The sequence below is a fragment of the Temnothorax nylanderi genome, unplaced genomic scaffold (genome assembly GCF_030848795.1).
Source record: "Temnothorax nylanderi isolate EJ_2023f unplaced genomic scaffold, tnyl_v1.0 TNYL_tig0767_pilon, whole genome shotgun sequence".
Lineage (NCBI taxonomy): Eukaryota > Metazoa > Arthropoda > Insecta > Hymenoptera > Formicidae > Temnothorax > Temnothorax nylanderi.
Window position 1 is genome coordinate 1 of NW_027249829.1, and position 70,214 is coordinate 70,214.

The 70,214-nt window shown below is 41.4% G+C and overlaps 2 protein-coding genes across 2 annotated transcripts; one reads left to right on the plus strand and one right to left on the minus strand.

The window, feature by feature from the left end:
- Nucleotides 1-29,308: 29,308 nt before the first annotated feature.
- Nucleotides 29,309-30,627, plus strand: LOC139785271 (uncharacterized). Its single transcript, XM_071724449.1, has 2 exons — nt 29,309-29,677; nt 29,755-30,627. Exons 1-2 carry the CDS (start codon nt 29,309-29,311, stop codon nt 30,625-30,627), a joined length of 1,242 nt encoding a protein of 413 aa, XP_071580550.1.
- A 6,115-nt stretch (nt 30,628-36,742) lies between these two features.
- Nucleotides 36,743-38,640, minus strand: LOC139785272 (uncharacterized). The gene is made up of 2 exons (XM_071724450.1): nt 38,215-38,640; nt 36,743-38,142 (listed from the first exon to the last, which is right to left on the minus strand). The coding sequence occupies exons 1-2, from the start codon at nt 38,381-38,383 to the stop codon at nt 36,893-36,895; spliced, it is 1,419 nt and encodes a 472-aa protein (XP_071580551.1). The 5' UTR covers nt 38,384-38,640; the 3' UTR covers nt 36,743-36,892.
- Nucleotides 38,641-70,214: the final 31,574 nt, after the last annotated feature.

The window sequence follows — 70,214 nt, forward strand, 5'->3', positions numbered from 1 at the left end:
CTGTTAGAAGTATTTTTATTGGCCTATTTCTTTGTATGATTCTAATTGGTTAATACTGCTACTAGTAAGATAATGTCCCTAGTCTATACTGCACCCTATGCACTCTGTGCACATCCTTCTGATGATATACACGTCTTAGTTTTTATATAGGTTCAGTTCGTTTCCGCCTTGCCTTGCCGCAAGCCGCCTGTATCTGCGTTCCTTAAATATATTCGTTATACCAGTAAATTTGTGTAATTTACTCAATAGGTTATGGGCCCAGGGCTTGCCCTACTGCGTGTACGTGGCATAGTGCTCTGAAGTCGTGCTTCGCGTAAAGAATTAGTTTCTTTGACTGTTTTCGCAACCTAAACGACGTGAAACGCGGGAACGCGGAAAGACAGAAAAAATTGCCGACAGAATCGACGTGGCATCGATGAATAAATTCGATGGCAGGAATTATCAACAGTGGAGATTCCAAATGATCTGTGCATTAAAGGCGAAAGGTGTCTACGGTATCACATCGGGAACGGAAACCTTGCCAGATGCAGCAAACGCAGCGGCTCAAGCGATATGGTATAAAAGCGACGCGATCGCAATGTTTACGTTAACGGCGGCAATGGAAACAACTCAGATTACATTGGTCGAGAGCTGTACATCATCGAAGGAAATTCTGATAAATTGGACTCAGTGTACCAACCAAAAATCGGAATTCAAACAAAATGATTATTCTCGATCGTTTTCATCAAGTGAAGATGAACTCAGACCGAAACCGTGGCGCAGTACGTAGCTAGAGTGGAAACATGGGTCGTCGGGTGAGAGAGACAGGAGAGACACTAAGCGACGCAGCCATCATTACAAAATTCTTGGTACGTTGCCCATGAAGTATAGAAACTTTCGTCAAGCTTGGCTTTCAATGGACGACGCAAGACAGACGTTGCCAATCTCACGGCGAGACTGCTAGATGAAGAAGCCAACCTAACCTCTACGGAAGAACAAGAAAATGCGTTTCTCGTCTCTTCAAGTAAACAGAAGACCACTCAATCCACAAATAAAAGCGAGGATAAATCGAATAAGAAGAGATTTGATAAGAGTAAAGTGATATGTTATAATTGTCGTAAAAAGGGACATTTTGCTCGACATTGCCGTAGCGCGAAGAAGACCACCACTGAAGATCAAAAATCACAGCAAGAGAATAGTTCGGCGTTCAATGTCGAATATCAAAGCTGTTTTCATACGGAGCATCTGAATCAGAAGAGAACAGTGGATTATAGATAGTGGAGCGTCTGCCCACATGACTTATCGACGAGAATTCTTCTCAGAATTTGAAGAAACAAATAAAAATAATGTTGCACTTCCTAATAAACAAGAATTAGAAATAAAAGGTATCGGTACTATTAAATAGAGAAAACTCATCGATGGAAGATGGTACGAGTCAACTATAACGAATGTTTGTACGTTCCGGAATTACGAAGAAATCTATTATCTGAGGGCGTACTAACCAGAAAGGCATGAAGATACTAAAAGAAGAGAACTCAGCTAAAGTCTTCGATCGAGAAAGACTTGTCGCGTGTGCGGTCCGTGAATCGAATAACCTCTACACAATGATGTTTCGAACAATACTTGCTCCGGAAGCAAATGTAGTTTCGCGCGGGGATTTAAGACTATGGCATGAACGTCTTGGACATGTCAACGTAAAATACTTGCGTGAGATGATCGAAAAGGATCTCATTAAAGGTGTAAAATAACGGACATGAAAGACTTTTTTTGTGAAGGATGTCAATACGGAAGCAACACAAATTGCCTTTTTCTTCAAGTAAACAGAGAAAAACTGTACCAGGTGAACGTATATATTGTGACTTATGTGGTCCGATGGAAACGGCATCTATCAGTGGAGCGAATACTACATTTTATTCAAAGATGATGCCTCAGCCTTTTGTACTGTATGTTTATTAAACATAAATCTGACAGTCTCGAATGTTTTAAGAAATACGTCAACTTATCTAAAAATAAATTCGGTAGATCAATAAAAGTTTTTCACACAGACAATGGTACCGAATTTTGTAATTTCGAGTTTCAGGATTATCTTTCGAGACAGGGTATTCAGCACGAGGACGACAGCGCCATACACTCCCGAGCAAAACGCCAGAGTGGAACGGGGAAAAATAGAACGGTCGTGAGAGTGCTCGGTCCATGCTATATACGAGGGACTTACCAAAGAATTTATGGGCCGAAGCAGTTAATACTGCTGTATACGTATTAAACAGAACTCCTACGACACAGACTCCCAACTCAACACCCTTCGAGACATGGTACGGTAAGAAACCATCATTAGATCACATCAGACTGTTCGGCAGCGAAGCGTACGTATTTGTTCCAAAACAAAGTCGCACCAAATTGGAACCTAAAGGAAGAAAAGTGATTTTAGTGGATATGATAAAGATTCAACAAATTACAGATTATTCGATCCAATAAGTAAAAAAATTACGATTTCAAGAAACGTAACTTTTAATGAGGCGACTGAGGTGAAACTTCCGAGAAGAAACACAGTTTTTGGTTCATCTAGAAGATTACAGAGATGAGAATATTCAACCGCTGGAAGAAAATAAAGACGTAAATGCTCAAGAAGACAAGCAGCAACCTGTAGAAAAACCAGGACAATCACAGGATAAAGTGCAAACTGGAAGATAAAAAACGAGTATTACGACCTAGAGAAACTTTACATCCTCCAAACGCTATGAAGCTAATTTTGTAGAAGCTGATATACCGATGACTTTTAATGAAGCTGTGTGCAGTCCAGATTCGAAAAAATGGATGGCAGCAATTGCAGAAGAACTAGAAGCCTTGAAACAAAATGATACGTGGGAGCTAGTTCCTTTACCTCCTGACAAAAGATGCCTCACTTCGAAATGGGTATTTAATGGTTAAAAAGGCATCCAAATGGTCAAATTCAACGTTACAAAGCAAGACTCGTGGCAAGAGGTTTTGATCAAATTGAAGGAGTTGATTATACGGAAACCTTTGCACCAACAACAAGGTATGATACAATTCGAGTCTTACTTGCTTTATCTGTGTCTAAAGATCTCAAGATATTACAGTTTGATGTAAAACTGCATTTCTTCATGGTGAACTGGATGAAGAAGTTTATATGGAGGTCCCTGAAGGAGTGATGGAGTCGACGAATTTAGCTTGCAGATTGAAGAAAGCCTTATATGGGCTGAAACAAGCATCTCGATGCTGGTATCTCAAACTTAATGATTTTCTCAAGAATCATGGTTTTCGTCAATGTCAGGCTGATAAATGCATTTATATTGGAATATTCGAAGGTCGTATAGTATTGATCGGTGTCTATGTGGATGATGGTATTGTCCTTGCAGAGGATGAGGAAACAGCAATGAAGATAATCAGCGCATTAGAACAACTTTTCAAGTTACAGTAGGCGAACCAGAGTATTTTCTTGGAATGGAAATAAAGCAAGACAAGAAACTGGGTCGATATTTCTTCATGGAACTGGATACATTGATCGATTAATCAAGAAATTCAACATGGAAGACGCAAAAACAAAGAGTGTGCCAGCTGATCCGCACGTGATATTAACTTGTAATCCGGAAACAGAAGAAGATGATCTCGAAGATAAAGTACCCTACAGAGAGGCGATTGGATCGCTTATGTTCGCAGCTTTAACTACAAGACCGGATATCATGTTTGCGACGAATCTCCTTAGTCGTTTTCAAACTAATTACAATGGAAGTCACTGGAAAGCCTTAAAATGCATTATAAGGTATCTGAAGGAAACACGTGATTTTGGGATCTTATACAGTAAGGACAACAAAGATGAAAAATTAGTCGGATACTCTGATGCTGACTATGCCAACGACAGAGAGACCAGACGTTCAACAACAGGATATGTTTTCCTAATGTGTGGAGGCCCAGTCACCTGGGCATGTCAACGACAGAAGTCCGTATCCTTATCCACAACGGAGGCGGAGTATATGGCAGCATCAAATGCCACCAGAGAAGCAGTATGGTTAAAACAACTATTACTAGAAATTGGAGAAGGACAGACCAACGCGACTACACTGTACATTGACAATCAAAGTACTATTAAATTAATACAGAATCCAGTTTTTCATAAAAGGTCCTAAACACATAGACGTGCTTATCATTTTATAAGAGAGAAGTACGAGAGTAACGTGATAGATGTTAAATATATTCCAACGACAGAGCAATTAGCAGACATATTTACAAAGGCTTTGCCTAAGATTGTTTTTCAGAATATTCGCTCTCTTCTTAACATAAGAAACAAATAAGCGTATAAAGTTATTAGTATTAATATTTTTTATGTGTCATTTGAAGTCTAATATTTGCGTTTTTATTCATAAAAGATTGCGTTTTAGTATGTAATCTCTATTAGTTTTAAGAGATCTCATGTGATAGTTAGCAGATATTTTTGGGTTATTTTTTTAAAAATAGGCATCAAAATAGTGGGAGTGTTAGAAGTATTTTTATGGCCTATTTCTTTGTATGATTCTAATTGGTAATACTGCTACTAGTAAGATAATGTCCCTAGTCTATACTGCACCCTATGCACTCTGTGCACATCCTTCTGATGATATACACGTCTTAGTTTTTATATAGGTTCAGTTCGTTTCCGCCTTGCCTTGCCGCAAGCCGCCTGTATCTGCGTTCCTTAAATATATTCGTTATACCAGTAAATTTGTGTAATTTACTCAATAAATTCAGACAGCATTGGCAAAGATCTGCCCTCCCTCATGCACCCCCGTATTAAGGGTTCCTTGGACAAGCTGATTCAGGAAGATGTTAGTAATCCTGAAGGTCATAGCTGGTTGGATGATCCTATCACGCGCTCTGAACTGGATTTGGCAATTTCAAGCAGTAAAGCCAAATCATCTCCGGGTTTGGATCGTATAAGCTACTTAATGATAAAACGGCTTAACAATACAGAAAATGCTTTAGTCGCGTTTTCAATCGTTTTTCTGAAGGAGGGCTGCATTCCGAGTTCCTGGAAGGAAGCTTTGGTAATTAATATTCCTCCCCAAAGCAAATTCAAAGGAAGTAAGGCCGATCTCTCTTATGTCTTGCCTTCTAAAAGTTTAATGTGGACCCAACTATTTTACTAAAGGACCTAAGAGATATTGGAATTCTTGCCTGCGTAAGTTGGATCATCTAAAACCTTACCCGCTATAGAGAAATATATGTAATAGACAACGGGTCAATCAAGGGTCCTTTTATCACCAATAAGGGCATTCCACAAGGATCCATTCTGAGTCCTACCTTATTCAACATTTACGTGAGGGAGCTAAATAAAATTCTGCCAAAAGGAGTCAAACTGTTACAATACGCAGATGACGTGGTTGTGTTCTTCACACATAAATCGCTGGCAGAGGCATTTCATGGTAGATGCTTTACGAAGAATTTCCGAATTCCTCAGGACCAAAGGCCTGGACCTGGCGCCATCTAAGTCGCAAAGTATTGTGTTTACGAGGAGAAGAAGATTCGACTTTCCTAAGCCAAACCTGATTGTCGACAACTGCCCAATTCCATTGGTGGAGGAAACAAGATTTCTCGGAGTTATTCTGGATTCCAAATTGAAAGGAGGTGCCCATCTTGATTATGTCATCAATAAAGGTCGTAAATTGGTTAATGCCATTACAGCTCTCACAGGAATCTATTGGAGTGCTCATCCACAATCCTATTGTCTACCCAGATAGCACTGGACGTCTTATGGACATACATTTTAAGTCCAGTTTATGTCCATACGTCCATGGACACCAATGGGACTTAAGATGGATGTACTTTTTGGACATGAATAGGATATCCTAATCAGTACATCCTATGGACGTTCGATGTATATCCAAATTAAAATTGATAATTATTTTATGTTAACGTTTAAGAAACATATTTTTTATTACTGAAACTATTTGAAATACTCAAAAATATTTAAGTTTATAGGATTGCAAACTCCATAAGAAATGAAAGACATGTAACGATAATCCGCATGTTCACTTTTGCATGCTTGTTTGCTGCAAAGACTTGTCTTGACTTGCCTGTCTTCGATTCATAATGCAGTGATGAAAAAGATTGCACATGATGGCTCTAGAGGGTCGATTGTGTATTTGAAAACTTAATGAAAATTACAAAAGTGAGCGATTCACCAGTATTAACCAATAAAATTATAAATATTCTAGTAAATTCGCTCACTTTTGTAATTTTCTCTAGTTTTGAAGTACACAATCGAGCCCCTGCATACAGAACGCGAAAACATTTACCGCGCGAGAAACGGCACGTTGATTGGCTACCGTCTCGCCTTCTTGCCGCGCGGTAGCCAATGTGTATATATACAAATCGCGCGGCAAGAAGCGACGTGGTAGCCAATCAACGTGCCGTTTCTCGCGCGGTAAATGTTTTCGCGTCCTGGGTGCAGGACCCACAAGAAGCCATAATCACATGCAATCTTTTTCATCAATGCAGACTATGACCCGAAGACGAGGCTCTGTGGAATTTGTAAGCCTATACTATAAAATTAAATATTGGAATTACTGCTTTTGTTTTAAACGGTGGTTTAGTATTTATTACACGTGGTGTGTTGTGTGGCTGGAAATTAGATACTACGGACTTTGAAACAATCGACGTTTTGCTACGAATTTATGAAGGTAAGACATATTTATTAAATGTATATCATAATATATAGTAGTTTTATACGGAGGATCCCCCGTGGCCCTCGGCGGGGAACAGGTGGAGCGTGGAAAGGGAGGAAAAGAGTATCGGAAAAAGGTGATATAGGGGAGAGGGAAGGTGGAGGAAGCAAGGTAGGCGTGAAGGAAGCCGAAAGAGGTGAAGTAAATGGAGACGAGGTGGAAAATATAGTTGGACGGGCGGAATCTGTTGGAGATGAGGAGGCCCGAGAGAGAGGTTAAGTTGACGGTGAGCTTTGGCGACGGAGGAGATGGCACAAGAGGCGAGAGCGGCAGAAGGAACTAAGGCGGATGCGCAACACGCGTCTTCGCAACGTGTGTCGACGGATAAGCGGCGAGATCGAGAGATCGAAGGAAGGGATCGATAGAGCGAGGTGAACATGTAAGAAACGCACGTGGTGGTAGTAGAGCGGGTGAACTGAGACGGAGAGAACGGTAGTAGAAAGGTAAGCGGTGATGAAAGAATCGTTTGCGGAAGGATCAAAGATAAAGGTAGAGGTGAAAGAGATGAGCGTGATAGGTCAGAGAGAAAGAGAGGGGGGGGCGGGAGAGAAAGCAGAGTAGGGAGAGGAAAGTAATTATATGTGCATGTTACAGATAACCAAAGAAAGATGGAAGGGAAGATAATAATAGAGAAGGAGGCGGTGAAAAGATAGTGGAAGAGAAAGTATGGAAAATGATAAAGGAAGTTAAGGAGAAATGTAAAAGAAGAGAGGAGGAGATAAAGAAGGAGGTAGAGAGATTGAAAAGAAAGGTGGACAGGATGGAACAGAGCGGGGGCAAAAGGAAGAGGAATGATAGTGAAGAGAGTAAGGGTAAGACTGGTAAGAGGAAATGGTGGGCGGAGGGAGTTTGAAAAGAGCGACAACGAGAAGAGAAGGAAGAATGTGATAATAAGGATTGAGAAAAAGAGATGGGGAGGAGAGGAATCAAATGGGAGAAGGTGAAGGAACTGTTTACGGATGGATTAAAGGTGAAAGTGGAGGTAAAAGAGGTAAGTGTGATAGGACAGAGAGGAGATGGATAACGATGTTAGTAAGGATGGAGAGCGAGGAGGATAAGTGGAAAGTTTTGGAGGCAAGGAGAAAGGAAGGGAGTAGATTGAGGGTGAAAATGGACGAGGATAAATCTGTGGAGACGAGGGTAAGAGAAAGAGAGGAGAAAGAAAGGAGAAAAGAAAAGAGGAAAAGAAAGGAGAGAGGAGGAAGGCGGGAGATGGAAGAGGACTGAGGAGGACGAGATTACGAAAAAGATGCAGGAGAGTCTGTTGATGGAGTCGGACGAGGAGGAGGATGATAGGAAAAAAAGGTAATTATTTACAAAAGGGACATCCTCCCCGATGACCTTGACCTTGACATATGTTATCAAGGTCACCCTCCTGAGTGACCTTTAGAAGTTTTTAGCCAGCGGTCGTTTTGTATTAAAAAGTTATTAACAAAAAAAGTTTGAAAAATATAGCAATTATTTTAAGTACTGAGAGGCATAAACGACTAATATTACGTTTTTTTTTAAAGCAGAGAATACTTTATTTCGCGAGAAAGTCGCTGCTTTACCAAAACACAACATTTAAAGCAGTAAATTGTTGATAAATTGAAGTCTTTTATCCTTTCTCAGTCTGTATCTCCGAAACTATTTGAGTCCGGCCGCATGGAAATATATGAAGAATTTCAAACGTAAACAAACAGGGACTGCCGCACTTTCCACGCGAAACGTGGTGTCACATGGGTTCGTGGCGCGCTTTACAAGCTCGTTTAAGTAGAGGTGTATTAAAGAAGATAAAGTTAGTCGATCATCTGTGTGAATATTTGTAGCGATATACAATAAACGAGCTTGTAAAGCGCGCCACGAACCCATGTGACAACTCGTCTCGCGTGAAAAGTGTATGCGTGAACTATTTCGACATATATATTAGTCATTTATGCCTTCCAATACTCAAAATAGCTGCTATATTTTTCAAACTTTTTTTATTTATAACTTTTTAATAAACAATGACCGCCGGCTAAAACCTTCTGAAGGTCACTCAGGAGGGTGACCTTGATAACATATGTCAAGGTCAAGGTCATCGGGGAGGATGTCCCTTTTGTAAATAATTTCTGAAAAAAAGTAAGTAAGGACAGTGAAAGAAAGAAGGAAGGCGCCGAACGCAAGGTGGGGGAGAGCCGGACAAAAGTGAAGAGGCCGCCAGGAAGGAAGGAGGCAGAGAGATGTGGAAATATGATGTTAGGTCGCTTGGGTCATGGGTATAATGAATGTATAATTGGGTCGCGAGTATATATGTAAAGGGTTGGGTACGTCCCTGGAAAACGCCATATGAAATTTATGTGATTAATGACTGAATGTATAATTGTAAAGGTTTTTGGGAACGTTTTTCCTGAAAAAAAAAAACGCCTTTCCAACCCCGGAAGGGGAGTGAAATAAAGATGATTGATTGATTGATTGATAGTAGTTTTATACGGTCGTTATTCATAATTCAGGTATAAATGTAAAATTCCAAAATAAATAACCTCAAATAATCAGTTATTATACTTTGCTTTGCTCACAAATCATTAATTGATTGGATTATTGTTCTCTGTATTGTAACAATAATCTAATGCGATAGAAATCTTTTACTATATAAACGGCGATATACACGTATATCCTTGTTTAAAGTAATAGAATATGGTCAGATTACATTAGGATGACTTCACTTTCAATGTAATAAATTAATATGAGCCTTACTAATTTACATTAAAATTAAATGTAACCTAATGTAATTTGATCATATTCTATGTATTATTTTAAACAGGGATCTGAATGCCTAAACGTAAATATGACTAAACAACAGTATTAATTGTATTCTTTCTTCTTGTAGCTTATTCTTTGCACAGAAAGTTTACCACAGTTATCAAATAATCATTTAAACAAGTAAGTAAGAACTTGTATTAATTAATCTCAAAAAATGCCAAAGATAAGGAGAACATATTATCAAAGAGCACAAGAGATAACCAATTTGGTAGTTAACACCATTGAATGTAAAAATATAATGCCATTATTAGAAAGCACGCCTTCGATTTCAAATAATAATTTGGAAAATAATAATCAATTAAGTTACGCGGATTGTGATGATTCTCAGCATATTAATAATGATCATAATGATGTTGTTACGTCCTGTGGACTCCACAATTTCCCTTTTCCGCGGAAACCTCTTAAAAATTTAGAGTAGCTTTTAAGATTAAAATCAGTAACCGAGCATTAGCGGTTGTCCATCGGCAAGTGAGTTATGATCTCGATGCTATTTCCTATTTTTCCTTTATGTTTGCTAAACGAGATCGGAAAATCGAGAGAAAACTTCCAGACGACAAAATCCATACAGACAAAGCATATACGACTATGTTTTATCAACTTTGTCTGGCCCACTACTATAAAACACGGCGACATGACGCGCCAAAGGGGGCCTTAATCCCAGACGGAGGTTGCTGAAGATCTTTATTGCATCACGCGACTAGCTCAAAATTGCCCGCCGCAATGTTCCGACAAACAGAAACGAGGTCTAAAACGTGCTTTTAGAAATCCTGTAGGGCACGTGGCGGAAGTTTCTGTTTGCAATAGAACTGCAATTAAGATTAGAGGGAATGCATTTGTCTGTCGGTACTAAAAACAGGATCGCAAGATAAACTAAGAACCCAGAGCCCTAATAAAAGAGAAATCGACAATAATAAAAAAAATGGAATGCGTCACTGGAAAAATCGTTAACTTAAACCCCCAAAATAAGACGGTGGGGGTGGGCCTTACGACAAAACTCGCCAATGGACAACCGTAAAAATAGATAATTATATCTAGCTCTCGCCAAGGGATAGGAGAAAAACCGAAAGTTACGTCACGATCGGAAGAGAACTCCACCAATCAAATCATATTAAAAAATAATCCCGCCTCCTTAATTCTGTATAAAAATCGCGACTTTACGCACTTGGAGACACTTCCGATCCGGCACGAGACAGTTTACTTCTGAGTCCGCATACTCATTCCAGTTTTCACTTACTTATTTTCTGTTGTTAGCCAACCTAAAGTATCGCGAATAAATTCTGTGCGCGCTAAGTGCCACGAATCACCCTCACTAGCGACTCGCCGAGACCTGCGGTCAGCACCAGCGCCCGACAGAAATATATATATATACATATATGCCAGTAAAATAGAGTCTGAAAATGGCAAAACGGATAGACAAGCCAATTTTTTTAGTGTGAGTAGAAGGTCATAGGAGATGCCAGAATTCACAAAGTTCCAACAAAATTTCCCTGTGCGTCGGTGGTCATCTTGAAAATAGGGGTAAGTTTGAATATCTCGGGTCCTATTGGTCGAATTTTTTCTTTTTTTTTTAGTTTTGTAGGGAAAAATATTTGCTACAATTTTGTTTGAAAAATTTTTTAATAGCTGTCAAGGAAAAAAAGTTACAACCAAAAAAGTGCCGTTAATTAGGGGTTGAACATTTTTATTGACATTTATATTGCCCCCTGTTGGTTTTATCAAAAAAATGTTCAAATAAAACTTGTAGATTACTCAATTCCCTACAATTTTCATATATCTGCTTTTGCAGTGACTCAAAAAATACCAGAGATAAAGGGCGCCAAAGTTGAGTGTGTCAACAAGACTGTACCCAAAAGAGGACTTTCTTTGCGAACTGTGTTTTCAGTTGAATTCTAGACAATAGACAACAGAGTAGGCCTGCGTAGCAGGGGATCGTAAATCGGTTTTTGCGGGACCAGATGCTTTTGTGTGCTCCGTCGACAGTCGTGTTATTTTCGGTCAGTCGTGAACTGTATTTTGAGCGTTTCGGAGTGAAACTCTACCTCAGTGGTGGTGCAGAAAAGAGTTTTATAATGTACGACAATTCACAATAAAATCGCGAATTTTTTCCACAAAAAATAGCATTTACTAGACACAGTCAACTTTAGCGCCCTCTATCTTTGGTACTTCTTGAGTCACCGCAAAAGCGGATATACTAAAATTGTAGCGAATTGAGTCCTCCACAAGTTTTATTTGAACATTTTTTTTATAAAATCAACAGGGGGCAATATAATTGTCAATAAAAATGTTCAAATTGACGGCACTTTTTTGGTTGTAACTTTTTTCCTTGACAGCTATTAAAAAAATTTTCAAACAAAAGTTGTAGCAAATATTTTTCCCTACAAAACTAAAAAAAAATTTGACCAATAGGAGTCGAGATATTCAAGCTTACCCCTATTTTCAAGATGGCCGCCGATGCACAGGGAAATTTTGTTGGAACTTTGTGAATTCGAACATCTCCTATGACCTTCTACTCACCCTAAAAAAATTGGCTTGTCTATCCGTTTTGTAGATATTCGGTGTTTTTGATGCTAATTTACTGGCCTAATATATATATGTATATGTAAAACGTTAATATAATTATTGTGTACCATCCCAAGTAGAACAAGTTAATCACAGAAACGTCAAGGTGACATTAAAATGATGAATTTTATGTCATCATATGGTCAACGTCAAGAATCAGTTTGAAATGACTGACTTATGACATGCTGTTTTACGAGACTCGCGATATATGTAACAGTATATATTGTTACAAATTGCATGATCAGTCATAATTTTCTTCAGTTCTCATAACATATTTCGAGTATATTCTTAAATAGAACGAAAAGATCAAATAAAAGTCAAAGAGAAGTAGTGATTAGTCAAGATTAGATGCTTCTAATGGGCCATTTTGACGTCACGATGACGCGTAAAAATGATTACAGAATGATGTCATTTTGATATTTTCATGACTGATTTGTTCTACTTGGGATCTAATGCAATAATTAAAAAATTATTTATTTCAAACCAATTAATAATTTGTAAAATAAGTAATTTACCTGAGACTTTAAAATTTACCTGAGATTAATTATTCATTATTGAAAAAATTCGTAATTATTTTCCACCAATTATTAATTTTGAAATAAGTAGTAATTCATTTTTTACAAAACTAGACACTACAGACGCGCGCTTCGCGCGCGCTATTTAGCTTTAACATTATGCTATTACTATTACACTATTAACTCCTTGATACACACAACTGTCAAAATATACAATGACAGCTGCAAATGAAGTAAGCGCAGCAAGAGAACCAATCGGCATCGCGGAAAAGCGACAACAATAAACTTCACATCTCCTTTTTAGAAGAGGATATTAATTATTTTTTCAATAAAGAATTTATTTCTACTAATTACCATTTTTTATAAAAATTATTTCATTTTTGCCTAAATATTAATTTTTACGTCATTAGTAATTTTTTTAATAATTACTAATTTGCTAATTCAATAAAAATTTAATCTATTGTTATTACTACTTTCGTGAATAATTCTGAAAAATGGAATTTCTTTTTTGCCAATTCCTAGTATATGTGTATACATTATACATATGCCTTACACTTCGACATTGCATATATTTGGAAGATCAAACGATCTCATGGAGAGATGTTCGATCGTAATTATATGAAGAGTCTCGTTCGAGCGATTAACAAGTAGTACCGGCTTCCATGCCCGGTGGCGCCACAATCTTCAGAGTAACTTTTTTCCCTAGCCCCATGCTTCTATGCTTCTATTCTTCATATAGTTTAGAGCTCGACTAGCTCACTAGCATATCAAATAAAAATTATTATAAAACTGGGGTTGGGAAATGTATAATTACATTGGGTGGGAGTAATCGCTCGAACGAGACTCTTCATATAATTACGATCGAACATCTCTCCATGAGATTGTTTGATCTTCCAATTATATTCAAGTCTCGTTCTCACGATTAACAAGTAGAGGTTCAGAGAAAATTAATTTTTATTTGTCTGTTACCTGTTTCGAATTCGTATACGAATCCTAACTAAGTCATACGCCAATTACAAAGGAAAGCTAACTTTTTCCTTAGGTCAATAACATAATTTTTTTTAAATCTTATATTGCGCTTTATCAACACATAAGCGCTTTTACCAAGGATTTCGTGGTTAAAATAACAGTCCTATTATAGTGTTTAGCAAAAACCTACGAATTTTTCGACCAACTAGCAGTTTTCCTAATAATTTCTAGAGCAACTTTTTTTTTAAATATTTCCGAACTCGCCGCATATTCTGTGGAGTGAACTGTGAATGTCTCACCTATACCCCAGCGAGACATAGCTGCCCTAATTCTTCTATTTATCATTGCTATAGAAGCTGCTCTGAGTGGCTTTTTAGCTGTCAGAAAGAAATTATCTACTTTACCTCTCAACCTGCGATGTCGCTTGGATGTAAGCGTCAAATGCTGACATCAGCCTAACCTGGGATTTTTCAGAACAACTGGCAAACTAGCAAGAGCTGGTATGATCCTTGACGGGAGGTCTTAATTCGACCCGATATTCCTATCTCTTTATCTTTCCGAACTACGTTTATGCTAGAAAAAAACTTGATTGAAGTCAATGTTTGCGCCCTGTGCGCGGTACCCAGTGCAAGCAGCAACACGAGGCGCTCAGTCAAGCAACCAAGAGTCAGCTTGTTTAAGGGAAAAAACTTTAACTTTTCGAAAAAACTGTATCAACATCCCAAGTTTTATCATACTTGGGTTTCACCGGTTTAAGCAAGAATGTTTTCTTAAGGAATCTAGAATTATTTTTATTTTAGGCAATATTGCCTCCGCTGATCAGAGAAATCGTCGATCTTACCGAGTTACGGATCCGTATGCCGCCCCTCTTTGAAGAAATTAGATGAAATCAACTTCTCTTTTCTGATTGATAAGGGTCCAGACTTTGATCCAGGCAATAAGACTACCATTGTCTTAAAGATTTCGCATACTGCTTACGAGTTGACTCCAGCAAAGCTTCGAAGATATTGAGCTAGGCAATCCTTTTCTTCTGAAAGATTTCCTGGTAATTCTCCGACCATCAGGGGCAGCTTCCTTGTTAGTGGATGCCGAATCGACCTATAAGGTGGATAAAAGTAAAGCAGGCCCAGGATTAACAATTAAGGACTTTCCTTTCAACAGTTTCATAAATAAGGGAAACCATGGTTGGCTAGCCCAGTAAGGATCGTTTTCCCAAGCGAAGAACTTTTCGCATTTTGTGTTACCTCTAGTAGCAAGCAGATCAATTTTTGGCATCAAACTGGCTCAAGATTTCCTGGGAAACAGATTTTTTTTGTCATTACCATTCTTTAATAGTCTCAAATATCTGACACGTTCGAATCCTTTAGTGTATAATCGACCGTATTTAACTGCTGGACAACATGCGTTAATTGAATCGACAAAACTTGATCATCGCCTAAGAGAAACAGTTTTTCCCGGGGACAAACTTCTCCAAGGGATTGAGTATCTTTTGCTTCTTATCCTCTGTACTTCCAATGTTATTGTCTCAGAATCATGCGTTACTTCCAGAAACTTCGCTCTTTCACTAGGTTCCAAGCTACTCTTGTTATAATTTATTATAAAGCCTAAATATTCCAGAGCTCAATCGAGGCCTTTATATTGTCCACACACCATGCCTAGATGACGCAACGAGCAGTATATCGTCTAAGTATGTAACTAAAGAAAAAAACCTCTTTTACTCAGCTCGTTCACTACTGGTCTCAGGACCTTAGTGAGCCCGACATTCTCTAAATCTCACTTTGCTTAAAAAAACCGTTTTTGGAAATTAGCTTTTCCGCTGTACTATCGTCTTTCAATTTAAAGTGCTTTGTCAATATAAACTCGTTAAGTTTCTTAAATTCAAAGCAAATCTGAAAATTTAATCCGATTTTTGGAACTAAAAAAAAATAATAATAAGACGACACAACTGAGGATCTTCTGGAGTACAAGGCCTAATAGCCCTAATTCAAGAGTTAATTTATCGCCTCTCTGACGTTATCGAGAGATTGCAAACTCTGCAATAGCGGTGCCTTTGGAACCAGCGTCTGACAGGGCCGAGACGTAAACTGGATCAAGAGACACGGTAGTGTTCCGCGCCAAGCACACGCGAGGCGAGACCGCGACTCTTCCACGCGAACGCACGAGTTGCAAGTACCCGAGATTTTTAGATCTCAATAATGAATGAACGGATCAAGCTCTAAGCAGACTTGATCGATAGCTTTGGTTTGAATTATGTAATAAAAGTACCTCCGGCAGTCTCTGAAACGCAGGGATCTTTCCGGGTTTTCTTTTTAAGCCTGCTGCGAGTGGCTCTTGAACTTCATCTAGAGGTTTTTACGGTTCTTGCCAAATAAATCGGCCGTATTTTGCGACTTCTTCCACCGTTCCTGGTATTCCTTCTCGATATCTGGCAGGATAAACGCTTTCCTCATCATTGACTGCTAATAACGCAAGCCTGCCAAAAATTTGCTTGCATTTCTCCTAAAAAAATGCAATAAAACGCTTGAGACTTTATCCTCTCCCAGCTCGCGGATTAGAGAGATGGCTTTTGCCATCGCCGAACCGAGCCTAGCGTTTTTTCGATGGAACAAAATATTTGTCTCTGCTCTTTGCAGTCCCTGACATGCAAATCAGAAAACATGTAAGCCAGAATCTCTGGGCTAAGTTTATGGAGATAAACAACAATCACAACAAGCAGCTGACTCGCTATACGTACGATCTGTCCTCCCTCGAGTGAAGGCTCATCGCCGCGAGATTTTCTTTTACAAACGTGCGATATGTCCTTCCTCTAGTGAAGGCTTATCGCCCAGAGATTTACTCTCTTCTGAACGCGCGATATGTCCTCCCTCTAGTGAAGGCTCATCGCCAAGACGCTTACGAGCACATTTTTTCATATTACTCACCGATTTCTTTATTATTCTCCAGATCTTATGCCTCGCCGACCACAATGGCGGTCGAGGCCTCTTAACCACTTCGGTAGTTTCTTTCCGTTTGCGCTTTCTCAGTTTCTTACGCAATCTCTTCATTTGCTTATTCCATTCTCCAAATTCCGCGTTACACAGCCTCCTTTTCGACATTATGGCAGAATACTATTCACAAAGACTTTCCTCTAATTCCCGATCAAACACTCTGAGTTGTGACTCCTTCGAGCACAAAAAACGTTATGAAGAATAGAAGCATAGGAGCATGGGGCTAGGGAAAAAAGTTACTCTGAAGATTGTGGCGCCACCGGGCATGGAAGCCGGTACTACTTGCACCCCTTCGTTGGCAGAGAGAATTCGACAAAAAGTGCCCAAAATGGCAGGAAAATTTTTTTATCCTAAAAATTTGTACCCTGGAGTTTTTGAGGGCGCTGATTACGAATCTGAACTTAAAATTCGAAAATTCAAAATGGCGGATCCAATATGGCGGACGAAAATACAAAAAACGGCTTGATTTGGATTTTGTATTTCGCTCCATGTTATTGGATTTGCCATTTTGAATTCCTTCATTTTAAGTTCAGCTTCGCACTCAGCGACCCCAAAAACCCCCGAGTGGCAAATTTCATCCCAATCAAGTAATTTTTTGCATTTTCATCCGCCATTTTGAATTTGCAAATTTTGAATTCAGATTCGTAATCAGCGACCCCAAAAACCCCCGTGTAAGACTTGGATGCCAAATCTGAGCAAGTTAAATAGGAAAAAAAAGATTGACGCACTATTGCGTCAATGCCAACGAAGGGGTTAATCATGAGAACGAGACTTGAATATAAATGTAGGTATATATCCAATACTTGATACACACACACACACACACACACACTGAAAGAATATTCAATGCAATGTTACGGAATAATAGAATCGGGCCTCGGTTGCACGCGGTGCTCTTAGCACACACGTACACGCATCGACAGGAATTTTTGTCCCGCCGCCGCTATGTAAACATACGTCAACATTCGCATACACATGAAGCGCGTATCGTACGTGTGACTTGAAGCACGGAACCGAGCGAGCACGCCGAGTAGGGAGAGGAAACATAGTACACTCTAATTTTGCATTTTTAGCGCAAATTGGACGATTATGTATGCGTGTGTCTACACACGTATGTGCCGCGGGACACCATTCCTGCCGGTGCGTATACATACACGCCACGCACTTGTGTGCGGCACGGGAGCCATCCGTGTGATCTGTGCCGCACCGACATACCGTGGCCGTCGACATATTGCATGTGTGCGACGTATCATGTATTTTTAACACATGTCCTGAGATAGACCGGTAACGTAGGAAACAGGATTAGAAATGTCGATAATTATTTATCGACATTTTTAGTTCCACTTAGATGATAGCGCTATCCCGTCGGAGTTAGGCCTTCACTATAGGATCCCCTTAAGCAAGACGTCTCTAAGTCATCCATAACGATATCAGCAGCTTCTGGAGATAAAGGAGATCCCATAGGGCTACCGAAAATTTGTTCATAAGTTACACCATTAAAACTAAAACTAGTAGACGATAAAATAAGATCAATTGCGTGTAAAAATTGTGGTAAATTGTGATCAGTTTTCTTGGAAATGTAATCCCACCTTTTTTTCTATTCCCTTTAAAACTAAATCTTTAGGAATGTTCGTAAATAATGCCGTAACATCTAGTGAAATGAGTATTTCGTCGTCTTTAATTTTCTTGTTATTAATGAACTTCGCAAAGGACCAACTATCTTTTTTTATATGTGATTTAGGTTTCGGGATAGAAGAGTGTAAGATCTTTTGGAGGAGGCTAGCAACATTATAGAGCGGGCTTCCTAACGCTGAGACGATAATGCGTAAAGGGAAACCCGCCTTATGAACTTTCGGCAGCCCATAAGCTCTCGGTAAATTTCTATTGGTGCAATTTAGTTTTCTATATATGGGGCATTCTTTCTCAAAACAGCCACCCCTCTGCGCATTTCATTTTTGAAGATAAAATGCTTTGCGAGGTCTTAAAATTTCCGTCGAAAACTCAATTTTTGGATGCTGTATGGCGATTTTCATTTACATTCAAGGGTGGGGCAGTATGACCAAAATATCGCTCAAACCACCCTAAAAAATAGGAAAGTATGCAAATAACATCTAAAATCTTACCAGTTTCTATCAAATTCGATGCAACTTTGAAACAAAATGGTTTATGACATCCAATTAAATAGTTTTCAGACGTTACCCCCCATTATAATCAAAATCAAACCTTCAAAACCACCCCTGAATCATCATTTTGACAAATTGACAATTATTCTAAAACAAATAGAGTAAAAAAATTTAAATAGAGTTCACGGGCCGTGAAATTCTTTCAGAATATATTTCAATCAAATTCACCCCCATAAGGATCATAACCAATCAATAAAAATCATTCCCTACACATCATTTAGACAACTGGGCAATTATTCACAGGCAATTAAATATAAAACTTTTTTATTAAGTCTACAGGCCATAGAATTCTATCAGAATGTATTTTGGTCAAATTCACACCCATGATGATCAAAATCAGCCCTTAAAAATCATCCCCTAAAAATCATATCAACAACTTTGGAATTCTTTTTAGACAATAAGTCATGTTATATTTTTTTTACTAAGATTCAGACATTCTGGAATTCTTGCAGAATATATGCCGAATAAATTTACTTCCAAGCCAATGAAATACAACCCTAATGAATCACCATACAGAATCGAAATGAAATTTCACACGCATATTTTGTTGATTCCGTATGGTGATTGGTCGGAATACAATCTGGGGGTATTCTGTGGTCTGTAGACTCAATAAAAATTTTTAATTATAATTTTTTAAATAATAATTGTCAAGTTGTCGAAATAATAATTAGGGAATGATTTTTTGGGTTCTTTACGATCGCCACAAGAGTGAATTGGATCGGAATATATTCTCACAGATATGTATTGCCTGTGGTCACCATAAATATAATTCTAAGTCACATGGTACAAGAATATCTGTCAGGTTTTAGAAATGTTGATTAGGGGATGATTTTTGAGAGTTTGTTACGATCATCATGAGGTTGATTTGGATCAAAATATTCTAATAGAATTTTATGTCCTTCAGTTACCATAAATACAATTTGTAGTTAAGTAGTATAAGAATAATTACAAATTTTCCAGCATAATAGTTAAGAGTTGATTCATTAGGGTTGTATTTCATTGACTTGGAGGTGAATTTATTCGGCATATATTCTGCAAGAATTCCAGAATGTCTGAATCTTAGTAAAAAAAATATAACATGACTTATTGTCTAAAAAGAATTCCAAAGTTGTTGATATGATTTTTAGGGGATGATTTTTAAGGGCTGATTTTGATCATCATGGGTGTGAATTTGATCAAAATACATTCTGATAGAATTCTATGGCCTGTAGACTTAATAAAAGTTTTATATTTAATTGCCTGTGAATAATTGCCCAGTTGTCTAAATGATGTGTAGGGGATGATTTTTATTGATTGGTTATGATCCTTATGGGGGTGAATTTGATTGAAATATATTCTGAAAGAATTTCACGGCCCGTAAACTCTATTTAAATTTTTTTACTCTATTTGTTTTAGAATAATTGTCAATTTGTCGAAATGATGATTCAGGGGTGGTTTTGAAGGGTTGATTTTGATTATAATGGGGGGTAACGTCTGAAAACTATTTAATTGGATGTGTGTGAGATCGAGATAATTCGGTTGCATGTCAGCGCATGTCACGCTTTCTATAAAACCGCCTAAATAATTTCGCTTTAAAGGAATAACTATCGGCACGTTATAGCATGGATCTTTCGTTGCATTCCGAAAGTTCGCTAATTGTTAGCAACAACACAGCCACGGTCGACCGGTCGCATAAACAAAGTCGAACGACGACGCTCTCACAAAAGAAAGATCCCTGCTATAAACAAAACAGTCGAAAACATGTAACGACCCCGCCGCGGCGTCACGTGAAAACGGTGACGTCTGTTCTATGACGTAGGGCTCCGATGGCCAATCACCCTCCCGAAACTGGTGGTACCTAACCTGGAGGGAGTTTCGCCTCGGAGGTGATAAAGGGATCGCCGCTGCGCCGCGGAATCGATTTCGCTCGCAGATCACCGCTAGTACACCGCCTTTCTATACCGCTTTGCTATACCGCCGCCGTTTCGCACTAGCTTGCTTAACTGCTTCTCGCTGCTCTCGCCGTGCTAAACTCTGTGCGCGCTCACGGCACTTGCCTAAAAGAAACCTTTGTTCACTGTACATATTTGACATTAAACGCTATTTTTTCTGTACTTGCTGTGTCCTCTCTTGTGGTTGTCTTTACCTCGCGCTATCTCGCGCTACCGCGTGCTCTCGAACAGGATGTCATAAACCATTTTGTTTCAAAGTTGCATCGAATTTGATAGAAACTGCTAAGATTTTAGATGTTATTTGCATACTTTCCTATTTTTTAGGGTGGTTTGAGCGATATTTTGGTCATACTGCCCCACCCTTGAATGTAAATGAAAATCGCCATACGGCATCCAAAAATTGAGTTTTCGACGGAAATTTTAAGACCTCGCAAAGCATTTTATCTTCAAAAATGAAATGCGCAGAGGGGTGGCTGTTTTGAGAAAGAATGCCCCATATGTAGTCACTGATGATGCCATTATCATGCCAAGATTTGACCAATTCATTAATTTTGGATGTGATTTTATTTATCGGATCCTTCTTTAATTTTTTGTAAGTGGTTTGGTCGTTAAGCATTTCAGTCATTTCTTGGCATGATAATTGCATCATCAGTAACTACGTATATAGAATACTAAATTGCACCAATGGAAATTTACCGAGAGCCTATGGGCTGCCGAAAGTTCATGAGACGTGTTTCCCTTTACGCATTATCATCTCAGCGTTAAGAAGCCCGCTCTATAATGTTGCTAGCCTCCTCCAAAAGATCTTACATTCTTCTATCCCAAAACTTAAATCACATATAAAAAAAGATAGTTGGTCCTTTGCGAAGTTCATTAATAACAAGAAAATTAAAGACAACGAAATACTCATTTCACTAGATGTTACGGCATTATTTACGAACATTCCTAAAGATTTAGTTTTAAAGGGAATAGAAAAAAAGGTGGGACTACATTTCCAAAAAAACTGATCTCAATTTACCACAATTTTTACACGCAATTGATCTTATTTTATCGTCTACTAGTTTTAGTTTTAAGGACGTTCTCTCGTCGCAGTCGTGCTCATCCAAACTGAGCTCTTGCCCACGTATTAAAACCTCTCTTGAAGAGAAAACTATTTGAGAGTCACTGCGTAGTTTTAGCTCCTATCTTGCGCAGAAGTATAAAAATCGTACTACTGCGTCGCTTTGAGCGATCTGGCAACGACGCGCTTCTGCTCCTAACCTCCGTAAAGTACACGATCGACTGTTCGGGTTCAATACAGAGAGGTTATTTTTCGCAAGGATACACGATGTCGATCAGAGTAAAGAACGGTAGATTTGTGAAAAAAAAATTAGCGGATAGGCATGCTAAGGCTTTAGCAGCTATGTCGGAATCTAAAAAGAAAGGAATTGAAGAACTTATTACTGAGCATCAAGGGAAAAAAGTTGGTGAAGGACGGCGCATCGTAGAGCTAAGAAAGCTTGGCAAAAATTTAAAATGTAGCCAGTGTAAAAGTCTTTTAGACTTAGAAAAAATGTCTTGTGAAAAACGTGTGGGTCTTCACTCGATTTTAAGTATCATCTGTGACAAATGCAATTATGTAAACCAAGTCAAGACAGGAAAAGTAGAAAATAATGTATCGCACATTAACGCAACTTTTATTCTTGGTAAGTTTTTTTTACTGACTTAGATTAAATGTATGAAATTGCTTTGATACAATTTAAATAAGCAATTTCATATTTGTCTAATTATTTGTATTAGGTGCTGTACATTCTGGAGTGGGCAATACTGCGTTGAACAAAATTTTGGCGTGTGCAGATATCCCCAGCATCTCCAATAATATAATTTATATAAACACTACGAGAAGATTATTGGATCAATAATTGAAGAAGAAGCTAAAAACAGTTGTAAGCAAGCAGCAATGGAAGAGAAAAAACTAGTGATAGAAAAAATTACACAGCTGTGTGAAGAATTGTAAGATTTAAAAATGTTTGTAATTGCATATTAAAAATTGTATATTAAAAATAAATATTTAGTTTAAATATTGAAAATTACTGTAAATATATAGGTAACATTAATTATATATAGGTATATATAGGTATAAATAACATTAATTTTTAACATTTTAGATTAATTAAATTAATGTTATATGTTAGGTTATATATATTAATTTATATAATATATTTATATAATAGGTTAATTAATTTTTACACTAAATAAGTATATATTTTAAATTTTAAATTTCTTCGATTATGAAAGATAGATTTTGCTGCAAAATAGACTATTTATTTTTAAATAATTACAGTTTACCTAAACAACTTGGGTATATTTCAATCTTTCCTGTCACAATTGTATACTTTCCAGGCCACAGGACATTATTCAAGATATTTACCCGCAGCTAGACATCTTAAAAACTACTCTGCCCTCAAATAATGAGTCTAATTCAGTTGCATTTGACCAAGCTATAGGCGAAGTTGTTAATATTATAGTTGGATTCGATACTGGCTGGAGCAAGCGCGGTAATGGTCGCAGTTACGATAGTTTAAACAGTTACAGCACTATCATTGGTTTTTTATCAGGGAAAGTTCTTGATTATGCTACTAGAAATCGGAAATGTATGAAATGTAATTTGGGGCACAAGAAAGAGGATCACGATTGCCGCATGAACTTCCAAGGCAGCGCTAAGGCTATGGAAGCTGACGCGGGAGTTGAATTAATCAACCATAGCAACATTTTAAAAGAAGTCGGTTTGCAAGTTCGTGTAATTATTGGCGATGAGGATAGTTCAATGATAGCAGCCGTACGAAATGACAATCCAGATGTTAACTTTCATGAACTAGCCGATAAAAATCACTTAACACAAAATTTTTCTAATGAGCTATATAAAATGCGCAACAAATACAAGCAGCTGAATAGAAAAGGAATTATTTCTCACATAAAAAAATGTTTTAGTTACACAGTGTCCCAAAATAAAGGCAAAAACGAATGTTTGGCGAAAGCATTAAAAAAGCTACCAGATCATTTTTTTGGACGCCACGAAAATTGTGGAAATTGGTGTAAACCTAAAAGTAAGCACACAATTCAGTTATCGGAACCTGATTTGTACGATGAATTAGTGCAATTTTTCGGAAAGTACGCTGCAAATGCTGGCAAATTTTCGGTAGCAGCTTCTAGTCAAGCTAACGAAAGCTTTAATAATATTGTTACACATAAAGCTGCTAAAAACAAATGCTTCAGTAAAAGTGCTGCGTGCGACTTTAGAGTAGCCGATAGTGTATGTGTAAAAAATGATGGAGAGCAAAGTATACTAAATATGCAGAAAAGATTAGGAATTTCGGAAGGATCACATTCAGCCAAATATGCTATTGTAGCTGATAACAAAAGATGTAAAAGATTTTTAAAAAATAAATTAAAATCAAGTAAATTACGACGGCTAGAACTAAAACAAAAGAGTAAAGAAAAAAAGTAAAAAAAAGTTAAAAGGCATAATATATCAAACCAACTGTGGTATTGATACAACGATAAATAAAACAGACGAAAGTTCGGAAAATATATAAAAAAATAAAATAAGTATTTTTTATTTTGATTTAGAAACAACAGGATTTGCTCATAATGCTCATATTATCCAAATAGCTGCAAAAAGTGGTGAAAATCTTTTTAAGCCCAAAGAAAAAATTTCATCTGGTGCGAGTAAAGCTACTGGGCTACATTGTATAAATAATACCTTATATCTTTATAATCAGTAATTATTAACTCTCACAATCACCGAAGCATTACGATCTTTTCAGCAATTTTTAAAATCTGTTTCTCAAGGGAAAAAATCCTTATTAGTAGCTCATAAAGCAAGTTTCGACGCATCTCGATTTTTACGTTCAATCATAAATAATAATACGGTCAATGATTTTAACATGATTGCAGGCTTTTCCGACTCATTAACGGCATTTAAAAAAAAGTTTCCAGATAGGAAAGGTCCACAAATGTTTACATTAGAGACATTATCAAAAGATTTTTTAGAACCTCAAGATTCACAACATTTTCATGACGCAGCTTATAATGTCACAATTTTGCAAAATCTTGTTTCAATTTTGAATTGTGAAGATTATTTATTTAACTCCATGACGTCTTTTGCTGATTATTATAAATCAGTATTAGAAACAAACAAAATTAGCTATAATTTACAATTTTTAATTGATTTACAAAATATCGTTTCTCGACAGATTTTGAAAAGACTGGCTTTACATAGTGTAACGTATGATTCTCTTTTAAAATTGTATGAAAGTGGAGGAGAAAGAGGAATTCAAGGTCTGTTTACAGAAAAAGTTGAAAATAACAAACCAAAAATTACCACAAACAAAAAAATTATAGAGAAAGTTATAGAATTTTTAAAATATAAAACAAATAAAAAGTAAAATATATTTTGTGTTTTTATTATAATTTTTTATAATTATATTGATTATGTATATGTATTTTAAAATTATTTTTAATTTAAGAGATTCATACGTATTTAAAAATATCTATGTATTTTATAAATAGTTTCAGTAAATATAAATAAAGCTAATAATGTTTTCATTTCAACCTTATTACTCGTCAAAGTGAAATATAAAATTACTATAAATGTATATTATAATAATATGTATATGTAATATTGCATATGAAAATAAGAAATCATTTTACATCTTGCGAGTCATACGATTTCGGCGCTCAAGCTTCTTGTCAACTTCTCGGCAGATGCGACGTTGCCAAGTCGCGCATGCTTCTCTTTTTCGTCACGCGGAGCCGGCCGAAAAAACGCCTCGATGGCGTACTTTACACAGTTATTTTTCGAAAACGAGTACCGCATGCCCTAATGTTCGAAGTTGTATAATATTTCTTATATATTAATGCATCATATATTAGTTTTTAAAAAACATCCTAAGAAAACTTTTTTCACAATCAAACAAAATGTCCGTTTTGTAGAGACCACTCATATGGATCCTATGTTAAATATTGAAACTTTGAGGTCGAATATCTCAAAATTTAACCCCGCAACGAATGTTGCACTTTCAGCCACGTATAGAGGACCTTTAAATTGACGTATGGTGTAAATTTCAAGGACATTCTAAGTAAAGTGATTTTTGAGAGAACGTCCTTAATGGTGCAACTTATGAACAAATTTTCGGTAGCCCTATGGAATCTCCTTTATCTCCAGATGCTGCTGATATCGTTATGAATGACTTAGAAACGTCTTGCTTAAGCCTCTTAAATCTTAATATCTCGATATTTTTCAGATATGTGGATGACATTTTCGCGGTTGTCCCTAAAACAAGTGTGGGCCTGATATTAAAAGTTTTTAATGAGTATCATCCCAGACTCAAATTCACGTACGAAACTGAAACCAACGCGCCGCTTAACTTCCTCGAGACGACCGTTATAAGGAACGGTAATACACTGATAACAAATTGGTATCGGAAACCTACGTTCTCAAGGTGATACATAAACTTTCATTCTAACCATCCCTTAAAATATAAGTTAAACACTATTACAAGCTTAGTGGATCGCGCTATTTTACTTTCAGACGAAAGATTCCATGACAGTAACATTAAAATAATCAAAGAAATTTTGAATAACAATAGTATTCCAAAACCAATTATTAATAAACATATTGCTAAACGGTTAAACCTTCTCAAAATACGCAATACTACACATAACACTTCCACGGATAATAAAATAGAGTTTGATTTAAAGAACTGCATACCGTTACCATATATCAGAGGTTTAGGCGATAACATTTGTCACAAGTTGAGAAAGTTCCATATCACTACTCTGTTTACAGTCCCTAAAAAACTAGATTGCTTAATTAAACGAGGTAAAGATAAAATCGATGATCTAAAACAAACAGAAATAGTATACAAGATCAATTGTAAAGATTGCAATGCTACATATTGTTGTGAAACGGAAGTCAACGTTCCCTAGTTGCAACATCGAGCTGTCAGCGCAAGCACCGATAATTGCCAAATATACCTGAAATGGCATTCCAGACACCACCGGGTCACCACTGACCCAATCGCGGAAGCAAAAGCGCTGACAGCTGAGTCGGCAACGCGGAAACGAGCCCAAGAGTGATAAAAGCCCGCCCTTCCGAGAAGCGGCGGGCAGTCCACAACCATCGCACACGTTACGAGTCGACCGCGTCATTTTTATCCGTGTTACCGTTACGAGTAATTGAATTAAGGGGGGATTCTAGTGTAACAGGCCAAAAAATAAGCGATTTTTAAGAATTTTTTTCTAGAAAACTATTAAGAATAGCCAAATAAAACTTTTTGGGATAAAAAGAGGCATTCTTAAGGTATCAAAAAATTTTAGTTATTTTCAATTTGCTTTATTTAATTTTAATATATAATAAATAATCTGGACCCCTCTCTGCGATTTCCCGTCTATTGGCGGGCGTCGTAACGTTTCTCCCGGTTATCCGAAAGCAAAAAACGAAATATTTTCTTAAAGTTAGATATTTTCCGCTGGTACTATACCTCCCTAACAAAGAAAAAATAATAAATTAAAAAAGTTATAGCGTTTAAAAAAAAAAATTATTTTTTGACATAAATTTGATCATATATATTGATCAAAAAATATTATAAATAAATGCAATAAAAATAAAATGATAGGTATAGTACCTAGAGAAATTTATAACGAATTGAACAAAACTTGACCGAAGTTGATCGGTTTATTAGTTCTCAAGTTATCATGCCCGCCAACTTGAAAAACATGGTTTCGAGAAAAACGCGTTAAAGTTTTAGATAAAGTTTCACGATACTTACCGCTGAAGAATCGACTTGAACTGCTCATCGACCTGCAGTAGCCTGCACAAACTTGATTCACACACACACACAAACTAAATATCGATCCATCCTGCTGTTTGGGACTCTGACGCGTCTCACTAAACAGAGCTATAACTTCTTTATTTTTGCGAATTCGACTTTATAACTATAGGAGCATATTTTTAAAATGTTATACTTTTAATTTATGCAAAAAAATTTCGATTCTTTTGATCCGTTACACTAGAATCCCCCCTTATGTAAACCAAAGGTGTACGGGAAATATATTTATTATTAAACGCCGCTACGGGCAAAATCTACAAAGTGTTGGTGTCATTTCCCCGTCCCGGAGAATCCTCGATATCCGGTGCCGGCCCCGAGACCTCTTTCGCGGCGCGGCACGACAAAACTGGTGGCAGCGATGGGATCTCCGACAACCGGGCGAAAGGACATCCAACTCCAGAGGTTCACGCCTGCAAAAGAAGCGGATTATTGAAAGGCGGTAAAGCATCCCCGAGAGGAACAGCCAGCCAGATCCAGAGCGAGGGAAGTCACGATAGCAGCCGCCGAGTGTTATCAGCGGCACCGGAGAAGGCCCCGACCTACCGCACGGACTCGCTAGCCCAAGCAGCGAAGCAGCGTGGCAACGGAGCAGCGAGGCAGCGAAGTAGCCCAGCAGGACAGCGTAGCAGCGGAGCAGCGAGGCAGCGAAGTAGCCCAGCAGGACAGCGTAGCAGCGGACGACAACTCAGCGGAAAGCGGACACCATGCGTAGCGCGGCGATACTGTAAGTCCGTTTTATTTATACTCGCGAGCGCCGAAAGTAAAACCAACGAGCGAAAAAGAAAACGGATCGCCAACGCCGAACATAAAATTCGCGAGTGCCGAACTTAAAAGCGCAAGCGCCGATAGATGTCGAACGAATTACCCCGACATCCCCCCGTCAGCAACGCGTTTTTCGTACTTAGCGAGCGAGCGCGACGTGCGATTGAACATAGCCGCCAACTCCCCGTTCGCGCCGCAAGACATCCGGGAGGCGAAGCATTAGGCCTCGTGCGACGAAATTTAGACTCGCGATTTTCAGACGATGACACGCCGGTGCTAGAACTGCACCCTAACGTCGTGATAGAACGCGAATTTTTTTTCGACGAAATAGACAAAAGTTTAGCGAGCGAAAATAACGATAATAATCGCGGTAACGGCGACAATAGACTGACCCCGACACAAATAGACGCAAACTCAGACGTCTCAGACAGTACGCCAAGCAGACTCTCTCATCGAAGAGAATATTCCCTCACGTCATACGACAGCAGCGTATTCGATCCCGAAGAAGACTCCGCGGACGAAAATATGAGTCAGCAAGGAAGAGCGGCTCAGGCAAATACGCCCCGTGACGAAACTCAGGAACAGCCGGTGACCCCCGAGCAGGTCGACGCCGAGATAACGACACTCAGGTCCTCTATAAACAGACGACTAACCGAGGCCGAGCCCCAGAGCCGCCCAGAGCATGCCCAGGCGCACCAGACGCCGTGTTAGACGAAATTCTACGCGCGATTCGCGATTGCAGGAGCGCATAAGCCGAGTAGAAATCGCGATTTACGACCACTCCGAGGTAAGGGTCCGCCACGTGCGCAGCCACGGCCCCCTAGACGTTACATACGGGCGGACGCATAGCGACGTCCACAATCAACCGGAACTACACATCGGATTCCTCAGCTTGAAGGAAGCCCGAAACATGATTCCCGAAATAAACGGAGAGTCCCGAGAACGCGTCCGTGAATTTCTAAACGCGAGTACCTACGCAATGAAAAACATTCAGCCCGCGGACGAATCGATGCTCTTAGAGGCCATCTTATGCACAAAAAAAGGAAAGGCCATGACAGACTTTGACACGCGCGATATTCGTGATTTTGAGCAGCTAAAGCGCGAGCTAGAAACGGAATATCTGGGAAAGCGCGGCATGACTCATCTGCAATTGGAATTTAACTCCCTAAAACGAAAATTGGGAAAAAGCGCGCAGGAATTCGGGCGGCGCGTAGAAAAATTAGCGCGAGAACTATACGAGGCCATGGAGGAAGGCCAAGGGCACTCGCAAGAGCAGCAGAAAGCGATTCTCGACAGCATCAAGATGCAAGCCCTACATAATTTTCAAATAGGGTTGCACGACGATATCAAAATGATAGTCAGAGCGCAGCGATACCAAACTTTGCAGGAAGCAATAACCGGCGCCAGCGCGGAGGAAAAGGTGAGAGGCCCCACTCGCGGAACGAACAGCCGGTAAACAAAAACAAATTCAATACGGAAAACGCGCAATATTCACAGAACGCAGGAATACAGTGCCACAAATGTGGAGAAACCGGCCATTACGGGCGAGATTGCCGTACGAGCCGACATGCGAATAGATTCTCGTTGCCGAAAGCGAACCAGCCTGGCGGAATAAATACGATCGAGTGCACCTATTGCAAAAGGACCCGGCATAAGCGAGAAGAGTGTTGGTCGCTGAACGGACGACCCGACACGGAACGATCAAGCCGATCGAAAACGGACGCCCCCAAAAAGGCGCCAGTAAACGGTTTAAAGGTAAGAAAAAAGAAATCGCGAGAAACGAGCGATGAATCTTCCTCCAGCAGCGGCAGCGAAGAAGACGAGAGACCCAGGAAGAATAAGGCACGAGCCGCCAAGGAGTATCAAGTGTCGCAGATAACGGGAAAGCATAACATACACACTTTAAACCTGATAACACTGCCGATTCAAGAGGCTAAGAAAGGCAAAACGAATTTCTTATTAGACTCAGGAGCGATCCTGACGCTAATAAAAGTAGGAAATTTAAAAGGCGATACTATGGTGCGAGAAAAACGCCTGACATTGACCGGAGTGACGGGACACAAGATCCACACTCTCGGAAAAATAAAAGCAACCGTAGACCTCGGAAACCAGAAAATACGCCATACCATGTACGTGGTAGAAGACGATTTCCCGATCGATTATGAAGGAATACTGGGGAATGATTTCCTCACAAAGCGTAAGGCCGTTATCTCGCACGCCACAAAGCAGGTACACATCGGAAGAGTTACATTTAAAGTCCGAACATATAAGAAGGTAGATTTACCACCCCGCAACAGAGTAGATATCGTAAAAAGTAAAGAACCTATACCTATTCATCGGACGCTGTTTGATGGAGCCGACAGAATCTGAAGGCCCGATAAGCATGTTAAACGGCGTGGAAAAATTAGCGGAGACACCCACACCGCGTGTAACTCTAAAAGAGAAGCCGGTAAGTGACACTACTGACGTACTCACGTTACACGCGACCGAAAAACGCGAATCTATTTCAGCGCGACGCGAAAGATTACGCAAGCAATTACAGACCGATCATTCGAGCGCGGCGACGGACGCATCAGATTTCGCCACCGGAGCCGTACGTTCTCAGGGGTCAGTAGGCCAAGTTCGACCGAACATCTACGCCAGCAGAAAATTAAGCAAGGCGAAACGGCAGTTCGATAAGAAAATTAATAAAGAGACATTTAAGGGAGGCGATAAAGTGTTACTGCATGACAAGACAGTACGACGCGGACGAGCGAAAAGGCTCGAGTCTCAATGGATCGGACCGTACGTGATCCTTGAGAAACATAGCAATGTAAACTACACAATTAAAATACAACGAAAGACGTTACGCGTCCACGCCAATCGTTTAAAAGCGTTCATCGAAGAATAAAGCCCTTTTAGATAACAATAAAAGCGAGAGAATGAAAGCAGGCCATAGCAATAAGCAAAAAAAAATTTAGCATAGAAATTTTAATACTTACCAAAAAATCACACTCGCCGGATAACGGTAACCTCCCTCCGACCGGTGGCGGTGTACACCGTCACCCGCAGCGAGAGACCAGGCACCCACGTGCCAGGGCGGCCTACCTCTTTATAAGGGGGTGGGGGCGACATGGGCCCCGCAGTCGAACGCACCACTCTAGGCGAGGCACACACAGGGATAGCGCCCGCACGCGCCGCTCCCAACCAATAACTCCGCCAACACGCGTCACAAGTTGACGGCGCGAAAAACCGATTACAGCGTAAACAACGCATAGCCGAATAAAAGGTCGAAATAAAAAAATGGACAAAGAAATACAGAAGCTCTGCTCAAAGATCAGAAGCAGACTAATGCCGCAAAAACTCGGCAGAGACATTACGAGAGTAGCAACTCGCTGACAGCCGTGATCAGCAAAAAAGAAGCGATAATATTTATCAACGAGCCTGGTATCTACTTCGAGAGAATCGGACACCTGAAGCAAACGAAGATAACGTGGAAATTAGCGATACGCATAGACGTAACCGCACTAAACGTCAGACATCAACAGCTTCAAAGATATCTAGGGCACACCGAAGAACTTTGCAATTATGCCACTGGAGACATCAAAAATACATGTCAGATTGCTCTCCGAATTACTAAAAGAGAAAACGAGAGAACGACACGCGCCCTAGAACATCTACAAACAATTTACAAATCACCCGTAAATAAACGAGGTTTAATCGATGCCATCGGCCAGATAAGTAAAACGTTATTTGGTACCATGGATGCTGAAGATGCAAAAATAATTAACGAACAAATACAAATACTGAATAATCAGCAACAAACGCTGCAGCACGCAGCGAAGAACCAGCTGAAGGTCATCAACTCCACAATAGGCCATATGGAAGAATTAGAACAAACGCTTTCACATAATACAAGGAAACTACATGACCAATTCATACACCGAGAAGAAATAGATGAACAACTACTAATGATGACCGCCATCCTAGCTGACCTTACAACAGACATAAACGACATTACGGACTACTTAACATATACGAAATTATAAAAATTACACCCGTACCAGTACACAACGACCATAATACACTTCTAGAACCTTCGCACACCCTATTAGGAATAAACCGAGAAAATCGTAAGTATATAATATTAAACGAAAGCGATCTAAATAAATGTACGCGAGAAACCACTAAATTTATATGCGATCAAAATTTCCCGGTATATTTTATAACTGCGAATGCACCAAGCGAAGTGCAACTCTTTGTAAAAGCATCTAAATACATAAAAAACCGTAGACAACGTCACATCCTCTCAAATGTAACATTCTGGATAACATTAGCCGAACCTCAAACATGATTATATTCCACCCCAAGAAAATCAGAAATAATAATTCAATGTAATGAACTTCCAGAAAACAAAATTAAAATGGAGAAAACCGGAAAAATAACATTGCGCGATAATTGTAAATTAACTACACCAGATATAACTTTAGAAACAAAAACCGAATTTATACTAAATATGTACAAATGTATTTACCAGAATTCAACGTAACAGATACTATAGAGAAAAGTATAACTGTGAACAACAAATTAGATTCCGAAAAGGAAATAAAGTTAGAACCAATAATCAGAAACCCGTCAGAATTAATAAAATTAAGTTTAAGTCTAGATGAAATTAAAAAAGAAGTGGAAAATAACCAACCAAGTGTTTTTGCAAACAAAAACAGCGTATATTCCGTAGGCTCCGCGACCATAATTGTAACTGCAGTAAGCATTATAATTGTAATCATTTATATAATAAAGAAAAAAAGGAATCATTAAGAATTTAAAGGGGGGAACCACAGCGGACATATTAGCATATAATAGTATAAGATATTGTAACCTCCATGGAAAAATAAAAGAATACTCTATATAAAACAGATGTTAACAAAAAACTTCATACCTCAGTTTTTCTTTTTCCACGGGGGAAGGGATGTTGTGAAACGGAAGTCAACGTTCCCTAGTTGCAACAACGAGCTGTCAGTGCAATCCCCGATAATTGCCAAATATACCTGAGGTGGCATTCCAGACACCACCGGGTCACCACTGACCCAATCGCGGAAGCAAAAGCGCTGACAGCTGAGTCGGCAACGCGGAAACGAGCCCAAGCGTGATAAAAGCCCGCCCTTCCGAGAAGCGGCGGGCAGTCCACAACCATCGCACGCGTTACGAGTCGACCGCGTCATTTTTATCCGTGTTACCGTTACGAGTAATTGAATTAAGTAAACTAAAGGTGTACGGGAAATATATTTATTATTAAACGCCGCTACGAGCAAAATCTACAAAGTGTTGGTGTCATTTGCTTATTGCTTGTCCGTTTTCGTCAGTTTAAATTTTACCACCGCACGGCTCTGACATGTCCTTCGACATAAACGACTAACGAAAATGCCGCTTAACATGTATTTTACTTCTGTGAATTTAACGCACAAATATGTAAGTTTTTGATTTATATAATTATTTATGGACTTATACTTATTGTTGCGTGCTTCAATTTTTGATGTTTAGTTTTTAGATTCGGCGTAGTTTGGGCATTATGTCTGACTAATTAATATCTGTGAGTTCCTATACGCTTGAAAACGACCGAAATCTGCAGTCGAAACGTAGCGTTTTGTGAATAATAAAATTTGCCAGTTGGGTCGATCATAATACCTGCTAATTGTTTTTTATTTAAATCCTAAAAAAACAGTCGTATTGTCCATTAAAAATTTTTTCGATATTTTCTTCGAAAAGCACAGTGAAAAACGAAAAAAAAAATTACCTCATTTTTTACAATATCTTTTTCTTCTTAAAGTTACAGGCATTTGAAATTTTAAACTGCATTTTTTTAAATCCATAACTTAAGTATGGGTAGAGATAAAAATCTAAAAAAAATCATGGAAGCTACTTTCATTTAGTATAAAAACACAAAAAAATTTCCGCCAAATCAAAAATGGTCGAGTAAAATCCTCGGTGATTTGGCATGAAATGCCACATATATAATATAATTATTAAAGTAATTTAAATCGACCGTAACTGGCAATATATAACGTCTTTTCGATATGAACATAGAAAAACTGTGAGCCAACTTGGTTTGTCGGATTCACACAGCACTTTTTCGGATCAAATCGAGACATTATTAATTTCGACCATGGGTTTTGGTCAGTTGATGTAATTTCTAAGTTAAATAGTTTAAATTTTTATTGTGAAAAAATACTACCCCAATAAATTTCTTATTAAAATGTGCGCGAATGGTCGAAGGAGTCGCGTGCGGAGAAGGAATCTCAAATCAATTTTCAAAGTTCTTTTAAAAGTCAATGTCTATAATGAAATTCAGTATTTACAATATTTACAATGTGTATCGCGCGGATTACAGAAATCGCGCGTGCGAAGGCGCTTACGGTCGATTTAAATTACTTTAATTGTTATTCTATATACTGGCAAAAGAAATTTATTATTCTGTTTATTATACACCGTCGACCTGAAGAACCGGTGCTCCATCTTATAGTTGTTATTGCGATGAAATATTACCACAGCCCCAGTGGTCGAATTGGCACGACACCCGCACGGTATACGGGAGGTTCCAGGTTCAAACCCTGGCTGGGGTAGTATTTTTTCACAATAAAAATTTAAACTATTTAACTTAGAAATTACATCAACTGACCAAAACCCATGGTCGAAATTAATAATGTCTCGATTTGATCCGAAAAAGTGCTGTGTGAATCCGACAAACCAAGTTGGCTCACAGTTTTTCTATGTTCATATCGAAAAGACGTTATATATTGCCAGTTACGGTCGATTTAAATTATTTTAATTGTTATTCTATATACTGTCGAAAGAAATTTATTATTCTGTTTAATATAATTATGTTGTTGACAATAAAATAATTGAATTATAAAATTCCATTATAAAAAGCTATTTATTTTAGTTTTCAAAAAGAAAGAGAATCGTAGGAAATAAAGAAATAGGAGAAGGTATAAAGAGAGAAGAAAGAGAATAAGAAATAAAAAGAAAGAAGAATGAGGATAACGAGAATAAAAAGCAAAAAAGGAATAGGAAAAAAAATATATAAAAAGGAAGGAACCAACCTCATTCTCCAGATGGATCTTCTTCGCCATCGTTTCTTGCAGATTTTCACGTAATATATCTAATTTCTCATATAATTTAGCTAGCATCTCTCGCCTCTCCCGTAAAAACGTAAGAGTGTTCTCATAGTCGCGTTCAGCAGCAACAAGCTTGGCTTTCTTTGGCGCTACTATTTTTGCCACCTGATCATATAACACAATGGCGCGTATCCATTTACACAGACCCTCAGCTGCTTGAGAGGCACGCGCCACCACTTTCGGTTCAAAGTTTTTGTCCGTCATATACGTCTTCTTTATCTCCTGACATAATAATATTGTATTAGTTTTCATATTTGTAATTTATTTATTTTATGCATGCTGATCGATATTTTTTAATTCTTTATGTGTAACGAATATTTTGTGTTAATTATATTTTAATAATTAAATATCTCTAATTAACTCTAATAGGACTTACAAGGAAACCTCGCGAACTCGTAAATTCTGATTTTAATGAAACTTCCTACACATGTAGGGGGAGTAAAAAGATGAATTTAGAAATTTTTTGTAGCTGCGGTTTTAAGGGGTGAAACCACCACTCATATGTAGAGCCGGTTTTTGCTTTTCTCGATATATTTCGAAAAGTATTCGAGATATCAAAAAATGTTTCAAATAAAAGTTTTACTCTATTCAACAAAGTAGTTATATAAGGGCGTACGGACCCGGGGGCAATGAGGGGGGGTGAAGGAGAGGGGGTATCGGATTTCGCGGGGGGGTGAGGGGGAGGGGAGAGGGGCGGGGTATCGGGTTACACAAAGGTATCGGGTTTCGCGGGGGGGTGAGGGGGAAGGGCAGGGGCGGGGTATCGGGTTACACATGGGTATCGGATTTCGCGGGGGTGAAGGGGAGGGGGGATCGCGGGGTTTTGGATTTCAAGGATATCGGATTTCAAGGATATCGGATTTCAAGGATATCGGATTTCAAGAATATCGGATTTTGCGGGGGGTGAGGGGGAGGGGGGTGACCTTGGCATACCACGTGTATGACTCACCGGTATGACTCATATCCGGTATGACTCACCGGCGTAACCGACGTTTTGTTCCCCGGAAAAAATCTCCCGGAAATCAGTTCCCGGAAAAAATCTCTCCGGAAAAAATCTCCCCATCAAAAAATCTCCCCCGGAAAAAATCTCCCTCGGAAAATATCTCCCCCGGAAAAAATCTCCCCCGGAAAAAATCTCCCCCGGCAAAAATCTCCCCCGGAAAAAATCTCCCCCGGAAACATTTTCGGTGCCCAGCAAAAACCGAGGTGCCACATGGGTTTACAACTTTCCACGTGTGAAAAGCCCACGCACGTACTTTGCAAGGCACACTATGTGTATAGTTTAATGATAGTGGAGCCCCCCGCAGGGCCGTGACTAAAAACAAAGACAATAAATACATAACTCATGATAATTTAAAACAACGAAAGATTGACAGCAACATTCCTCAGGAATTTAAACGCATTCAACAAAGCGCAATTAACGTAATACAATCGGCGTAACTAACAACAAAGATAAATAACACATAAATCATAACACATTTTTATAACGACAGATTGGCAGCGACATTTTTCAAATATTGTAACACATCCTGTCGGTTGTATGCTGCAACGAGACTCTTCAATCGCGCATCGTTGTCTTTGTAGCGCTTGTTTCTATTATTCGCAGGAGCGTGAGCATTCGCGCGCGCAATGTGAGCCTCGACGAGACCCTGCTCTGCCTGAAGCAACTCGATCATTTTCCACAGTACGAGATGCGAACCATTTGCTCTCCGATTTAGTGCATGGTGCCATCCTTCCACTGCATTGTTGGTACGAGCAACAGCCACCATCACTGAGGAGTAGTGGTTCCACAAAGAAACATCAAACATTGCGCCGCGTCGTACTTTACGACGACCTAACACGCCAACCCAAGTGTGCTCAAAATAATCGAGGAAACCTCTCAAATCCTTCTCATTATCAGTGAAAAATTTCGACTGTAGCAAAGCATCGTACGCGTAATGTACATCGCAGAAAGGAACGAATGCCAATGCGAATAACATTCGTAAATTACGAGCCACGCGGCTGCTCTCGCGGTACAATGGCGCAAGGTCGTGATCTTGTATACTACGCCAAAGTGCTTGACCGAAATGGAATAAACACCCCTTGAGTTCACATTCGGGAAATTCTAGTGTAACGGCTTTTAAAAATGCCATCTCAAAATCCGACATTACATTTTTTGGGGCCACCCCGGGAATAGCATCTTTTAGAACCCGCAACAGAGTTTGATATGTTCTCTTGCGTCGATTAGGGCATAACGCATATACAAGAGGCACAACCTTGCCATTCACCTCCCCATGTACGGTGTACAGTTGGTCGAATATTTCAGGCACTACTTTAAAAGTACCATCACAATACCATGTGTCACATCCTCGCAACACCTGCAGATTATCCTCCGTAGCAAATATAAGCAGTCTGTTGTTAATATCCTCAGAGTCGAATAACAAGAATTTCACGCTCTTCAATGTCTGTTGAAAGTGTTCTGGTATTTCATACAGTGTGTTCTTCCTGGGATTAGGCGGTAAAGGATTGTTCCTTTGACGGATTCCTCGGACAGTCCGACTCAATGACTCAGCACTCGGTAATTGTGCAGCAACAGGAGACGACACCGTACCCAGCACAGACGCCACTAATGACGATGATGCTTCCTTGCTTGTCACCGCTTTCTTCCGTAATTTTGCAACAACGCGCTTTGTCTCAACTGCTGCAGCGTTAGGAGCGTGAGTTGTGTGCTCAGTTTGATGCAAAATGATGCCTATAATAAGCAAAAAGTAAAAGAGTAATGAAAAATTTCCGATACTGCTGTTAAGTACATTAATTTACGTACCATCGCGTAACACCGACGACGTGTGACAAATCCCACGACACCCGGTTTTATACTGCACACACCGCCAAATAACTTTTCCATTAGACCCCTCCCCATGCTTGTAATACAATTCACCATCAGCAATCAGCTGATTCTTTCCCTTGTTGCTTTTTACAAATTTGAGCGGCATGGTGCACGATAATATCGCTACCAGTACTTACAACAGACTGATTACTGTTAATCGAGGTGATATTGCTGACGATGAGTAAACACAGCACAATCAGTTGACGGTTCCGAATAATAACATATACAAGCACCAAATAAAGTCGCACAGTCTAGTGTAACGGCCCTTCAAAATGCCGTCTCAATTTGAAATACAGTAGTGCTGGATTTTTTCCGGGGGATATTTTATCGGGGGGAGATTATTTCCGGGGGAGATTTTTTCCGGGGGAGTTTTTTTCCGGGGGAGATTTTTTCCGTAGAAGATTTTTTCCGGGGAAGATTCTTTCCGGGGAGATTTTCCCGGGAACTTGTTTCCGGGGAGGATTTTTCCGGGGAGATTTCTTCCTAGAACCCTCACCGGGGGATGACTCACCGGGATGACTCACCGGGGGATGACTCACCCGCGCCGCGTGGGGGGTCCGCGTTCGCGTTCGCGTTCGCCGCGCGCCGCGTGGGGTGGTCCGCGGGGTCCGCGTTCGCGGTCGCGGTCGCGCCGCGGGGGTCCGCGGGGTCCGCGCGGAGTGCGCGGTCGCGCCGCGGGGGGGGGGGGTCCGCGTCGCGTCGCGGGGGTACGTTCGCAACGACGCCGCTAGGCGGCGCACAATGGGTAAGACTAACTCGATAGCGCACTGCGTAGGAGCGTGTCTCGTCGATGACGCGTCAAACCTGTCGGAACATGTTCGTCGTAAACAACATTTTTCTGGGAAAAGGGGGTGGTTATCGCGTAGACTAAACAATTTTCGCGCTATTTTTTACGACGCAGTACGCGAGACAAAGGAAAAAATGACGTCATCGGGACGATGATCGACCCGATGACGCAACGAAGCGATGATAAAAATTAAGGTAGGGATGGACATGCGCGCAAAGAAATTACATCGTTTATTTAATTGTAAAAAAGCCTGTTTATTGAACTCTTCTTTTTTACACAATATATCTTACGTACTAAAGCTGCAAGCTCACAATCGATGAGCTGATTCGTATTGAACGCATCGCTAGCGTATATTACATTCGACGCTTCCTTGGGATCCGTCACAGTGGACGCGATATCGGAGAACTGCGCAAACTTTGCATCGACTGCCGCAAGTATTCTGACCAATCGATCGAATCTTCCATCGATGCACCGATCGAGATAGAACATACGACGCAACGTCGATTCGGTCATCATCAAGCATACGTTTGCAGATTCAAGACGTATGAGTTTGACGTTATTAACCGACGTACTAACTCTCACCGTTAGCGGTCCAACGTTTACAAAACTATGGATATCTTTGTAGTCATTGCAAAAGAAATTTTGAATGGTTCGTCGTTGCTCGTAGAATGCTTTCCACGTTTCGAGAGATAACAGCAGTTCCTTTCCTCGATGATCTCCCACGGCGATCTCCACGTAACTCGGTGGGCCCACGTTGATGCCAATTTCGAGGAATTTGTATCCCGTAGCTGTCAACGCGTATCGTCTGCCGAGTATACGTACCGCGCGACGGTCCCCCGAAATGCTGTATAAAAGAAATGAAAATAGTTTTTTTCTTATTCGTAAGTATTACAATTTGCAAAGATATAAAAACTGGGGGAGACTCTATTTTTTGCTTAAACGAAACTTATCTATTACATCTGTTCTCACACGACTGAGTTTCAACGTCGTGAATCGGCACGTAATAATTAACGGCGTTCGCGCGTTTTCCACCGTTGTTGCTGTTGCTGCTGCTGCTGCTGCTGCTGCTGCTGCTGCTGCTGCATCCTTCAAAGGAAAACATTTTTCCTCTCGGCTTTCTGAGAAGTTGTGACCGTCAGTACAAGCGATTGCGACAAGACTGATCATGTAAAATTAATCGAGTATACGCGGCAACACCGACATTCCAAAGTAATGATGTGGTGGTGGTGGCAAGAGGGGGGTGGGGGAATTAATGTTTATAATCGAACCTGTCGGGACATGTTTCGTAAACAAATTTTTTCCATGAAAAGGGGGGTGGTTATCGCGTAGACTAAACAATCTATCTACGCAGTACGTAAAAAAAACAAAGGAAGAAATGACGTCATCAGGACGATGATCGACCCGATAACGCGTCGAACCTGTTGGAACATGTTCGTCGTAAACAAATTTTTTCTACTCTAACGATGATGATGGGGGAGGGGAGGGGGAGTAAGAAATAAAACATTATAAAAAGATATATATAATTTATTTTTTAATTCTGGCGATCATCGTTATACGTTAACGATGTATTTCATTTGGAAATGGACGTTGGCGTCGCGCGCGACCACCAGTTAAATAGTTTTATTACATTTTGTAACGCGCAATTCTTGACATGTTTTCCGCATCGCATGGTATTGGTGTCATCTAGTTTATTCAAAGATTCGATATCTTCGTAATGCGCATCCAGAGTCTCGACGATTAGGTTTTTTCTCGCATAATTCTCCAGCAGATCCACCAGCCATTCTCGTTTCTGACATCCCTTGACGTACACAAGAGTCGGCATCTCGTCATCATCTTCGTCTTCGTTTCCTTCTTCTTCTACACCAAGCACTGCCGTGGTAATCAGGCGTTTCACCGTGCTGTACGGCACGTTTCCGTCTTCCCATCGTAATCCATGGTGATTCGCAATCAACCAGGTAGCGCACGATTTGTCGGATTTTGTGAGGAGATTCCACGGCATGGGGTACTCAAAAATGTGATGCGACAGAACGCAGCCTTTTCTCAGCACCGCCACCTCCTTCACGACAAATTTCATCCCGACGAGAAATCCTTGCAGGTCCACGAACGTTGGTACGGACATGACGAGATTTCTTTATCTCTCTCTCGTCGATGCGTCAATCGAGAGAAATGACGCGACACTCTGATTTATACTTCTCCCTCCCACCCTTGCCCCTCTCTAAATAATTGTATCGGAGAGTGATGGAAAGAGAGAGAGAGAGTAGATATTCACGTCGACGTTGCCGCGAAAACTCAGACTATTCTGCGCACCACGTTCGTCAACGGGTTGTACTCAATCACGCGGTCGTGTATGATGAGACAGTACGCGGAAGTATTCGGCGGTACGTTCTCCATGCAATCGAATTCTAGTCTGACATCCACGGTGGCGTTTTTGACGGATTCGTTATGGCGAGAGCAATCGATGATCACAAACGGGCCGTTACGTAGAAAAGTCGAAACGGTGAGACTCGGCTCGAGATATTCGTATCCGTAGTACCCCTTGCAGAAACGCGCGTACATATCGTACAGAATCGCCCATCTGTGTTTACCAAAATCCAAATTCAAGTCGTCGTACGGATAAACTTCAGAGTTTAGATAGAGTTTTACGTTGGTCAAGTTGCAATCGTCGAATCGACTTGTGTCGGCGGACATGACGTTCTTCCGACCCGTCTGCAGAGCGAAGACGACGTATCGCGGTTTCTCGAGCTGAGTCGCGGTCTTAATGGCCTACGAGTGCTTGGTCGTGTTCTGCAACAGGGGATACTCGTACAGATCCCACGAACGGAAACCCATACTTAGATATCGTCCGTTTTCCAAGGCGCGCAACATCGACAGCTTGTTGATCTCGTTCAATACCATGTGAGGCATTCGCCATTGTATCTTGAGTATTTTGATGGTGGGCTCCAACGCGAGACTTTCCACCAGGGAATTGTTGTCGTTGCGCGATCGTATCATGACCAATTCGTGACGAGCGTTGACCACCACGCGTCTGTAATCCTCGCAAAATCCCAGTAACGTGTTGAGCGGTACGCAGAAATTGAAATATCCGTTCGGGTTATTCTGTGGCTCCCAGCCAGCGTTTCTCAGGATCACGCTTCTGTCGGACGATACCGTAACGTAGTTCTTGAGCGTGCTGGTTATTCCTACGTTTTTGCAGCGATCAATCTCCACGCCGTCGAGCTCGTATCGAATCTCATCGAACATGAACGCGACGCAATTAGTCCCCAGTACCACGTTATCGACTTGGTCGGCTACTCTGGTCACCGTCAATGTTCCTTCGACGTAGAGAAAACTTTCGCACGGCAACGTATACAGATCCTGCTGTTGTATGGGTATTCGTATCTCGTCGCTATAGTCGAACGTTGTGTTGGCGTACGGGTTGTACGTGTGAGTCTCAATCTTGACGATGCGATCGTCGAAGACCGGCTCGCCTCCGATGTTGAGAATTTCAGTCATCGTTCAGATGTTTCGCACCGCGAATCCCAGAGATTGTTAAAATTTAACGTTCAACGCGTTGAGCTTCTTTCTCGTCTCTTGTTTAACGCCGCCGAATGTCGACTTGACGATATTGTCGATCGGCGCAGCCGTAAAGATATTACTGTTGTTATCTGTCGCGTGCTCCGAGTCGTTCAACACTAGCATCTCATATGTTGCGCGTACACTCACGCTCACGCACACGGCTGCCGCGTTATCGCTCTCGTCGTCGTACGTGCAATCTGACGGTGATCTCTTCTCCGCGAAAATCGAGCAATCGTCCGTCTTGATCAGCGACGCGTATCGTTAGATCAGTAACGCTCCGCGCGATGATCGGCAGGTAAATGATCTGCGCCGGGGTTTCCGATATCTTATATCCCGGTGGTACGCTCGGTGAAAACTCGTGTATCGTATGAACGCGTTTGCCGTTGCTGTACGCACCCGCGGTCACGTTACACTCCACGCGGATAATGTTTACGTTGATAATATTAATCGGTGCGTACGATTCATGCCACTGTCCCGGCTGCAATACACGCGTCGACGAGAATCCCAGTAGCGATCCGATGTTGTTCGGTTTGTTAAAGTTCACTCTGAAAGCGCACTTGATCTCGCTCTTCATCGTATTGTAATTTGCGCGGAGCACTATCGGGTACTCCGCGACCTCGTCTTTGTATCCATTCGCGCGAACGGTCTCCTCTCGCGCGATATTCGCGACCGAAGTACGATCGTCGTCGTTGGAACGAACCACGCGTCGCGGACGTTTCCGTGAAATTTCACGTTTCAAAAACTCGTGTATGGCCCGTATCTCGTACGATCCCTCGGGAATCGTAATTTCCGTGTCATCCTCGTCGAAATAAAATTTATTATTCAAAGAATTCACGTTCGGAATCGTGTGATAAGTCTCAAAACACGTTAGACCTAGCTCGTAGTCACCGTCGCTCAGATCCACGGCGGGAAAATAGTGCTCCGCGAGGATGCTGCTCTTCCCAGTCAGCGTGAACGTTATAGACATGTCGACGGGAACTGTTCGATGAACACTGAGTCTCCGCACGGCGCGTCGTCAGGTTTTAAATTAGCGCCGATCGTCGTCGATCGTCCGGAGAAATTGCAAGCACAATTGTCCACAGATGCTCTGATCGTATCGCTGATAAGACGTGTGATTGTACTCAATTTTCGTCACGCTCGGTCCGAAATATCGCACCAGTTTTTTCGGTGGTCGAAGATTGCCGAAACTGTCGAAATATACGACTCGATCTCCCCTCTTGGCGTACGCTACCCAATGGGTGCCGGGGCCCGCTGCATCGTCCAAATTCACGATACCGCTCTCGTTTCGACGTACGCCATCGACGATCGGTAACGAATCACGCATGAAAACACCTCTGAAGAACGGTACGCGCATTCGCTTTGCCAATCGACTCAATTGTACGTTATTCGTAATACCCGTGAGCATATTTAACGCCTTTTTGACGTTTTTTTTTCTAATTTCCAACGCTACTCCTCGCCCGCGTTTGTGCGGGCCGAGATACAATCCTTGTCCATATTTGTACGGAGCGAGATAAAGTCCGCGACCTTCCATGGCGCGATTGTGACGTTGCGTCTCTTCCAGCTGACGCTGCGCGGCTTTGCTAGCGTTCACCGCCGTTGTAATTCCGGCCGCTCCGCCGGCCAGAGAACCGAGAACTCCCAACAACGGTAGAATCGGCAATACGCCACCTCGTTTCGCTGTCGGAAGTATCCGTTTCTTCGTCGACCTTTTCCTCGTTCGTGTTTTCCGTGTTTTCAAACCCATTCCAAGCTTTGTCTTAGCCTTCATGGCCGCCCAGACGGCTGTAGCGGCTGCCCTCTCTCCGAGAGCCGAATCTCTCGCGATGACGCGTCCTAGCGCTCTATCGGCGAGTATCTTGTCCGCCGCGTGTCTCTCGGTGAGCTCTTTGCTACGCGAATAGGCTATGTCGTGCTCGCGACACGCCGCGTCCAATGGATTTACACCCGGATCACCTCTAATCAATTGTTCTTGTAGACGAATACCCGGACCGCAAAACTGATAGCCAGGAATGTGCAATTCGATCGGAAGTGCACCTATCGCGCGATTAAAGAGGCCTCTACCTGTTTTTATTTTCGTTGACATTCGCCGCAATCCTTAATCAACGGGGCGGGACCGTCGATGTGCGTTCGCTGCCACGGTTGATTGTAATGTGCGTCACAGCGACGATAGGTCTGAACCTCCAAATCCGTCTTTATATGCTCCGGAAGCTTGTCCCACACGTAGTGGACGTGATCACCGCACATTTGCAACAGAACGGCTTTCGGCACAAAGTGCAGCTGTTCGGCGCTAAAATCGCGAATGTCCGAAGGTCTCGACAGCAGGACGAACATCTTTGCGACTGAGCGATTCGCGGTGCCGCGCACCTATAAATAGACGTTCGAACGAAAGTTCGATTCAGTCGTACAAAGGGCAAGAGAAAAAAAATGAGATTCGTGCGACAACCGTTGGCGATTCGCGTGACGAATTGCGACGACAGATCACGGTCGATGGAGGGCAACGCGGAGAGGCGCAGACATGGTACGATGCTGCCGACTACTATACGCGCGATCATTTGCGGTCCCTCGAATTGCGGTAAAACCAACGTTCTGATAAGTTTGCTGGAAAGTCCGCACAGTGTACGTTTCGAGAACGTGTACGTGTACTCGAAATCGCTGCAACAACCGAAATACCGATATCTGGAGAATTTATTGACATCGATCGACGAAATCGGCTACTACACCTTCTCCAATAACAGTGACGTCATTCCACCGAGCGACGCGTGTCCAAACTCGATCTTCGTCTTCGACGACGTGGCGTGCGATAAGCAAGACGCCGTGAGAGAGTATTTCGTCGACTGCTTTTATCTCTGTCAGACGTACGCGAGAATACCTAAACATCTGATACGCGACAACGCGAATCTGCTGATCCTATTCAAACAGAATGGCACTAATTTGAAACACGTGTACAACGATCACGTAAATACCCACATGGCGTACGATGAATTTTACTCGTTGTGCCACGATTGTTGGCAATGCAAGTACGGATTCGTAGTGATAGACAAGGACAGCGCGCTTTCGAACGGCCGATACAGAAAAGGGTTTAACGTGTTCGCGATACCGCAAAAGCGGTCAGTTGTCGCCGATACGTCGTCGAAGGTGAAACGTTAGCGTTACAGAGAGAGATCGACGCTCTGCTTTTGTTTTTCCCCGCGATGGCTGCGATCAACGGGAGCGAGACGATTCGCGAACGCGAGAAGATCGTGAAAAATATTGCGAAAACGAGTAATTCGATTCGCAAGAAACTTCGCGCTTTGAAGACCGGTAAGATCGAGAAGGACATTGAGTTGGACACGCACTTTAGACCTCTCATCGGGCCGCTGAAAAAGATCGTCGACAACTCGAGCTTGACCGCGGTGAAGAAAGAGGAGCCGGAAAGCGTCGCTGGCGGGGAGGAGGAGGAGAATGCTACACCGAAGATAAAGAGGGAACGATTAGACTCTTGGTCGGATCTCTCATCGTCGACACCGCGTAAATCTAATCAATCGAAACGATCGAAAGTACTACCGATAACCTCTACACCGATAACCTCTACACCGACGCGAACCGTGCAACGTACAAGTCCCGAATTTCTCGAAAACGAGAATGTTTTCGAAACCACGGATGACTCGATCGGGACGACCGTTCAAAAGCAGTTGCAAACGTCGGAGGGGCGAGAATTGTTTGTAGAAACGTTGAAAGATCACTTGGGTTCACTGAGCCGAGTGTACATCGCGTCTGTTTTGGGCGCCGATCCAACGACAGACGACGTGTACGGAGTTTATCTCGACAAAAATGAATTGATGCTCGGTAATAAACGTTTTTACGTGGACAAAGCGGATAACATTCATATCGGCGACGTACGATACGCCGGCACACCCGGTATTTACGAGTTAATCTTCAAAAAAATACCCGATGATAAGCTCTACACGGAAGCCGATAGGCAAAAGTACAAGAGCATACTGTTGGCGACGAGTGCTCATAAATACAAGCACGATCCTCGCGAGCGAGTAAAGGGTAACAGGGGATATCAAGTATCTATGGGTAATCTCACCGTTGATATCGACCGAATCCAAGAAGAAAAAATCCGGAAAGGGCGTATTCGCGCCTCGCGCGATAACGCTAACCGACAATAAGATCGACTACGTGCACTGGGACGACCCCAACGAGCTGGTGGATCCTCTGCGATTGCTCGACGCATCGCGTCAAGCTGGCAACGATGCCCACGACAACGAGATCATGTCGATCATCGAGGAACTTCGCGAAGCCGGGCTTATTATAAATTAAACGGCGCGACAGCGATCCGTTCAATCGGCGTTGAAATGCCGATTAATAAATTTGGATTGTTCGAGCAGAGCGAAGACGCGACGAATGCCATTTCGTACCATCGGTGGAGCGGATTAGTGAGAAATTTCGTGCGCGACAACGCTCTGTGTCGCACCGCCACGGACTTTGACGCAAGGTCGCGCAAGATTCGTCGCGTAGCGCAACCTGAGACTGACGGTGACGCGGTTAACAAACTATACGTGGATCAGTGCGTTAAAAGTTTGCGAGATCAACGGAAAGAGTCAGACGAGAAGCTTACCGCGTTCGAGAAGGACGTGCGAGCGTTACAATCAGAAACGATTCGCGAACGACGATGAGTGACAAAAAACGGTTCAGCAGAAACGACTATCGAACGGCGACGAGTGAAGAGAGGCAACGGTTAATTAACGACGGCGACGAACAGCAACAAACGATTCGAGAACGGTTGTCGGACGGCTGTCGATCGGTTCAAGAACGGTTGTCGGACGGTTGCTGAACGGTTCAAAAACAGCTCAGAAACGATTATGAGCGGTTTAGAAACAGCTGCGAACTACGCGGTGACAGGAAAGGCTACAAACGGCTAAAGAACGTAGACGACGACGACGACGACGACGATGAGTGACAAGAAACGGTTAAGTGACGACAACGACGACGAACGACAACGAACGGTTTGAGAACGGCTCGAAATCGTTTCTGAACGGTTCAGAAACAGCGACGAACGACGCAGAAACAGAAACAAAAACGGCTACGTACAGCTAAAGAACAACGACGAACAGCCAACGAATCGCTAACGAAACATGAGACCGTTAAAATCGACCGATGTGGATATAAATATCGAAAAGCGACGGTTGGTGGACGAATTGCACGCATCGGCGAGAAGAAATTTTCCCCGCAGACACGTCAAAGTGCGAGGGTACGACGACCTGTGGCAGGCTGATATCGTCGAGATGCGCCCGTACTCGCGTTTCAACGGAGGCTACCACTACATACTCACCGTCATCGATGTGTTGAGTAAGTACGCGTGGGCCGTGCCGCTCAAGGGTAAAGGCGGCAGCGAGACAGCCGACGCTATCGCTGAGATAATTCGAGATAGCGGGAGGTGCCCTAGTAACCTACAAACCGACATGGGGAAGGAATTTTACAACACCGACGTGCAATGTCTCGTGAGAAAACACGACATTAATCATTATTCCACGTATTCGGTGATGAAGGCATCGGTCGTCAAGCGATTCAATCGCACGTTAAAAAACAACATGTGGAAGATGTTTACGCTTAATGGAAATTACAAGTGGGTCGACGCCTTGCCGCGACTCGTGTGGGATTACAACGCGCGCAAGCATCGAACGATCGGCATGCGACCCGTCGACGTTACCCCCGCGATCGCCGAAAGACTCTTGGCTACGGTGTACAGCGCGATAAAGATCGCGGGCCCGGCAAAGTTCAAAACGGGTGACTCGGTACGCGTCAGCAAATACAAGACAATTTTCGAAAAGGGTTACACGCCGAATTGGACCACTGAGGTGTTTAAGATCCGTAGAGTGCAGCATACCAATCCCGTAACCTCTCTACTCGAGGACTATCGTGGAAAATCCGTCGCTGGAGCGTTCTACGAGCACGAGTTGCATCGCGCGACGTACCCTGACGTGTATCTCGTGGAGAAAGTACTGCGCAGGAGGGGCGACAAGGTTTACGTGAAATGGCTGGGATTCGATGGATCGCACAACTCGTGGATACACAAGGACAATGTCATTTGATTCGTGCAAACTGTATTTTATTTTTAATATAAAAATGATACATGTAAAGTGTTTGAAATATGTAATACATATAAAGTATATAATAAAAAATATTAAATGCTAAATACATGTACGATATCTTTATTAATATCCTTCCATTAATATAATACATACGTTACATTACATACATACATACATATAAATACATACATACATATACATACATACATACATACATACATACATACATACATACATACATACATACATACATACATACATACATTTATGTTATACTACTACATTATATTACGTTACATACATACATATGTCGTGTTATACTACTACATACATTACATACATATATACATACGTACATACATTATATTACATACGTGTATACATTACGTTATATTCGGTAATGTCCCCACGGCAACGTATCTGTCGAATCCGGCACGATATATAGCTTATCGTCGTACGGACTCAGAGCGATTTTCGTCTCGCTGATAGTGTACACTTCGTGCATTTTCGATCTTAGGCACGACTGCGGTCGAGTCATTTCGATCTCATCGTTCAGACACCGCGTGTAGTCGTCGAACGTGATGGTGCGCGCGATGACGTTGCTTTTGACACCTTTCGCTTTTTTAGTGTCTTTCTTGCCATCGACTCGCAAGGCGTACATTTTCGCCCTAAGTCCAACGAATTCGGTCATAATGGCGCCGTTGTTTTCGTCCTTCATCAGGCCCGACACTTTTTTATTCACGAGAGGCATACCATAAGCGTTATCTACCGCGTAATCACTCGTGTCGAACCTGACTATATCATGTTTCATGTTCTCATACGCGTCGTCGCACTCGATATGATAAATCAAACTGTCCGTGTCGGTATACATGATTCTACACGAGTCGCGGTACAGGGGAGACATGTACTCGTGGTGAAATTCGTATAGGCACACCTTCGACAGGTCGAGGATGCACATGCCGACGTAGATCGGTTTGTCGAATTTCACCTCGAGTTTGCGCAGTTCGACAGCTACCAGATTTTCCGAAAACACGCTCCTGCTGTGGAAATTCGGTCGCGCGATCATTGCCTCCGCGCCGTATCGTCCGTCCCACTTCGTCAGTAACTTTACATCGACGTGATTGCGTACATTCTCCATCGTTTTCCCGAAAACTGCATTATTCATTAATTTATATAAATTTTTTTCGAACTCATTTTTGGCCTGTGTTCTAAATTTTGTATTGAGTTCGATGTAAGCGCTGAGCCACGCAGATTGAGCGAATTGCAATAGGCGATGTATTTTTTTGACGCGAAGGCCGTGGCGCGTGCACTGCTGTAGATTGCGATAGTGGATGACATAACGCTCCTTATCGTACAGAGTCGCGAGAAGTTTGTCTTGTCGTTTGCCGGGCGTTTTATCGCGCATCGGACAGAACGGTAGGTCAGTGTGCGCGTCGTGTTTATCCTGCGGATACTCTAGATCGACCTCGAGAATATAGCCCGTAGGCGAATCTAAAGCGATCGCGCTAAAATCGAATTGGAACGACGACGGTTTCAATGGATCGTACGACTGCATATATTTGTTGTTGGCCTGCGCGTATCTGCCGGAACATTGACTCAGACCGCCGCGAATACCACGTTCGATAAACAACCATGTCAATGTCGGTCAGCAGTTCGAAATTGATACACGTATGTTTCAACATGGCATCCCACGTAAAGCCTGATAAAGTGTAGTAGTACGCGGGATCAAGTCCGTAACTCGCGACGCAGCTGTCGCGGAAATTTTCAAACACGTCGGTCAACAGCAAGACATCGGTTTTCAGGTACAGATCGCTGTATTCGCCCAGGGTTCGAACGGAGAATCGCTGCCATACGTTCGCGGCGTGCGCGTAATCGCTCTCGGATACGGTTTCACCGGTCAAGGAACTGTAAAATGAATCGCGCGGCGGTAAACACGTATCCTCCAGCTTTTCAACGCTGTCCACGTATTCGTATGGAAAGACACCTTTTCGCGTCAATAATTCAAAATCGTCGTCGGATAACGCGGAAAATTTGGAACGTATAATTTTTAATTTATCCTTGTCGAGGAAGGATGCCAATTTTGCGAGACTCGCGCTCAGAAATTTATACGAGTCGATAAATCTTAATTTTATGTCGCTTCGCGAATCTGATCTGTCGGCTGTCTTTCACATGCTTCGTGAATGAGATGTACTTCTCCTTTGTTATAGGCAGTACATCGATCGAGCCTTCGAACGCGGCAGCTATCTCCTAATAAAGTGTGCGTCATAGCCCGATAGATTGTGAAAAATGACTGGTATGAAGTGAGAATCCTTATAATTCAGATTGCACGTCGAATGTGCCGGAACTCTATAACGCCCTGTCAGGTGGCAATGATCGCGTACACGATTATCATCCGGCGCGAACGGTTTTTCGCAAATGTGACATTGCGTCGCGCTGTGAAATGTCTCCCGCTCGTCTCGCGTTAGCTCTACCATGCACACAATGTCGGACAAGATGTTCTTTACGCGATGCGCCAATCCTTTGAGTTCCTCGGCGAACCACGCGACGCAGTCGTTATCGCGACGAAATCGATACGCTGATAACGTTTCGTCGTACGAGCACTGTACGTAGTATGCTATACTACATACCCGATGATGTTGATAGGCGTATGACGTGTGTTCCGTCTCCGGTTGTGTCTTCTTCAGCACGCACTCCAGATCGGCGTACACCACGAAGGGAAGTCGCTCTTTCCTGCTGTGGTTCTTGAAGCTCAGCCACTTGTTGTCCTCGCTCGGTAGTCTGATGGCGAATTTGTTTACCTTTCGACATTCCACAGTGTGAGACGGCAACTTGTCGCTCGAACTAAAATAGTGAAGACATCTGCAAAAAAGAAACACAAATATTATAAATTTTTTTTATACATAAAATATAAATTTGTATATATTTTACTTAATAGAAGTATAGATACTTACCGATCACAAAAGTATTTCCGACTATGATGCTTGCTCACGCTTGCGCTCACAATTGCGAGCTCACGAGGCGGGATAGATTCTTGATCCACGCAAAATGTCCAACATTGTTGTCCCGTGGGTCCTGCACGTACAGCAGATTCACGTGTTTGTCATTCGTGCGGTCGGTAAGCCGTATTGGAAGAACGGTTGACGTCTTCTGTCCCTCGATGGTATAGACGTTGACGGATATATTGTTGAGTCGTTCGAAATGTTTAATTTGACTCAACGTCATTGGAAACTCAATGTCTCGTACGTTTAATACCGTTGAATAATGCGGGTATGATGATTCCCGTTCTGAATGTCTTTCAGCTGGATGCAAGGCGGCGACCACTGACCACGCAAAACACGCATTGTCCATAGACAGCACATTGATTACCGCGTACTTCGATTTAATGTCTTGATGCAATTGCAAGTGACACCCCGCGCGCAAAGGATTGTACCTGTTGACGTTCACCGTCAAATTGAGGATTTGCGTCAACGCCCACCCACTGTCGCGTTCCTGGAACTCCTCGAGTTTCGCTAATGTGGGCTCGATAACGTGCCGCTCGTACCACTCGCACAAGTGCGACGTACGACAGAGTTCTTTATTGTTTGTAATTATACTCTTATTGGCACGTTTATCACCCGTCACAAACTCCCCGTTGAACGCGGTGTTCACTTTGACACAGTTATGTGTTTTTATAATGTCTCGCACTCGTTTGCACACTACGCTGCAGGCGTCTTCCAAAAACTGTCGCGGATCTATATGGTCTGTATTATTTACCGCGCCGGTCATTATCGAGCTGCTCGACGAATTCCGCGCATTGCAGCGCCCATGTGAAAAATTCACCCACGGTAGCGACTTGGTCGGACAGCTCCAATAGATCGCGTTCGGTTTGCTCGAATTGATCCATGTTTGATCACTTTCGCACCAGTTCTTTTATTATATCGCTTCACAGAGTCTCTCTTACAGAGCAACGTGCACGTGATAATGTTCTATCATATATTAACGAATACTTTTCGATCGATGTATCGCTCTCAAATCTTACTACTGCGGCTCGACGCGCTTCATTCCTCGTTATATACCCTTTGCCCTCTCTCTTGCTCCAACTGATTTTTGAAAGATCTTTTCCTTTGTCTCGCGTACTGCGTAGATAGGTTGTTTAGTCTACGCGATAACACCCCCTTTTCCCATAAAAAATTTCGGTTCGATGCGTCATCGACTGTCCTTCGCTAAATACTTTAATAACATAAAGAAAGCAGCTATAATTTCTTTGCGCGCAATTCCATTCGAGCCGTATATGCGACGTTCACTAAAACTGCGGCTGCATGAATTTTACAATCAAATATCGCGTACCGTAACATAGAAGCGAGGCGCCGATGTTCTAGCGGACGTCGGCGCTCGCCTTTGTAATGCGAGACGTTTTTTGCGACTATTATTATATTTTTATACACCGCTATTATAATTTTCTCTGACGACTTCTCCGTTCTGCTGTCACCACGCGACCTTACGTATCGCTGACCACGTAATCGTCGTGATTACCTTTGCACGTTTTGTCGATTGTCATCGAAGGCTCATCGCGATCGCGATGGTCGCAAGGGTCGATCCGTTATTTCTTCCTTTGTCTTTTACGTACTGCGTAGATTGTTTTACGTACTGCGTAGATAGATTGTTTAGTCTACGCGATAACACCCCTCTTTTCCCAGAAAAATGTTGTTTACGACAAACATGTTCCGACAGGTTCGACGCGTCATCGACGAGACACGCTCCTACGCAGTGCGCTATCGAGTTAGTCTTACCCATTGTGCGCCGCCTAGCGGCGTCGTTGCGAACGTACCCCCTGCGAACGGACTCCCGCGGCGCGACGCGGACCCCCCCCCCCGCGGCGCGACCGCGCACCCCGCGCGGACCCCGCGGACCCCCGCGGCGCGACCGAGACCGCGAACGCGGACCCCGCGGACCCCCCCACGCGGCGCGCGGCGAACGTGAACGCGAACGCGGACCCCCCACGCGGCGCGGGTGAGTGATCCCGGTGAGTCATCCCCCGGTGAGTCATCCCCCGGTTAGTCATACCGGATATGAGTCATACCGGTGAGTCATATACGTGGTATGCCAAGGTCACCCCTCCTCCCCCTCACCTTCGCGAAATCCGATATCCTTGAAATCCGATATCCTTGAAATCCGAAACCCCGCCATCCCCCCTCCCCCTCACCCCCGCGAAATCCGATACTTTTGTGTAACCCGATACCCCGCCCCTTTCCCCTCCCCCTTACCCCCCCCGCGAAATTCCGATTCCCCCCCCCCTCCCTCACCCCCCTTATTGCCCCCGGGTCCGTACGCCCTTATACTAACTACTCAACAACATTAATATAATATTTTTTTAAAATAATTTTTTAAACAAAAATTTTTTTTTTAAATTTTATTAATGTTGTTGAATAGAGGAGATTTTACTATAAAACTTTTATTTAAAACATTTTTTGATATTTCGAATACTTTTCGAAATATATCGAGAAAAGCAAAAACCCGCTCTACATATGAGTGGTGGTTTCACCCCTTAAAACCGTTTTTGGGCAGCTACAAAAAATTTCTAAATTCATCCTTTTACTCCTCCTACATATGTAGGAAGTTTCATTAAAATCAGAATTTTCGAGTTCGCGAGGTTTCCTTGTTAGGCATTTTAAGTATTACGGACCTATTTTGAAATTCAACGTATTCTCGTGTTGTTCAAATGATTGTGCGAATTAAGAAATAAGTATTTATACTTATTAAGAAATAAGTATGTTCGGAGGTCACTCATGCGCCATTATCAGCGCCAAATCACGTGCTATTATTTCTCGGTAGCGATTCAAGTGTCCTTCCCCTAACAGCGCGCGAATGTCAGAGCAATCTTATTCTAGCAACACATAGCGATACATGTCGATCGAGAGTAGTCAAGAAAGTAAAATTTGGTTCATAAATTCGTAGCCAATTTTTTCAACCTTATATCTCCTGCGTACTCCACAATATGGCTTATAGGCTAGTAAAATAGAGTCTGAAAATGGCAAAACGGATAGACAAGCCCATTTTTTTAGGGTGAGTAGAAGGTTATAGGAGATGCCCGAATTCACAAAGTTCCAATAAAATTTCCCTGTGCATCGGCGGCCATCTTGAAAATAGGGGTAAGTTTGAATATCTCGGGTCCTATTGGTCAAATTCTTTTTTAGTTTTGTAGGGAAAAATATTTGCTACAACTTTTGTTTGAAAAATTTTTTAATAGCTGTCAAGGAAAAACAGTTACAACCAAAAAAGTGCCGTCAATTAGGGGTTGAACATTTTTATTGACATTTATATTGCCCCCTGCTGGTTTTATAAAAAAAAATGTTCAAATAAAACTTGTAGATTACTCAGATCCCTACAATTTTCATATATCTGCTTTTGCGGTGACTCAAAAAATACCAGAGATAGAGACCTGTGTGAAGTTAGCCCCCCAATGTTGAAAAATCCAAATTTTTTTTTGGCAAACGTTTGCCCATCGTTTGCCCACGAATGCCCCGTTGGAATTTTCGTTTGCCCCCAATCTAGTTCAAAAGTTATGGGAAAATCAATTTTGGGGGGGCCAACTTCACATTAGCCCCCCAATGTTGAAAAATCCAAATTTTTTTTGCAAACGTTTGCCCATTGTTTGCCCACGAATGCCCCGTTGGAATTTTCGTTTGCCCCTATTTAGTTCAAAAGTTATGGGAAAATCAATGGTAAATATGCAGAATAGTGGCTTCCTCACCGATTTCGTTGCACTTAGGGTTAATCGATGCGTTTTTGCGTGAAACGAAAGAATCTGGCAGAAAAAAGTGTCGCTCTGCCCCGCGAAGCGAGATATTAACAGTTAAAGTTGACGACTATCAGGTTATGAGACCTGTCATACCGACAAGATGTAGCGACTACGAACATACCCCGCGGCCACATGCGCATGCTCCGTGGCCGCACGCGCATGTTCCGTAGCGACATATGTAGTGTACTTCGACGCGTCTTACTTAAATAAATATTTTGTCATTTACAACCTGCACATCTTAATCTTACAATGGCATACTCAGTCCAGCAATTGAACAATAATCCGTGGCTTGCGATTCAGGACATTATTGGCAATGCAAATACGTGGCCGAAATTTATACAGCAAATGTTCTGGGATAAAAATTTTACGGATCATAAACGAATGATTATTGTCAATTTTGCATATATAAATGGGATATCGGAAGAATTTTTGCATGATGTATTAGCCTTCACGCTAAAAAATGCATACACAGCTGAGAGGAAGCGCAATATTGAGTATAGATATCGATATTTAAATCATGAGGTAATTCTTTCAATATTAATTGATAACTGTAGCAAACAAGTATATTGTTTTTTATTCTTTGTAGCAATTGGGACAAATGCGACGCAGCCGTGCGTACAATTTCAGCGTTTTCTATAGAGAAATGTTAGATCTTAATATGAATCCAATAAATAATTAAAATTGAATGTATTATTTTGAAGTTGTGATTTTCATTAAAGCAGATATTTTGTATTTAACTATTTAAAGCGTTAAATACTTTTAAAGCGCGTCACTAAACTACATAGGTTAGTGACGCGCTTTAAACAGTTAAATACTTTTAAAGCGCGTCACTAATCTATACGCCGAAAGAATATCATTTCGAATTATGTTACACTTCTGACTTACCAATCAAACAGGTGTCACGTGACCTCTTGCATGCGCATGTGGCCGCGGGGCATGTTCGTAGTCGCTACATCTTGTCGGTATGACAGGTCTCATAACCTGATAGTCGTCAACTTTAACTGTTAATATCTCGCTTCGCGGGGCAGAGCGACACTTTTTTCTGCCAGATTCTTTCGTTTCACGCAAAAACGCATCGATTAAGCCTAAGTTCAACGAAATCGGAAGCCACTATTCTGCATATTTACCATCGATTTTCCCCATAACTTTTGAAGTAAATAGGGGCAAACAAAAATTCCAACGGGGCATTCGTGGGCAAACGATGGGCAAACGTTTGCAAAAAAAAATTTGGATTTTTCAACATTGGGGGGCTAATGTGAAGTTGGCCCACCCAAAATTGATTTTCCCATAACTTTTGAACTAGATGGGGGCAAACGAAAATTCCAACGGGGCATTCGTGGGCAAACAATGGGCAAACGTTTGCAAAAAAAATTTGGATTTTTTATTATTGGGGGGCTAACTTCACACAGGTGAGATAGAGGGCGCCAAAGTTGAGTGTGTCAACAAGACTGTACCCAAAAGAGGACTTTCTTTGCGAACTGTGTTTTCAGTTGAATTCTGGACAATAGACAACAGAGTAGGCCTGCGTAGCAGGGGATCGTAAATCGGTTTTTGCGGAACCAAATGCTTTTGTGTGCTCCGTCGAAAGTCGTGTTATTTTCGGTCAGTTGTGAATTGTATTTCGAGCGTTTCGGAGTAAAACTCTACCTCAGTGGTGGTGCAGAAAAGAGTTTTATAATGTACGACAATTCACAATAAAATCGCGAACTTTTCCCACGAAAAATAGCATTTACTAGACACAGTCAACTTTAGCGACCTCTATCTCTGGTACTTTTTGAGTCACCGCAAAAGCGGATGTACTAAAATTGTAGAAAATTGAGTCCTCCACAAGTTTTATTTAAACATTTTTTGAAGTGAAACTTCTTTAGGCACGGTAGTGAGTTCGATTCGCGACACGAAATCACGAATTTCGCCACACAAATTTCGCGACACAAAAAGTGTAACGAAAATTCGACCAATAGGCGTACGGCATTGGCGAAACGGCTCCTTCTTTTGGCACGGTAGTAAGTTCGATTTTGCGATACGGAAAAGCGACACGAATTTGGCGACACGAAAAATGTAACGAAATTTCGACCAATAGGCGTACGGCATTGGCGAGACGGCTCCTTTTTTTGGCACGATAGTAAGTTCGATTTTACGACACGGAAAAGCGACACGAATTTCGCGACACGAAAAGTGTAACGAAAATTCGACCAATAGGCGTACGGCGTTGGCAAGACGGCTCCTTCTTTTGGCACGATAGTAAGTTCGATTTTGCGACACGGAAAAACGACACGAAAAGTGTAACGAAAATTCGACCAATAGGCGTACGGCATTGGCGAGACGGCTCCTTCTTTTGGCACGGTAGTAAGTTCGATTTTGCGACACGGAAAAGCGACACGAAAAGTGTAACGAAAATTCGACCAATAGGCGTACGGCATTGGCGAGACGGCTCCTTCTTTTGGCACGGTAGTAAGTTCGATTTTGCGACACGGAAAAGCGACACGAATTTTGCGACACGAAAAATGTAACGAAAATTCGACCAATAGGCGTACGGCATTGGCGAGACGGCTCCTTCTTTTGGCACGGTAGTAATTTCGATTTTGCGACACGAAAAGTGTAACGAAAATTCGACCAATAGGCATACGGCATTGGCGAGACGGCTCCTTCTTTTGGCACGGTAGTAAGTTTGATTTTGTGACACGAAAAAGCGACACGAATTTTGGGAAGCAAAAAATGTAACGAAAATTTGATCAATAGGCGTACGGCAATGGCGAGATGGCTCCTTCTTTTGGCACGGTAGTAAGTTCGATTTTGCGACACGAAACTCGAAAGTGTAACGAAAATTCGACTAATAAGCGTACGGCACTGGCGAGACGGGTAGAGTGAGAACTGCGTGTAACACATTTTCGAGTTGCGGACGGCTGCGTAGAGTGACTAATGCCGTTGTATTGTTTTTGTATTAATTTCAGAAAAGTTATGGCAAAGCCCTTTTCTTCAGAAGTTTTACTTCTAACGCGCGTGGCGACCACGCGTTCATTTTTCTTTTTGATAAAACCAACAGGGGGCAATATAATTGTCAATAAAAATGTTTAAATTGACGGCACTTTTTTGGTTGTAACTTTTTTCCTTGACAGCTATTAAAAAATTTTTCACACAAAAGTTGTAGCAAATATTTTTCCCTACAAAACTAAAAAAAAAGAAAAAAAAATTCGACCAATTGGAGCCGAGATATTTAAGCTTACCCCTATTTTCAAGATGGCCGCCGATACACAGGGAAATTTTGTTGAAACTTTGTGAATTCGGGCATCTCCTATGACCTTCTACTCATCCTAAAAAAATTGACTTGTGTATCCGTTTTGTAGATATTCGGTGTTTTTGATGCTAATTTTACTGTTTAGTTTTTAGATATGGCGTAGTTTGGACATTATGCTTAACTAATCAATAATTTGTATCTAGACGCTTGAAAAGGACCGAAATCTATGGTCAAAACGTAGCGTTTTTTAAATAAATTTGGCCAGTTGAGTCGAGTAAACGATACCTACGCTGATTTTTTCATTATTCACTGGCGATTTAAATTCTCATTTGCTATTTTTAACATACACCTTTGACCTTAATAATGGTGTTCAACGGAAACGAAGGATTTTTCGAGACCATCACAGAGAAGTTTGGCTACAACACCACACAACTTCTAAAATCTTGGATTAACATCAAGCTCAAGATCAACTCACTAACAAGGGAACGGTCGGAAGTGTCCCTCACCGATTTGAATGGGCTTTGGATATGTTGTAGAGCATCAAAAAATATTAGACACGTATTTTTTTTTTAGCGGCGTATCTCGACGTTTAGGGGTTGAAACAACCCCTCGAAAATAACGGATTTTATAGTTTTTAGCGAATATCTTCGAAAATATAAGGCGTAACGACAAAACATTTATACAAAATGTTCATGGCTTTTTGTGCTCTTTACAATGGCGTAATCAGATTTTTCAAATTTGTCAAATTTTTTAATTTAACCCCACCCCCACCTATTATTTTTGCCAAATATTACAATTTTTCCAACGCAAATTTAAGAACGTCGAATGCCAAATACATCCATGTATATTTTTATTATGATACCATTATTCGATTTTTGGCAAGACGAGATGATATGTGGTATAGGCGTCGCGCTGTAAATAGGTGTTGCGTTATTTCTGTTCAGTTGCGCTGTACGCTTAAAAATTTCCATTTCAACTCCGGGATGACCGAAAGCGCTGATGCAAAGGCCAGCGCAAGGCGCTGACAGCGAGAGGTTAACGCTATTTCGAGAGTCCTGGACTAGCAACGGAATGTCGTCTCCGACATTATAAATACCGCCGAATTGTAAGATCGGGCGGGCAGTCGCAAATCATAATCTGAACGAACACGTGCGTCACATTAACCGCTACAATAATATACTATCCCGGTTACGGCACAACAAAATCAACAACCAAATTCACGCATTTGAATATCATTTGCTTGTGTCATGATTCCGAAAAGCAAGCATTTCAGATCATAAGTCTGAAGTGTAAAGAACTGTGTTGTACGCTGTCGTTTTGTGAACATGTAAGTGCATTTTTATTGTTAACTTTTATTGGTTTCTTACGCTCGTTACTTTTTTCTTTGATATTGAATATTTAATATAATTTTTTATTCAGCTCTTACTCAATTCTTTGCCAGTCTTGCCAGTGACTATATAATCTTTTTTGCTCATAAAATGTCGCGTTGTGTAGTATTATTATTTGTGTATTGTAGTTGGCAAAACTAGATTGTTGGTTATGTTTATTTTCCAAGCTTGGTACTACTGATAATTAGCGACTTACACGCCTCTCGTGTTAGATTGCATGGCGACTTGCCGAGTTAGATACTTAAGTTTGTTTGTACCGTTACTTACTGGATTTCCTGTTTGTAAAAGCCTTAATAAAGAAGGTTAATTATACTACAATTTTACAAACAGAGAGAGAGGTAAACGAACAGTAGCAGTATGGATAAATTTTTAAAACCAGAAAGATTCGACGTAGAACCAACCTCAATCTCGGCGGATCAGAAATGGTCGCACTGGAAACGAACCTTCTCAAATTTCTTAAGTCACATCAAAGATGTTCCAGAAGCAAGTAAATGTCAACTATTAACTAATCATATAGCCCCAAATGTGTACCAGTATATTAGTGAAGCGGGTACGTTTGCAGAAGCCATAGACATCTTAGATTCATTATATATAAAACCTAGAAACGAGATTTATGCCAGACATTGCTTAGCCACTAGACGACAGCACGTTGGCGAATCGGTAGATCAGTTTCTACAGGTCTTGAAACAAATGAGCAAGGACTGTAATTTCAAGAACGTCACGGCAGAACAAAATAAGAATGAATACATTAGAGACGCATTTATTAGTGGTTTGATCTGTTCACGTATACGACAAAGGTTGCTGGAAAATACAACACTTACATTGGAGACTGCTTTCGACCAAGCCCGAGCGCTGGAACTGGCTGAACAACATTCCGCCTCCTACTCTGGACCACTTACTGCTACGATCGCGGCTGTTAATGATACAGTTAAATCTGACTCAGTAACGACTGAAACAACTGTGGCAGGCGTGTCAAAGACTGAAAAGTGCTACTTCTGCGGAGAGAGTCAACACCCTAGGACGTCGTGCCCGGCGAGGAATGCTGTATGTAGACTATGTAGCAAGAAAGGACACTATCAGAGAGTATGTAAATCAAAATTTTACCAGTCTGCATCGAATACTACTGCATCCGCTGACAGTTCTGGCACACTCGCATCTATTTCGGCTGCTACTCTAAATTGTCTTAAGAAATCGATAGTAGAAATAAAAATCAATGGAGTTAAGTTAAAGGCTTTAATAGATACCGGAAGCTCTCTAAGTTTTATCAACCATTCCTTTATAAAGAAATGCAATATCAAGATATTGCCGTACTTTGGCAAGATTACAATGGCCAACTCTTCCCTATCTACGGAAATAACAGGACAATGCAAAGTCACTTTCGAGATGAAAGGCTGTTCATACAATAACATAGTAATGCTGGTGATGAAGGATCTTTGCTCGGATGTTATAATTGGTCATGATGTACTGCAGTCCCATTCCTCGGTAAGCATAGCTTTTTCTGGTAAACGACCAACACTCAACATTTGCAGTGTGGCAGTTGCGAGGGTACCTCCAGTGTCGCTCTTTGCTAACCTTACTCCAGTTTGCACACCAATAGCAACTAAATCTATGAGACACTCTAAAGAAGACAGCAAATTTATAGCCTCAAAAATTAAAAGGCTATTACAAGATAAAATAATAGAACCTAGCAATTCACCATGGCGTGCTCAGGCTTTCATGGTAAGGGAGGAAAATCACAAAGAAAGGATGGTCATTAATTACTCCCAAACTATAAATAGGTTTACAATGCTAGACGCTTACCCTGTTTCAAGGATTGAAGACGTAATCGCTAAAACTTCTGAGAATGAGGTATTCAGCACCATAGACCTTAAAAACGCCTATCATCAAGTACCAATTTTAGAATCGGAAAGAAAATATACAGCCTTTGAAGCCAACGGTAAATTATATCAATTCTTGTGTATTCCCTTCGGGCCTACGAATGGAGTGGCCTGTTTTCAAAGAGCAATGGACGAGATTGTTGAAGAAGAAAAGCTAGAAGGTACGTATCCATACCTGGACGATATTACAATTGGTGGAAGGACTCAGGAAGAACATGATCGTAATCTAAAGAATTTCCTAGCTGCCGCTGAGAAGTACAACTTGACACTGAACCCCTGTTCAGTGCAAGTTTTCTGTCAGATCTGTCACCTTACTCGGGTACGTAATTTCCAACAAAACAATTAAGCCTGATCCTAAACGTCTCCAACCCCTTATGGATCTACCAATTCCTGAAGATGCGGCCTCCTTACGGCGGGCTTTAGGCATGCTCTCACATTACTCTAAATGGATACCTAGGTTTTCGGAGAGAGTACGTCCTTTATTGGGGAGGAATCCATTCCCATTGTCGGATGAAGCTACCTCAGCTTTCAAGAGTTTGAAGAACGACGTGGCCAAAGCATCGATAACCACTATACAAAATAACGTACCACTCAGGGTAGAAACCGACGCTTCTGACTTTGCCATTGCCGCAACTCTAAGCCAAGCAGGACGACCCGTTGCATTCTTTTCTAGAACGCTAAATAAATCTGAACAACAACACTCATCTATAGAGAAAGAAGCTTATGCCATCGTGGAATCCTTACGTTATTGGCGACATTATCTGATGGGTCGTCACTTCGAAGTCATCACAGATCAACGCTCAGTCTCATTTATGTTTAATCAACAACACTCCAGCAAGATAAAGAATGAAAAAATATTAAGATGGCGTCTCGAGCTAGCCTGTTTTAAATTCAGTATAATCTATCGTCCTGGGAGTGAAAACGCCTCAGCAGATGCTTTCTCCAGAATAAGTGCGGCAATGACCACAAGTATGGATCTCGGGGCATTACATGTAGCGCTTTGTCATCCAGGTATCACCCGATTGAATCATTGGGTCCGTGTCAAGAATCTGCCTTTCTCTATGGAAGACGTTAAGAAAGTCACAAACTCATGCCAAATTTGTGCTGAATTGAAACCACGTTTTCACAAGTTTGAAGGAAAATTAATAAAAGCCACTTCGCCATTTGAGAGACTAAATCTAGATTTTATTTTATTTTAAAGGACCCCTACCTACAAAGACAAGAAACCAGTATATTTTGACTATAATTGACGAATTGTCAAGATTTCCTTTTGCGGTACCATGTGCGGATGTCTCAGGAGCCACAGTGATAAAACATTTGAAACACCTTTTTTCAATTTTCGGAACGCCTGCATAAATACATTCAGACAGAGGAGCATCATTCATGTCGTACGAAGTGAGATCATTTTTAACATCCCAAGGCATCGCAACTAGTCGAACAACTCCTTACAACCCGAGAGGAAATGGTCAAGTGGAAAGATACAATGGAATAATATGGAAAACTACCATGCTTGCCCTCAAATTGAACAACATGAAAACGGAGCAGTGGGAAGAAGTACTAGACTCTGCATTACACTCTATTCGTTCCCTTCTCTGTACGGCGACAAATGTCACACCACATGAGCGGATGTTCAATCACTCTAGGCGATCATTCAATGGGAATTCTACACCAACGTGGTTAACGGAGCCCGGACCGGTCCTAATGAAGAAAAACGTTTGTACCAGTAAATATGACCCGCTAGTGGAAGAGGTAGAATTAATAGAAGCAAACCCGGAATTACGTCAGATTCCCGGATGGTCGAGAAACCACGGTATCAACCAGACACCTGGCGCCTCGAGGAGAAATCCAAATAAAAACCGAAGATGAGAATGAAGTGGAACCACCAGAACATCAAGTAATCGATTTTCAAGAAGGAAGGTCAGAAGAAGAAAAGAATGACGAACAACTACGGCCTTCAGAGATTTTAGACAGAGCACAGCGTCCTGTTCGTTCAAAACACCCGCCCGCATATTTGTCTGATTACGTCACAGATTTATAGAAGGGAGGGGTGAATGTAGTATTATTATTTGTGTATTGTAGTTGGCAAAACTAGATAGTTGGTTATGTTTATTTTCCAAGCTTGGTACTACTGATAATTAGCAACTTACACGCCTCTCGTGTTAGATTGCATGGCGACTTGCCGAGTTAGATACTTAAGTTTGTTTGTACCGTTACTTACTGGATTTCCTGTTTGTAAAAGCCTTAATAAAAAAGGTTAATTATACTACACGTTGTAAGCACCTACTATAGTATATTGTGCACCAAGGGGAGAAAGCAGCGTTTTTCAGACGAGTGTGAAGTTTGCCACCCGAGCCAAAGGCGAGAGCGGCAAATCACACGGCGAACCGCCTTTCACGCCAACGCAAATCACAAGTGCTCAACGAGCTTAACGCGTAATACCGACGACTATTCCCGCATACTCACGACTCTAACGCAACAACGCAATACCGACGAATATTCACACATACACACGACTCTAACGCAACAACACAATACCGACGAATATTCACACATACGCACGACTCTAACGCAACAACGCATTCACCCGAAGGCTCGAACCACAACGAACCACGCAACACGCACTCGGGCCACCACGATTCCGTACGACAATAGCTGCGGGCGATCTCGCCGTGTCGGCCGTGCCGACAGGCGGTCGTCCTCGCAATTGATACCTACTTTCGGCGGGCGATCTCGCCTTGCCGAATCACGGCAGACGATCGTTTTCCCCTCGGATATCCCCAAACACGAAATGGCCTGAATCGCGGACGATTCCGGAAGGTCCGGGCGTGACCCGACTGACAGCCACGTCCCTCGGTTGCTTCCTGGTTCCTCCGATTTCTCCCTCGTTGCGACATAAGGCCGTTACACAAGATACCCGGTCACCACCGGCAATCCCCTTAAAATAATCTCAACGCTAATTAATCATTTCGCCGAAGCGGCGCACTCGCCTTCCCCCGCTCCGAGCGAGGAAGCACCCTCGAGTCTCCCCTCGGCCGAGCCCGTCCGGGTAGCGGACGCGACTTGTCACGTCACAGTGTGCAAGTAGAAACTTGCACATTGCTTCCTCATAGTTTTTAAGTGGGCAAGTAGAAACTTACACATTGCTTCCTTAATTTTTAAGTGTACAAATTATAAATTTGAACATTACTTCCTTACAATTTTTAAGTATGCAAATTATAAATTTGCACGTTGCTTAATCAACATTTTATTTCGCCCATAAAGCTTTCTCTATGAGGAAGCCAAATTAATAAATATCTACTAATGACTCGCCTTTGGCTCGGGTGGCAAACTTCATACTCGTCTGAAAAACGCTGCTTTCTCCCCTTGGTGCACAATATACTATAGTAGGTGCTTACAACGTGATATTTTATGAGCAAAAAAGATTATATAGTTACTGGCAAGACTGGCAAAGAATTGAGTAAGAGCTAAATAAAAAATTATATTAAATATTCAATATCAAAGAAAAAAGTAACAAGCGTAAGAAACCAATAAAAGTTAACAATAAAAATGCACTTACATGTTCACAAAACGACAGCGTACAACACAGTTCTTTACACTTCAGACTTATGATCTGAAATGCTTGCTTTTCGGAATTATGACACAAGCAAATGATATTCAAATGCGTGAATTTGGTTGTTGATTTTGTTGTGCCGTAACCGGGATAGTATATTATTGTAGCGGTTAATGTGACGCACGTGTTCGTTCAGATTATGATTTGTGACTGCCCGCTCGATCTTACAATTCGGCAGTATTTATAATGTCGGAGTCGACATTCCGTTGCTAGTCCAGGACTCTCGAAATAGCGTTAACCTCTCGCTGTCAGCGCCTTGCGCTGGCCTTTGCATCAGCGCTTTCGGTCATCCCGGAGTTGAAATGGAAATTTTTAAGCGCAACTGAACAGAAATAACGCAACACCTATTTACAGCGCGACGCCTATACCACATATCATCTCGTCTTGCAAAAAAGCGAATAATGGTATCATAATAAAAATATACATGGATGTATTTGGCATTCGACGCTCTTAAATTTGCGTTGGAAAAATTGTAATATTTGGCAAAAATAATAGGTGGGGGTGGGGTTAAATTAAAAAATTTGACAAATTTGAAAAATCTGATTACGCCATTGTAAAGAACACAAAAAGCCATGAACATTTCGTATAAATTTCTTGTCGTTACGCCTTATATTTTCGAAGATATTCGCTAAAAACTATAAAATCCGTTATTTTCGAGGGGTTGTTTCAACCCCTAAACGTCGAGATACGCCGCTAAAAAAAAATACGTGTCTAATATTTTTTTATGCTCTACAACATATCCAAAGCCCACCCAAATCGGTGAGGGACACTTCCGACCGTTGTAAGACATCGACTAACACTTTTGCTCCGATGTAGAAGAGACGACGTCGTACCACCACATATATACAACCTACGACTCAATATTGTCTTTCAAAGCAACAATGTAAACCGCAAGTTTAATACTTTTAAAAAACATTATCAACAAAGTATACTCAACCTTGAAATCAAAGATATTAATTTTGATATGAAATTTCTGCGATCCAGTGTTATAAAAATTGAAGATAGACTCGTTTCTATTTTACCGAATGACCTTGTCAATTATTTTTATAAATTTAACTCTTACAAAATTAATCGACATAACAATGAAACTAAATTTAGACTAATAAACAAATTTAACATTGTTATGACTAAATAAAACACTTCTTACAATTTTTTTTAGCACTGACCGTAGTAAATGGATTATAAATGCGAGTCAAAAATTGATACCTGATAATATAATGGATTTTTTAAGTTTGGGTGGTAATTTTGCTTTACCTATTAATCCGAAGGATAGAAATGATCGTCTACGCTCCACCCTAGATATAATTAAGAATTTTGAATTCAACACATATAAAATTTCAGATAATGTTGTTGATGAAACACGTCGCTTGATCACTAACTTATTACACAAATTTCTTAGCAAAAATAGACATATTAATCATATTGACACGTATTTCGCACGTGAATTCACGAAATGCAAAAACTTTCTACGCGAAAATAGTGATGTCCTTGTCACTAAAGCGGATAAAGGCCAAGTAACCGTCATCTTAGATAAGAATTCATACCTGAATCAAATGACGGAAATGCTCAGTGACCAAGATACATATAAAAAATTAAATAAAGATCCAATCAACAAAATCACGTCTAAAATCCATGACTTGGTCAAATCCTGGCGTGATAAGGGCATCATTAATGATTATACATACTAAAAACTAAACTGTACAAATGGAAATCTCCCGAGATGCTATGGCCTGCCGAAAGTGCATAAACCGGGTTTCCCGTTACGCATTATTGTCTCGACGTTGGGAAGTCCGCTCTATAATGTAGCAAGTCTCCTTCAAAATATCCTACATCTATCCCAAAACCGAAGTCGCATATAAAAGATAGCTGGTCCTTTGTTAAGTTTATAAATAACAGAAAGATTAAAGATGATGAAATACTCATCTCACTTGATGTCACTGCACTTTTCACAAACATTCCCCAAGATCTAGTGTTAAAGAGAATAGAGAAAAGATGGAGTTACATTTCTGAGAAAACGGACCTCAATTTACAACAATTCTTAAATGCTATTGATTTGATTTTATCATCCCCCGAGAAAAAATGATTAGATATAATCACATATGATTATATAAAATCGACATTAGATATAATTAGATATAAAAAATGGCCCGATATAATTGTATATAATTGTATATAATTATATATAACCACATATAATTATATAACCATATATGGTTATATATAATTGTATGTGGTTATATATAATTGTATGTGGTTATATGTAATTATATACAATTATATCGGGCCATTTTTTATATCTAATTATATCTAATGTCGATTTTATATATAATTATATGTGATTATATGGGGTCCCCCGTTAGCCCTCGGCGGGGGAACAGGTGGAAAGCTCGAGGAGGTAGAAATTGGGTCGAAGACAGAATTGTGTGAAAGGGTGGAGGCGCAGGAATGAAGAAGGTTACGAAGGAGGTTGAGAGGAAGAAGAGGCATTGGAGGTGAGGAAAGATTCGAGGTGATGTGGCCAGAAACCGAGGTAGAAGAGAAGAGTTGAAAGTGAGGTTAGGATGACGGTGAGGAACTGGAAGGAGGTCGCCGGGGATGGAAGAGGTGAGAGGCGGTGGAAGGGGAGTGTTAGCTGGAGCTGGAGCAGGGCCTGGCGGGCAGAAGTGGAGACGTGGAGTCCGCTGGTTGGCTGTCGACGAGAAGAAGGCGCTATGGAGGTATCGGTCCGAGCCGGCGCGGGGAGGCGACTGCTCCGAAAGAGCATGTTGGCACCACTGCGGGGCGGTAGGACGTGGCGCGCAAGAGTGTGCTGCGGGCAGAGCAGGTCGGTAAGGAGGAGAGAGTAGATACCGGCGACGGAGGAGTTGGCGTGAGAGGCGTTTGGATTAAGGCGAGCGCGCAAGAGAACTGCACGGCAGCCAATGGGAGAGGAGCGGAAGAAATCGAGAAATCGATGGATCGAGACGATGGTTCGATCGAGGAGGTGCGCGCTAGGCAATAGCATGTGGAAGCTAGTGGTCGCAAGGCAATGAAGAGCTGATCGGTAAAGGAGAAGCGGAAAAGCGGAAAGGTAGAAAAGCGGAAAAGAGAAGTCAAGGAAGGCGAGGAAGAAAGCAGAAGAGAGGGAAAGTAGGAGTGAGTGGAGTCAAGGAGAGAATAAAGTAAGTAAGGGAGAAGAAGAAGAGGGATAGGAGGTTGGCCGCGGGAACACACACACACACGACACGATTGAGGGTTAGAGGAGAGAGAGAGAGAGAGAGAGAGAGAGAGAGAGAGAGAGAGAGAGAGAGAGAGAGAGAGAGAGAGAGAGAGAGAGAGAGAGAGAGAGAGAGAGAGAGAGAGAGAGAGAGAGAGAGAGAGAGAGAGAGAGAGAGAGAGAGAGAGGAGAGAGAGAGAGAGAGAGAGAGAGAGAGAGAGAGAGAGGAGAGAGAGAGAGAGAGAGAGAGAGAGAGAGAGAGAGAGAGAGAGAGAGAGAGAGAGAGAGAGAGAGAGATTAAATTATTATGCCCAAGAAAAACTATAGGGCAAATATTAACAATACAAAAAGAAAGCAAAATGTGCATGCTCTCTCTTACACAATCGGTTAAGTGTAGAGCACAACCAGTAGCTTATTATAACAGTATACGCTGTAAAAGGACTAAACTAACGCAACTTAAAAATAGGAACAACGTAAGTAGAATAAAACTAAAACTAATACTAAGAATAATAAGACGCTGCACAACTTACAAGCCGATAACAGGGAAAACGCCATCAAAAGCCCCGCAACCAGCAATCGATATCATGCAACCTCACCTGCCAACAAATACGCCCTGAGAAGACCCTTGAAGGAGACAATTGAGGAAGCAGAGGTATATTGCCTGGAAGAGAATGCCAAAAGTAAATAGATGAAAGATGAAAAGAGTTTCTATAGGTGGTAGTTCTATGGGAAGGAATATGAAAGTTTTGGGATGCATCAAGACGACGATCAGATCTCCTCAATAGCGGATAAAGCAAAGCGAAATTGTCACGCAGATACGAGGGAGAGTGCATGCGAAGAATGCGAAACATTTGACAGCCAAGAAAGTATAACCTCCTGTTTTCGACTGTAAGCCACCCCAATTGTCGCCTGAACGAGCAATATGTTCGTCACGCTTGAGATCAAATATAAAGCGAATGCAACAATTCACAAGTCTCTGTAATATGGTGTTCAATTCTCCAGTCAAACCGTGATAGACTAGGCAGCAGTAGTCAATGTGCGGCATAATTAAAGCTAATACCAGCCTTATCCTTAACTAGTGGACAAGGAGTTTTTGTTAAACTTAAGCTTGTACAAAGAATAATGCACTTTTTGAGAGGACATGCAAGATATGTTTTTTCCAAGATAGGTTAGTCGTAAAAATTACGCCCAAATTCTTAGCTTCGTTAACAAAGGGTAAAGGCGTATGGTTTACCAATAATAGGAGGTAGACAATGGAGGGTCAATATCATTGACATAAGCCTGACTACCAAAAATAAGTACCTTTGATTTTGCAGGATTGAGCTTAAGACCATTCAACGTAGCATAATCAAAAATAGCATTCGCATCCCTTGAAAATCAACTCAAGACCATGAAGAATGTCGGCGCGAGTACATTGTAGATATATTTGTACATCAT

Coding starts and splice junctions, on each gene's coding strand:
- LOC139785271 (XM_071724449.1), top strand. CDS start 29,309: ATGACAGACTTTGACACGCGCGATATTCGTGATTTTGAGCAGCTAAAG. Junction 29,678..29,754: donor GCGCCAGCGCGGAGGAAAAG/GTGAGAGGCCCC, acceptor CAATATTCACAG/AACGCAGGAATACAGTGCCA.
- LOC139785272 (XM_071724450.1), bottom strand. CDS start 38,383: ATGCCGCTCAAATTTGTAAAAAGCAACAAGGGAAAGAATCAGCTGATT. Junction 38,143..38,214: donor GTCGTCGGTGTTACGCGATG/GTACGTAAATTA, acceptor TGCTTATTATAG/GCATCATTTTGCATCAAACT.